Source organism: Oncorhynchus mykiss, chromosome 16 (genome assembly GCF_057628025.1).
Source record: "Oncorhynchus mykiss isolate SJ-2025 chromosome 16, ASM5762802v1, whole genome shotgun sequence".
Taxonomy (NCBI): domain Eukaryota; kingdom Metazoa; phylum Chordata; class Actinopteri; order Salmoniformes; family Salmonidae; genus Oncorhynchus; species Oncorhynchus mykiss.
Window position 1 is genome coordinate 62046318 of NC_143037.1, and position 70784 is coordinate 62117101.

General features: G+C 44.6%; 4 protein-coding genes, 1 long non-coding RNA gene and 1 pseudogene across 12 annotated transcripts in view; 4 read left to right on the forward strand and 2 right to left on the reverse strand.

The window, feature by feature from the left end:
- Nucleotides 1–470: 470 nt before the first annotated feature.
- On the forward strand, nt 471–19508 carry LOC110491127 (interleukin-17 receptor E-like). 2 transcript variants are annotated; one of them, XM_036947417.2, is made up of 17 exons: nt 471–985; nt 1197–1212; nt 1380–1496; nt 1725–1822; nt 1918–2001; nt 2111–2225; nt 2328–2512; nt 4634–4702; nt 4858–4924; nt 12436–12632; nt 12712–12759; nt 14324–14369; nt 14603–14754; nt 15029–15097; nt 15204–15255; nt 15395–15502; nt 16594–19508. In XM_036947417.2, the coding sequence occupies exons 1-17, from the start codon at nt 869–871 to the stop codon at nt 17568–17570; spliced, it is 2517 nt and encodes an 838-aa protein (XP_036803312.1). In that variant the 5' UTR covers nt 471–868; the 3' UTR covers nt 17571–19508. The 2 variants fall into 2 exon arrangements, with proteins under 2 accessions (XP_036803312.1, XP_036803313.1); XM_036947418.2 differs by having other exon boundaries at nt 528–985; nt 2337–2512.
- Nucleotides 18349–21191, reverse strand: LOC149976947 (uncharacterized). Its single transcript, XR_016487432.1, has 2 exons — nt 20891–21191; nt 18349–19310 (listed from the first exon to the last, which is right to left on the reverse strand). It is a non-coding gene; the product is annotated as an uncharacterized LOC149976947 (long non-coding RNA).
- On the forward strand, nt 21138–43248 carry wu:fl23c11 (interleukin-17 receptor C). Its single transcript, XM_021566743.3, is given in 17 exon segments — nt 21138–21270; nt 26213–26237; nt 26368–26496; nt 27741–27851; nt 28028–28134; nt 28282–28390; nt 30227–30268; nt 35100–35239; nt 35346–35402; nt 35542–35599; nt 35701–35939; nt 36039–36089; nt 36217–36268; nt 41818–41913; nt 42071–42109; nt 42319–43086; nt 43089–43248. Coding segments are annotated over 17 exon segments (2172 nt in total). The 5' UTR covers nt 21138–21153; the 3' UTR covers nt 43121–43248.
- Nucleotides 43249–47383: 4135 nt separating this feature from the next.
- On the forward strand, nt 47384–55107 carry LOC110492429 (protein disulfide isomerase CRELD1). Its single transcript, XM_021566746.3, has 11 exons — nt 47384–47597; nt 50418–50560; nt 50754–50836; nt 51328–51438; nt 51582–51673; nt 51761–51940; nt 52062–52157; nt 52637–52720; nt 52831–52926; nt 53101–53241; nt 53325–55107. The coding sequence occupies exons 2-11, from the start codon at nt 50444–50446 to the stop codon at nt 53543–53545; spliced, it is 1221 nt and encodes a 406-aa protein (XP_021422421.1). The 5' UTR covers nt 47384–47597; nt 50418–50443; the 3' UTR covers nt 53546–55107.
- An 8759-nt stretch (nt 55108–63866) lies between these two features.
- On the reverse strand, nt 63867–65392 carry LOC149976948 (uncharacterized; annotated as a pseudogene).
- Nucleotides 65393–66136: 744 nt separating this feature from the next.
- ift122 (intraflagellar transport 122 homolog (Chlamydomonas)) overlaps nt 66137–70784 on the forward strand; it is a 31918-nt gene continuing 27270 nt past the window's right edge. For 3 of the 7 annotated variants that reach the window (XR_016487026.1, XM_090201584.1, XM_090201585.1), the window contains exons 1-11: nt 66206–66425; nt 66784–66850; nt 66942–67026; nt 67120–67198; nt 67358–67434; nt 67552–67618; nt 67703–67849; nt 68114–68383; nt 68640–68715; nt 70061–70252; nt 70761–70784. The exon at nt 70761–70784 is cut by the window's right edge and continues 115 nt beyond it. Coding sequence is in view for 4 of the 7 variants with exons in the window: in XM_090201584.1 (XP_090057710.1) it covers nt 66367–66425; nt 66784–66850; nt 66942–67026; nt 67120–67198; nt 67358–67434; nt 67552–67618; nt 67703–67849; nt 68114–68383; nt 68640–68715; nt 70061–70252; nt 70761–70784 (1143 nt within the window). In the remaining 3 variants the exon portion in view is untranslated. Of the gene's footprint in view, nt 66426–66783; nt 66851–66941; nt 67027–67119; nt 67199–67357; nt 67435–67551; nt 67619–67702; nt 67850–68113; nt 68384–68639; nt 68716–70060; nt 70253–70760 lie in introns of all 7 variants that reach the window. The other 4 variants (XR_016487027.1, XR_016487028.1, NM_001374819.2 and 1 more) reach the window with 2 other exon arrangements.

Consider the following 70784-nt stretch of genomic DNA (forward strand, 5'->3'; position numbering starts at 1 on the left):
AGTAAAATGGTCAGAGTGAGGTGGTCTCTCATTTGTTTCTGGAAGTAGCTAGCAAGCTAGCCAACTTTGGTCAGTTAGCTTGGGTGCTTGATTGCCAGTTGTGAGGTCAGAACACTCGGATCAACCGTAATCCTCGGCCAGAGCGTCCAGTGTGCGCTCTGAACTCTCCAAGAGCCGAAACACTCTGAATTTACTAACGCCTAGAGCGCTCTCCAAGCACGCCCTGACACTCCTGCGTGATTTACGAACACACCCTTACTTCCAAATGTCTTAGAAAGTTACTGAATTACCCTAAATATAATTTGAACCAAGGTCCGTTTCAGAAAAGATGCGGTATTTATGATTAACAGAGCGGTCAGTGGCTGTGCAAGGGGGACTGCAATGTTTGCCAATACACGTTTCCTTCTGGATGTAACATAAAAAAAATAAGTATTTCTTAGCATAGCCTGACTGTTATTTCCTCATTGTTCGTCAAAATAAATGTCAAACGAGTACACACTGTCTGAGGCAGCTGGAAAGGTGGAGCTGTACTAAACTACCCACTCACCTACTCACTCAATGCACAACTTGATACGCATGGAACAATTATTAATGAGTCATTTATTTTTTACCGTTCTTATTGGGAACAGACAAAACAACATAGCACTGGAACTTATCATGTAGGCTACGTTTCCGTTTTCTTGGATTTCATTTCGTTGATTTTAATATGCAAGTAAGGCTAAACGTATTGAGTGTGGTCTGTCGTTCTGCTGTTTTTTTGCGCATTTGCGTTTTTTTGTCCCTAGGGCCAAAGTTGTTCAAGCATCATTGGATACGCCGTGACTTTTTACATGTGCCTCTGTTGTGAGTAAGCTAGTGGTCACCCATCATGATGATGAGTCGTGGGAATGGACCTGCACTTGCTGTGCTCCTGCTCCTGTTGTGCCTGCTGCAGCTCCCGTGCGCGTCCGAGGAGATAACACGCACCAGACTAACTGTCACCGAGGTAAGGGACTAATTCATACCATCTTTGGGGCCCACCACCATGGACATAATGTAACTAATATGCAAAAGAGACATTATACTCAGACAGTATATAATGGAAATACTGTATTGGAAATTGATTAGCCTATGTGTCCCTGTCCTGCATCAAGATTCACTTCACTAACCCAGTCTTTTTTTCTTCCTCCTTTTCTTCCTCTGTTTCTCCACAATAGATTCAATACCAAAATGGTAAGTGTTACTTCAGTCCATGGTCTCTATGGGATAACTCATTTTGTACACAATATGAAGAGGAACCATTTATTTGGCATTTTCAGACTTCACTCGTATACTTATTTTACTGCATATATTGTTTTGAGTGTCCGTATGTTCTGTGTTTCTGTCTTTTTTTTCTGTAGGTTCCAACTGGAACCCTGAGAGTCTTCCTCAGCTGAGTCTGTCCACTCTCGGGTTCTCTTCATCACAAGGCTCCTGTTTTGCCTGTGTCCATGTACGTGTCAGAATGAAAGCGGCAGGTAAGGCTGTTTCCCATCCACAACCAATCTCTGTCTCTCCGCACCATCCTCATCCCCTTTAGAACTTTCCTCCATCCCATCCTCCTTTTATTTAAAGTCTCAGTCTCCCTTTCTCTGGCCTTGTGTTTGTTTCAGTCTATATCTTTCTTCCGTATCCTGACTTCCCCTCTTTCTCTCGTTCTACCTTTACTGCCACAATTCTTTAATCTGTCCTCTGTGTTCCTCTAGACTTCACTGGGACACTGACCATTAAATACCTGGAGCTGTCAACTACAACTCGCAGAACCATCTCGATAAAAAATGGAGTCAATAATGACACTTTACAGGTAACATTTCTTGAAATGGAACCCCTCTCCCTTTCAGTTAAAAATGATAAGATAGATGCATAAAATAAATTCACTTTATTCATTTTTATTTTAAGTGGAGTGACCCGTTTCGATCCATCATAGTAGGAAAGACCAACATTAAGCGCTTACATCCCCATGACATTGGCCACATGATTGTGGTAAGATCTGATATTTTCATACATGCATGCACAGACACACACACACACAGTAGAATGATGAAAGTGAGCTTCTGATCATGTTGCTGTGTGTGTCTCTGGTGCCTTCCAGTGGGAGTTGGTGTATGACTGTTTCCCTGCTGACGCAGGGCGAGAGGTGTATGTGTCTTTGTCCTCTAAACCACAGAGACAGCACAGGTACATCGTACAGAAGGACATCTGTCCAGGTACTAATCTCACCTTTCACCTCCATCACTTATCCCCATCCCTCACCTGTGATGTGATGAGAATGACATCATAATACTAATCATACTATGACTCTGTCTGAGGTGATGCAGATTCAGATCCAGTACCAGAGTTTGATCTGTCTGTGGATGAGCTGGCTCGATCCCTCAATGTAACAGTAGCAACTGGAGACCACATATACCAACCGGCTCGCTCATCTGATGTATACACCAGGTTGTGCTACAGACACACAGATGCAGAATGCTCCAACCTTTCTGCTCTTTCTACTGTAAGCTATTCTGCATGTGTGTATTGTGTGCGTGCGTGTGTGTGTGCATGTATAGAGGTGTTTTAAAAAGATGAATGTTGTTTATAACATACACTACCTGTCAAACATTTTAGAACACCTACTCATTCATGAGATTTTCTTTATTTTTACTATTTTTTTACGTTGTAGAATAGTAGTGAAGACATCAAAACTATTAAATAACACATGGAATCATGTAGTAACCAAAAAAAGTGTTAAACAAATCAAAATATATTTTATATTTGAGATTCTTCAAATAGCCACTCTTTGCATTCTCTCAACCAGCTTCATGAGGTAGTCACCTGGAATGCATGGGGCGGCAGGGTAGCCTAGTGGTTAGAGTGTTGGACTAGTAACCGGAAGGTTGCGAGTTCAAACCCCCGAGCTGACAAGGTACAAATCTGTCGTTCTGCCCCTGAACAGGCAGTTACCCACTGTTCCCAGGCCGTCATTGAAAATAAGAATTTGTTCTTAACTGACTTGCCTGGTTAAATAAAGGTAAAAAAAAAAAAAAAAAAAAAAAAAAAAAATTAAATTAACAAGTGTGCCTTGTTAAAAGTTCATTTGTGGAATTTCTTTCTTCTTGATGGGTTTGAGCCAATCAGTTGTGTTGTGACAAGGTAGGGGTGGTAAACGGAAGATATCCCTATTTGGTAAAATATATATTTTTAATTTAACCTTTATTTAACTAGGCAAGTCAGTTAAGAACAAATTCTTATTTACAATGACGGCCTACACTGGCCAAACCTGGACAGCACTGGGCCAATTGTGTGCCACCCTATGGGACTCCCAATCATGGCCAGTTGTGATACAACCTGGATTCGAACCAGGGTGTCTGTAGTGACGCCTCTAGTACTGAGTTTCAGTGCCTTAGATGGCAGCGCCACTCGATATTATGGCAAGAACAACTTAAATAAGCAAAGAGAAATGACAGTCCATCATTACTTTAAAGACATAAAGGTCAGTCAATATGGAACATTTTAAGAACTTTGAAAGTTTCCTCAAGTGCAGTCGCAAAAACCATCAAGCGCTATGATGAAACTGGCTCTCATGGGGACCGCCACAGGAATGGAAGACCCAGAGTTACCTCTGCTGCAGAGGATAAGTTCATTAGAGTTACCAGCCTCAGAAATTGCAGCCCGAATAAATGCTTCATAGAGTTTATTAAGTAACAGACACATCAACATCAACTGTTCAGACGAGACTGTGTGAATCATGCCTTCATTGTCAAATTGATGCAAAGAAACCACTACTAAAGGAAACCAATAAGAAGAAGAGACCTACTTGGGCCAAGAAACACGAGCAATGGACATTATACTGGTGGAAATTTGTCCTTTGGTCTGGAGTCCAAATTGGAGATTTTTGTTTCCAATCATCATGTCTTTCTGAGACGCGGTGTGGATAAACAGATGATCTCTGCATGTATATTTCCCACCTTAAAGCATTGAGGAGGTGTTATGGTGTGGGGGTGCTTTGCTGGTGACACTGTGATTTATTTAGTTTAAGGCACACTTAACCAGCATGGCTACCAGAGCATTCTGCAGCGATACGCCTTCCCATCTGGTTTGGGCTTAGTGGAACTATTATTTGTTTTTAAACAGGACAATGACCCAACACACCTCTAGGCTGTGTAAGGGCTATTTGACCAAGAGGAGAGTGATGGAATGCTGCGTCAGATGACCTGGCTTCCATAATTCCCCGACCTCATCCAAATTGAGATGGTTTTGGGATGAGTCGGACCGCAGAGTGAAGGAAAATCAGCCAACAAGTGCTCAGCATATGTGGGAACTCCTTCAAGATTGTTGGAAAAGCTTTCCAGGTGAAGCTGGTTGAAAGACTGCCAAGAGTGTGCAAAGCTGTCATCAAGGCAAAGGGTGGCTATTTGAATAATCTCAAATATGAAATATATTTTGATTTGTTTTAACACTTTTTTGGTTATAACGATTCTATGTGCTATTTCATAGTTTTGTTGTCTTTATTATTCAACAATATAGAAAATAGTAAAAAAGAAAGAAAAACCTTTGAATGAGTAGGTGTTCTAAAACTTTTGACCGGTAGTGTAGGTTGATAATCTGTTAATTAATATTCTGTTGTTCTCTCCAGATTGACACCAATCAGAATCGATCAGTGACTCTCAGTTTCCCCTACCTGCTACCCTGTGTCTGTGTACAGGTAAGAAGGTCTCACTCAGTGACATATCACAATGAGTTAACTATCAGATAATGTGCAATAGACAGTGACAGTACTGCGTGGCTAAAACTACAGTATGTCTCATGTTTGTGTCCTTGCATGTCTCTCTGCCTGTCTGTCTGTACATATGCCTGCAGGTATATTACACACACCTAGACGCAAGGCGAACCACAGTTTGCCCGTTTGTGAATGGCTCATTAGATGGTGAGTATTTAATCTAAAATGGTGCCGGAGAAGAAGGCAGACGTTTTACGTGCCCCCAACCGATAGTGTTTTTTGTTAGTTTATTTGCGTTGTTTGTAACTTCTTTTGTACATAATGTTGCCGCTACCGTCTCTTATGACCGAAATCATTTCTGGACATCAGGACTGCGATTACTCACCACGGACTGGCAGAATCCTTTTTTCCATTAACGAGCCTGTCGCGAACGATATACTGCTTTCTCAGGAACAGGCCCAGATCCCCGTGATTTGCATGAAGAGGAGGTGGAGAAAAAGGGTCCAGAGGGCGGGCTGCCTTCTGTGAATTCGTTGGTGATCTAATAAACCCCCACTTCCATTCTGCTAGCAAACGTGCAATCTTTGGACAATAAAATAGATGACCTACGTGGAAGATTGAACTGCCAACGGGACATTCAAAACTGTAATATCTTACGCTTCATGGAGTCGTGGCTGAACGACGACACTATCAACATAACATACAGCTGTCTGGTTATACGCTACACCGGCGTCTGGTAAGACAAGGGGCGGCGGACTATGTATTTTTGTAACAGCTGGTGCACAATATCTAAGGAAGTCTCGAGCTATTGCTCGCCTGAGGTAGGGTATCTCATGATAAGCTGTACACCACACTATCTACCTAGAAAGTTTATCTGCATTTTTCGTAGGTGTTTACATACCACCACAGTCAGAGGCTGGCACTAAAACAGCATTGAATGAGCTGTATTCCGCCATAAGCAAACAAGAAAACGCTCACCCAGAGGCGGTGCTCCTAGTAGCCGGTGACTTTAATGCAGGGAAACTTAAATCCGTTTTACCAAATTTATATCAGCATATTAAATGTGCAACCAGGGGGGAAAAAAAGAAAACTGGACCACCTTTACTCCACACACATACAATGCTCTCCCTCCATTTGGAAAATCTGCCCATAATTCTATCCTCCTGATTCCTGATTACAAGCAAATATTAAAGCAGGAAGCAACAGTGACTAGATCAATACAAAAAAGTGGTCAGATGAAGCAGATGCTAAGCTACAGGACTGTTTTGCTAGCACAGACTGGAATATGTACCGGGATTCCTCCAATGGTATTGAGTACACCACATCAGTCATTGGCTTCATCAATAAGTGCATCGATGACGTCGTCCCCACAGTGACCGTACGTACATACCCCAACCAGAAGCCATGGATTACAGGCAACATCCGCACTGAGCTAAAGCTGCAGCTTTCAAGGAGCCGGACTCTAACCCGGAAGCTTAAGAAATCCCGCTATGCCCTCCGACGAACCATCAAACAGGCAAAGCGTCAATACAGGACTAAGATCGAATCGTACTACATCTGCTCTGACACTCATCGGATGTGACAGGGCTTGCAAACTATTACAGACTAAAGGAAAGCACAGCAGAGAGCTGCCCAGTGATACGAGCCTACCAGACGAGCTAAACTACTTCTATGCTCACTTCGAGGCAAATAAACACTGAAGCATGCATGAGAGCCCCATCTGTTCCGGAAGACTGTGATCAAGCTCTCCACAGCCGATGTGAGTAAGACCGTTAAACAGGTCAACATTCACAAGGCCGCAGGGACAGGCGGATTACCAGGACGTGTACTGCGAGCATGCACTGACCAACTGGCAAATGGCTTCCTTTATGCACGCCTCTTGGAGGGAGCGCAACACCCTGCTACACTCAACTCCCCGTGGAGTGAAAGAGGTATGTGATTGTAGGTACGGGTAAGGATGACAGAGGCAGAGAATATTACCGTTTACTGGGAATTTATTTCCTTAACATGGTAATGTGGTGAAAAGGGACTGGACGGAACCAAAGCAAAGAAAGTAAAAGTTGAGTCCCCTCTAATACCTTACCTGCCTACCCACTACTTCCCTAACCTTAACACCACCTGGCGCGCTAACCAAAATACAGGGGGTGGTCCGCCCAGGTCTTACCTAGTGTGCATAGATAGAGTACACACTACGGGTATATGTATGCCCACAGGCCTCTTGCCTAAGCACTCTCAAGGTGCCTTCACCCCTCGGAACAAATGAAACAGAATAATACAATTTGAATAATCAAAACACAGTCCTTTTGACATAAACATACCTCAGCAGGACCAGCTACAAAATACTTTCCAAAAACGGTCTGCACAACAACCAACACAGGACATCAAAGAAGATCTCTCTCCTAACAAAGGAACACGGGCTTTTAAGGAGTTTGTAATTGGTGACAACTGTATCCCCTAACGAGAGGGCGGGATCAGAGTTCCAATCTGCCATGGGGCTGACCAATCAGCTGCTTGGGGGAATCCAGGAAGCCATTTCCTGAAATACACACATAAACACATACAAACCCACAACAACGCAGAAGCTGGGGCATGTAACTTCTTCACTGACATTTTCAACCTCTCCCTATCCGAGTCTGTAATACCAACATGTTTTAAGCAGACCACCATAGTGCCTGTGCCCAAGAACACTAAGGTAACCTGCCTAAATTACTACCGACCCGTAGCACTCATGTCTGTAGAAACCCTAGACCCACTCCAATTTGCATACCGCCCAACAGATCCACAGATGATAGATCTCTATTGCACTCAACACAGCCCTTTCCCACCTTGACAAAAGGAACACCTAGGTGAGAATGCTATTCATTGACTACAGCTCAGTGTTCAAAATCATAGTGCCCTCAAAGCTCACCACTAAGCTAAGGACCCTGGGACTAAACCACTCCCTCTGCAACTGGATCCTGGACTTCCGGACGCGCCGCCCCAAGGTGGTGAGGGTAGGTAACAACACATCCACAACGCTGATCCTCAACACAGTGGCCCCTCAGGGGTGTGTGCTCAGTCCCCTCCTGTACTCCCTCTTCACTCATGACTGCACGGCCAGGCACAACTCCAACACCATCATTAAGTTTAGCAATGACACAACAGTGATCACCGACAACGTCGAGACAGACTGTAGGGAGGACGTCAGAGACCTGGCCGTGTGGTGCCATAACAACAACTCAATGTGATCTTTACTTCCGGCGCCGACAGAGATGGCCGCCTCGCTTCGCGTTCCTAGGAAACTATGCAGTTTTTTGTTTTTTTACGTGTTATTTCTTACATTAGTACCCCAGGTCATCTTAGGTTTCATTACATACAGTCGAGAAGAACTACTGAATATAAGATCAGCGTCTACTCACCATCAGTACGACCAAGAATATGTTTTTCGCGACGCGGATCCTGTGTTCTGCCTTACAAACAGGACAACGGAGTGGATCCTATGCAGCGACCCAAAAAAACGACTCCGAAAGAGAGGGAAACGAGGCGGTCTTCTGGTCAGACTCCGGAGACGGGCGCACCGTGCACCACTCCCTAGCATTCTTCTTGCCAATGTCCAGTCTCTTGACAACAAGGTTGATGAAATCCGAGCAAGGGTAGCATTCCAGAGGGACATCAGAGACTGTAACGTCCTTTGCTTCACTGAAACATGGCTCACTGGAGAGACTCTATCCGAAGCGGTGCAGCCAACGGGTTTCTCCACGCATCGCGCAGACAGAAACAAACATCTTTCTGGTAAGAAGAGGGTCGGGGGCGTATGCCTCATGGCCAACGTGACATGGTGTGATGAAAGAAACATACAGGAACTCAAATCCTTCTGTTCACCTGATTTAGAATTCCTCACAATCAAATGTAGACCGCATTATCTACCAAGAGAATTCTCTTCGATTATAATCACAGCCGTATATATCCCCCCCCAAGCAGACACATCGATGGCTCTGAACGAACTTTATTTAACTCTCTGCAAACTGGAAACAATTTATCCGGAGGCTGCATTCATTGTAGCTGGGGATTTTAACAAGGCTAATCTGAAAACAAGACTCCCTAAATTTTATCAGCATATCGATTGCGCAACCAGGGGTGGAAAGACCTTGGATCATTGTTACTCTAACTTCCGCGACGCATATAAGGCCCTGCCCCGCCCCCCTTTCGGAAAAGCTGACCACGACTCCATTTTGTTGATCCCTGCCTACAGACAGAAACTAAAACAAGAGGCTCCCACGCTGAGGTCTGTCCAACGCTGGTCCGACCAAGCTGACTCCACACTCCAAGACTGCTTCCATCACGTGGACTGGGAGATGTTTCGTATTGCGTCAGATAACAACATTGACGAATACGCTGATTCGGTGTGCGAGTTCATTAGAACGTGCGTTGAAGATGTCGTTCCCATAGCAACGATTAAAACATTCCCTAACCAGAAACCGTGGATTGATGGCAGCATTCGTGTGAAACTGAAAGCGCGAACCACTGCTTTTAATCAGGGCAAGGTGTCTGGTAACATGACCGAATACAAACAGTGCAGCTATTCCCTCCGCAAGGCTATCAAACAAGCTAAGCGCCAGTACAGAGACAAAGTAGAATCTCAATTCAACGGCTCAGACACAAGAGGCATGTGGCAGGGTCTACAGTCAATCACGGACTACAGGAAGAAATCCAGCCCAGTCACGGACCAGGATGTCTTGCTCCCAGGCAGACTAAATAACTTTTTTGCCCGCTTTGAGGACAATACAGTGCCACTGACACGGCCTGCAACGAAAACATGCGGTCTCTCCTTCACTGCAGCCGAGGTGAGTAAGACATTTAAACGTGTTAACCCTCGCAAGGCTGCAGGCCCAGACGGCATCCCCAGCCGCGCCCTCAGAGCATGCGCAGACCAGCTGGCCGGTGTGTTTACGGACATATTCAATCAATCCCTATACCAGTCTGCTGTTCCCACATGCTTCAAGAGGGCCACCATTGTTCCTGTTCCCAAGAAAGCTAAGGTAACTGAGCTAAACGACTACCGCCCCGTAGCACTCACATCCGTCATCATGAAGTGCTTTGAGAGACTAGTCAAGGACCATATCACCTCCACCCTACCTGACACCCTAGACCCACTCCAATTTGCTTACCGCCCAAATAGGTCCACAGACGATGCAATCTCAACCACACTGCACACTGCCCTAACCCATCTGGACAAGAGGGATACCTATGTGAGAATGCTGTTCATCGACTACAGCTCGGCATTCAACACCATAGTACCCTCCAAGCTCGTCATCAAGCTCGAGACCCTGGGTCTCGACCCCGCCCTGTGCAACTGGGTACTGGACTTCCTGACGGGCCGCCCCCAGGTGGTGAGGGTAGGCAACAACATCTCCTCCCCGCTGATCCTCAACACTGGGGCCCCACAAGGGTGCGTTCTGAGCCCTCTCCTGTACTCCCTGTTCACCCACGACTGCGTGGCCACGCACGCCTCCAACTCAATCATCAAGTTTGCGGACGACACAACAGTGGTAGGCTTGATTACCAACAACGACGAGACGGCCTACAGGGAGGAGGTGAGGGCCCTCGGAGTGTGGTGTCAGGAAAATAACCTCACACTCAACGTCAACAAAACTAAGGAGATGATTGTGGACTTCAGGAAACAGCAGAGGGAACACCCCCCTATCCACATCGATGGAACAGTAGTGGAGAGGGTAGCAAGTTTTAAGTTCCTCGGCATACACATCACAGACAAACTAAATTGGTCCACTCACACAGACAGCATCGTGAAGAAGGCGCAGCAGCGCCTCTTCAACCTCAGGAGGCTGAAGAAATTCGGCTTGTCACCAAAAGCACTCACAAACTTCTACAGATGCACAATCGAGAGCATCCTGGCGGGCTGTATCACCGCCTGGTATGGCAACTGCACCGCCCTCAACCGTAAGGCTCTCCAGAGGGTAGTGAGGTCTGCACAACGCATCACCGGGGGCAAACTACCTGCCCTCCAGGACACCTACACCACCCGATGTCACAGGAAGGCCATAAAGATCATCAAGGACATCAACCACCCGAGCCACTGCCTGTTCACCCCGCTATCATCCAGAAGGCGAGGTCAGTACAGGTGCATCAAAGCTGGGACCGAGAGACTGAAAAACAGCTTCTATCTCAAGGCCATCAGACTGTTAAACAGCCACCACTAACACTGAGTGGCTGCTGCCAACACACTGACACTGACTCAACTCCAGCCACTTTAATAATGGGAATTGATGGGAAATGATGTAAATATATCACTAGCCACTTTAAACAATGCTACCTTATATAATGTTACTTACCCTACATTATTCATCTCATATGCATACGTATATACTGTACTCTATATCATCGACTGTATCCTTATGTAATACATGTATCACTAGCCACTTTAAACTATGCCACTTTGTTTACATACTCATCTCATTTGTACATACTGTACTCGATACCATCTACTGTATCTTGCTTATGCTGCTCTGTACCATCACTCATTCATATATCCTTATGTACATATTCTTTATCCCCTTACACTGTGTACAAGACAGTAGTTTTGGATTTGTTAGTTAGATTACTTGTTATTACTGCATTGTCGGAACTAGAAGCACAAGCATTTCGCTACACTCGCATTAACATCTGCTAACCATGTGTATGTGACAAATAAAATTTGATTTGATTTGATTTGATTAAGACAAAGGAGACGATTGTGGACTACAGGAAAAAGAGGACTGAGCATGCCCCCATTCTCATCGACTGGGCTGCAGGGGAGCAGGTTGAGAGCTTCAAGTTCCTTGGTGTCCACATCACCAACAAACTATCATGGTCCAAGCACACCAAGACAGTCGTTAAGAGGGCACAACAAAACCTATTCCCCCTCAGGAGGCTGAAAAGATTTGGCATGGGTCCTCAGATCCTCAAAAGGTTATACAGCTGCACCATCAAGAGCATCCTGACCGGTTGCATAACTGCCTGGTATAGCAACTGCTCGGCCTCCGACCGCAAGGCACTACAGAGGTTAGTGCGAATGGCCCAGTACATCACTGGGGCAAAGGTTCCTGCCATCCAGGACCTCTATACCAGGCGGTGTCAGAGGAAGGCCCTAAAAATTGTTAAAGACTCCAGCCACCCTAGTCGTAGTCTGTTCTCTCTGCTTGCATGGCAAGCGGTACCGGAGCACCACGTCTAGGTCCAAGAGGCTTCTAAACAGCTTCTACCCCCAAGCCATGAGACTATTTGCACCCCCCCCCCCCCCCCCTGCACATTGACTCTGTATTGGTGCCCCCCTGTATATAGTCTCGCTATTGTTATTTTACTGCTGCTCTTTAATGACTTATTTCTATTCGTATCCGTTTTTTTTTAAACTACATTGTTGGTTAGGGGCTCATAAGTAAGCATTTCACTGTAACCTGTTGTAATCGGTGCATGTGACTAATACAATTTCATTTTAGTTTATTTGAGTACACCTCTGATTTTTCATGTATTGTTTGTCTCTTAGACCTGTTTGAGATGCCGTAGCTGATGATTAGCTTCAGTTTCTATGTGTGTTGTTACCTGTATATTTTCCAGTGAATCAGACCTGGGGATAGCAGGGGCTTTCTGCTGGAGCAATTATTAATATGAGTCACAGACAAACCAGCAGAAGATGCAGTCCTCACACTATCAGTAACAGTGCACTGTCTGTGTTTGACCACCAGGGGGCAGAGACGTGTGGCGCTCCAGTAATGTGACTTTGTATGGTGAGTTGGGTTCAAGCATGGCCTGGAGTGCCCTGTGTCCTACTGCTTACCTGAAGCCCTCTGCCTCCCTCTGCTGGCGACACCAGAGAAACACACCACAATGCACTCCCATCCTAAACTCCACACTGGAGGACATGGAGGAGAAGGGAGATCTGGTGAGTGTTGATGATGACGGTGATGATGATGAAGATGATGATGATGCTGCTGCTGATATCTTCCCTCTATCCTTGACAGAAATATAATATTTATGCTGTGGATAAACACCCTCAGATGTGTGTGCAGGTAAGAGTGTATAAGCCGATAAAATCAAATCAATGTTATTTGTCACATGGGCCGAATGCAACATGTGTAGACCTTACCGTGAAATGCTTAACCAACAGTGCAGTTGAAGAAAGAGTTAAGAAAATATGTATCAAATTAACTAAAGTAAAAAAGAATTAACAGTAACACAATAAAATAACAACAATGAGGCTATATACAGGGGGTACCGGTTCAGAGTCAATGTGCAGGGGTACAGGTTAGTCGAGGTAATTTGTACATATGGGTAGCGGTGAAGTGACTATGCATAGATAATAAATAGCGAGTAGCAGCAGTGTAAAAAACAAAGGGGGGGTCAATGTAAATAATCCGGTGGCTATTTCATTAATTGTTCAGCAGTCTTATGGTTTGGGGGTAGAAGCTGTTGAGGTGCTTTTCGGTCCTAGACTTGGCGCTCTGGTACTGTTTGCCATACAGTGGTGTAAAAGAGGGGGTGTAATGTAAATAGTCTTATGGGTTGGGGGTAGAAGCTGTTTAGAAGCCTCTTGGTATAGTTCTGGATGGCAGGAAGCTTGGCCCCAGTGATGTACTGGGTCGTACACACTACCCTCTGCAGCGCCTTACGGTCAGATGCCGAGCAGTTGCCATACCAGGCGGTGATGCAACTGGTCAGAATGCCATCGATGGTGCAGCTGTAGAACTTTTGAGGATCTGGGGACCCAAGACAAATCTTTTCAGTCTCCTGAAGAGGAAAAATGTGTTTTAGTGCCCTCTTCACAACAGTCTTGGTGTGTTTGGACCATGATAGTTTGTTGGTGATGTGGACACCATGGAACTTGAAGCTCTCAACCCGCTCCACTACAGCCCCGTCGATGTTAATGAGGGTCTTGTCGGCCCGCCTTTTCCTGTAGTCCACGATCAGCTCCTTTGTCTTGCTCACATTGAGCAATATACACTATGTCATACTCTTTCCATGACATAAACTGACCAGTTGAATCCAGGTGAAAGACATGATCCCTTATTGATGTCACCTTTTAAATCCACTTCAATCAGAGTAGATGAAGGGGAGGATACAGGTTAAAGAATGATTTTTAAGCTTTGAGACAATTGAGACATGGATTGTGTATGTGTGCTGTTCAGAGGGGGACTGAGCAAGACAAAAGATTCAAGTGTCTTTGAACACAACTGTGGGAAGTACTGGAGTCCACATGGGCCAGCATTTCTGTGGAATGCTTTTGACACCTTCTCAAGTCCATGCCTCAACGAATTGAGGATGTTCTGAGGGTAAAATGGGTGCAACTCAGCATTAGGAAGGTGTTCCTAATGTTTTGTACACTCAGTGTATGTCTAGTATCAACAGTTAACAGTATGATACATGACACCTGTGGATTTCAGTCACTGATGTCTCTCTCTCTCCCTCACTCACTCTCCCTCCCTCCCTCCCTCCCTCTCTCTCTCTCTCTCTCTCTCTCTCTCTCTCTCTCTCCCTCTCTCTCTGTCTCTCTCTCTCCCCCCCCCCCTCTCTCTCTCTCTCTCTCTCTCTCTCTCTCTCTCTCTCTCCCTCTCTCTCCCTCACTCTTCTCTGTAGTTTTCCTTCAGAGGCAGCCATGATGTCCACTGTCCATTCCAACCAGGTGAGAGACCACAAGACCACAGTGATAGAAGTACTGCACTTGATATTGTTAATATCATAAACATAATCTCTCCCTCTTTCTTCTCTCTCTCTCTCTCTCGCCTTCTCTCGTTCTCCCTTCCTCTCTCTCTCTCTCTCTCTCTCTCTCTCTCTCCGTCTCTCTCTCTCTCTCTCTCTCTCTCTCTCTCTCTCTCTCTCTCTCTCTCTCTCTCTATCCCTCCCTCCTTTCCTCAGGTATGTCTAAGTGGGAGGCATATGTTGGTCCTGGTTCACAAAGTCTCTGTGTCTATCTCACCTCCACTATCCCAGCATCCTTTGCTGCACAACTCTGTGTCTGGCAGGAGAAAGGATGTGTGTCCAGAGGAGCTATCTACTTAGTAAACATGGTAAAATAAGAAACTATCACCACAATATAGAGACATAATAGCCTCTATAATATGTTGTCTTGCGTGCTTTACTTTACTGCGTATCTTTACTTTTTCGTGTTCTCTTTATTATATATTTTGTATTTGTATTAGTTATACTAGTTTTGATTACTGCGCTGTTGGGTAGAGCATGCAAGTTAAGCATTTCACTGTACTTGAACATGTCACAGTAAAACCTGAATTTAATAGACACTGCTGGTCCATGTTGTTAAGAGTGCAGTTTTCTGTTCAACAGGGTGGGGGCACCAGAGAGACACAGCTGAACCTGCCCTTATCATCCCTGACTGAGGGTATATGTGTGCAGGTACGAACAAACTAACTATGAATTGCTTTTGTATTACGTGAACGCATCTCTAATCTTACTTTTACTTTTTCTTTATTTCAATTTCACTCTCTCTATATCTCTGAAGGTCTGGCGGTCAGATCCTGCACAGTATGGGAGGAGACTACTGTGTCCTGACTGTGAGTTCAGCCTCAGCCACACACACACACACACACACACACACACACACACACACACACACACACACACACACACACACACACACACACACACACACACACACACACTTATGCATAGTATCCTCATATGCCTCCTCAGATTCCCACAGGAGATGGGGTCTCTATGCTGTTGCAGTCTTGACACTTCTGGTTACAGTGGCAATGCTGGGAAGCCTCATCCGCTATGTGACCAAGAAGGGAGTCCCAGGTCAGTAACTGTTCTTGTACTGTACGTACACCTTTGTAGCCCCTTCTTGTGTCCTCAGTCATATTACATTGCATTAATATTGAGTGCCATCCTTAACCTATCTGCTCTATCTGTGTGTCTATCTGCTCTGTCTGTGTGTCTGTCTGTCTCACCTTATCCTTCAAACCTAGCACACTTAATTTAATCCATTGATTTAATATCCATTGATTTAATATCCATTGATTTAATATCCATTGATTTAAATAATTGAGAAATCAGTGAATAAATACAAATAATTTCCAATATCTTTTTTGTCTGTCTGTCTGTCTGTCTGTCTGTCTGTCTGTCTGTCTGTCTGTCTGTCTGTCTGTCTGTCCCTCTGTCTGTCCCTCTGTCTGTCTGTCTGTCTGTCTGTCTGTCTGTCTGTCTGTCTGTCTGTCTGTCTGTCTGTTTGTCTGTATTTGTTTCTCTCTCCACCATACTCATATCTCCCTCTCTCTCTCTCTCTCTCTCTGTCTCTCTCTCTCGCTCTCTCTCTCCTCTCTCTCCTCTCTCTCTCTCTTCCTCTCTCTCTCTCTCTGTCTCTCTGTCTCTCTCTCTCTCTGTCTCTCTCGCTCTCCCTCCCTCCCTCCCTCCCTCCCTCCCTCCCTCCCTCCCTCCCTCCCTCCCTCCGTCTGTCCGTCTGTCCGTCTGTCCGTCTGTCTCTCTCTCTCTCTCTCTCTCTCTGTCTGTCTGTCTGTCTGTCTGTCTGTATTTGTTTCTCTCTCCACCATACTCATATCTCCCTCTCTCTCTCTCTCTCTCTCTCTCTGTCTCTCTCTCTCGCTCTCTCTCTCCTTCTCTCTCTCTCTCCTCTCTCTCTCTCTCTCTCTCTCTCTGTCTCTCTGTCTCTCTCTCTCTCTCTGTCTCTCTCGCTCTCCCTCCCTCCCTCCCTCCCTCCCTCCCTCCCTCCCTCCGTCCGTCTGTCCGTCTGTCCGTCTGTCTCTCTCTCTCTCTCTCTCTCTCTCTCTCTCTCTCGCACTCTCTCTCTCTCTCGCTCTCTTCCCTTGACCATCTCCTTCTTTGTATGTCTTTGTGTGTGTGTCTCTGCCTCCCCCTCTCTCTCCCTGCAGGTTGGCTATTCATCCAGAGGCCTGTGTTGTTGGTGTGTTCATCAGAGCAGTCAGCCCATGTGTCTGCCGTGTGCGCTTTGGCTTCCTTCCTACAGGGGGAGTTGTGTGCTGAAGTGCGCATGGCTTTGTGGACCCAGAGCTCCATTGGGGCTTGTCCTGGGGCTGTGGAGAGGTCTTGGGCTGGGGTGGCTGAGCTGGGCCCTGTGCCCTGGCTGTATGGACAGTGGGAGGCAGTCAGAGAGGCAGGAGGCCAGGTGCTGATCGTATGGAGCGCAGTGGCTAAGGAATCCTACAAGAGCTGGAGAGAAGAGAGGGAGGGAGGGGATAGGAGGGAGGGGGAACAGACAGGAGGGAGGAAAGGAGAGGAGATGCAACAAGGGGAAAGGGGAGGAGAAAAAATTGAAGAACTTGAGAAAACAAGAGTGGAACAGGAGCAAGCAGGATTGAAGAAAGGAAAGGAATGGAAAGAGGAGAGTAGGAGCAGAGAGGAGAGAGAGCCCTCCTCAGTGACAGGGCCAGTGTTCAGGGCTGCCCTGTCCTGTCTGCAGGGGGCACGACAGGGGGCAAGCAGGGTCAACGGCTTCACCATTGTCTACTTCCAGGGCCTCTGTCACAGTCGAGACATCCCCAAGGACCTCAGAGAAGTCCCACGCTACTGCCTGCCTCGGGACTTCGGAGGCCTGATACGTGAGCTGGATGGGACCGCTAGAGGGAGGAACAGTGTGATTGGCAGCTGGGCCTGTTGGCCCAGACTCCTTTCCAAAACACTGTCACGTTGGTTGGCACGACGACTAACTCACAGGCTCAGAGTGTGGTTGTCACAGGAAGAGGAGGGGCTAAAACCGAAATCATCACAGGAAGTGATATCAGAGAGGACACTGAACAGGCATGTGTTGTCGCTGTCAATTAATGAGGAGAGGACAGAGCCAAGCACTTTGCAGCAGAAGGAGTTGCTTAGCGGGTCACCATGGCAATGAAGCAGGGCATCTCAGGTTTCACCTTTATACAGGAGCCAGACTTTTGTCTTGACTGTAACATGAGGCAGAGCACATGGGTGGTGTAGTGACCCAAACAGTGGAGCAGAGACACTGAGCATTTCATAGGGCTTATTACCACAGTCAAAGGGGGTATTGATAAAACTACTAATAGGACTTACCACTTGATTTGCCTGTGGTGAAGAGTAGGTAAACATTCTCCTCTGGGCTACATCCCACATATGTCCACAGTTTATGCTTTTTATGCTGAGTGTACAGTTTGAACCTGAACGTAAAGCCACACATCAGCCTTATCTAAGTGGGTATGCCTGAAAGTCAGGTTGTAACTTCAACTTAGTGTATACAACTGGATACCCTCACCACAGGTGCTCCAGTGAAGAGAAAGGATATACTTCATCATTCTCAATGTCAACAGTATATAATCAAATAATGTGATATCTTTGCTCTGAGGGCACATACTGTATATCCAAACTGTTGTTTTACCTAAGCCTCCACTTTCCACATGATGACCCGCTGAAGTACACAGCATCAACGTGCCCCATCTTGAACCAGCACCTGTCCATCTCTCAAACTGGTTGGCTGTAGAACTGCTTGGTCATGCACAGTGCCATAGAGGATTATGGATGCTATATTATCTATGTATGGGTATAGAGACCATTCCTACACAGCTCAATAGCAACCGGTCTACTCCAATGAGCTGCTATGGACTGTGTACTGTAACCTACTGTATATAAGAAATAGACACCTTAGTGACTCATTCTTTAGTCCAAGGATATTATGGTTTTAATTTGAATAATTTAATACTTTGTTCTCAGAATATTTCACTTTGCAGTATATAGTTATTATCAACATAGCATTCAACAAAGATAAAATTACTTCTGTATTAATAATGTATTTTCTCATTTCACCTCTTATTAATTCAGATAGCTTTTTGTTCAATTAAAATGAATATTTAAGTGTTGATTTACTTAATGGACACACATAGTGCAGACTTAGAGCCTGTTATAGTATCAAAGCCTGACATTTATCATTTGAATATAAGAAATTAGCAGATGCTTTTATCCAAAGCAGCTTACAGTCATGCGTGCATACATTTTATGTACAGGTGGTCCCAGGAATCGAACCCCCTATCCTGGCATTGCAAGCACCATGCTTTACCAACTGAGCTACAGTTCTTTAATAATATACTACTGTTAGTAAGCCCCTTCAGATTGGCAGTGAACAAATATTATTCAAATATCACCAACGACTCACATTCCATTCTCCCAATAAGTCAGTGAAGCCACGGGCTCCAACGGTAGACTGTATGCAAAGCATCTGGAGCCTTATACCATAACACAGATGTTCTCCAGCCATGCTTTTCAGTAGTAGGTTGTGTTTGGAAATAAGCAGTTAACAGAGACAGAGCAGTTTTCCTTCAAATTTAAAGGGGCAATATGTCATTACTATATATTAATTATATATACCCATTTATTCTTGAAGAATATAACCTAATAAGGCCTCATGAGCTTAGTTCAACTGGCATACCCCATCAGAAACCAAAATGATATTTTGCTTGTTTTACTCAACTTTTTCGAAACAAGGTTATTGTTAACATCCACTGCATAAGCTAGCCTCAAAACATGCTTAAAAGGATCATTGTGATGTCATGGATGGTCAGCTCTTGCATCCATAGCTCTGAGAGTGGTTATGTTTCTTCAGCCCCATCCCTCAGGTTGTTTACTGAAACAGTGGCGGAGAAACACTTTGTTATTGTTTGAACTGCAGATTGCCCCTTTAAAATGAACAGTATTCAGAACAAATCTTTATGCGTTTACCCTATCTATCATTCTACCATTGTCTGTGGGCTTATAAGTGCCTGTTGCATACATTTTGTAATGCTCTTTTGTAAAATAAAATAAATGTGCATTCTTTTGTAAATATCCTTCACTTTGATATTAGCTGTTGGCCTCATACAAATAACTTCTGCATTTATGCTTTCTATAGACAATCTTCTTCTATGTATTATCTATGGTAAGTATGTCTTAAAGTCCATCATGCTTATCTTTCTGACAGCAGCTAAGCAAACATACATCAACATTATTCCCTCAGGCATCTGTGTGGAAAAGGTGCCTATTTAAAGCTTGTCAACATTGCAGGTGCGTGATAGGTTCTCTCCATTAAACTGAACTCAGAACAACCTGTAATTTCTGCCCCACTCAACCGGTTGATGTTATCAGTAAAACAAATGAGCTGACAGCTGGTTGATGTTGCGAAACAACAAGCCAGACTTACAGGACTGATCAGATGAAAAAAATTGAGAAACTACTGTATGTATGGCATAGAGTACATACTGTACCTGGCATAGCCCATCTCTAACCGACATCTAACCATCTCATTCATACCCCGGCTTAGTCAACAAGCTAACTAACAAACAAAGTCTGTTTCAACATTTTCCAGATATGTGAAACAAACTAATGCAAAAGAATAATGAAATGTGTGTGTGTGCCTGTGCCTGTGCCAATGAATTCCTGGGATCAGACCATAAAGAATGAAACAGCTGAAACCTGACAGCCTGCCCTGAGAGTGGCTATGGAACAATGACTGCCTACTTTAGGTATTTATTTACCTCTGTTCCCCTCTCATGCCAATCTCAGGTCACTAGTTAATGGTTAAGCTCTTATGGAGAAAGAAAAGCTAACAATGTTTCATTTCAGGCTTATAAGACTCGACCTTAGGGGTTTAGCCTACTGCAACTGAACTTCTGTAAATTATGTGCCTGCCTGTTAGTGGACTATGGAAAGCAGCAGAGTCTGTATAAGCATCATTTTCAGAACTACTGGACTCATGGTTTACTTAAAAAGCTAAATTAGCAAGAAATCTAACTGCCAACCCCATGCAGTGCAATTGAGCCACCTTTTCAGGTAAACACACCTCCCCTCTGTCCTCCTCCTGGCTGTCACACACTCACTCTACATTCATAGAATGCCATTTGAGATATTTTCAGGAGATTGGGTGTAGTGTCAGAGCACCCGCATCACTAGCTAGAGAACTGTCCATCAACCTGATACAGGAGGTGCATGTCCAGACAAAACTGTAAGTCAAATTGAAGTTAACCTTTGAAATTGAAATATTAATTAGTTGCTCTGCATTGATATATGAATTACATAGAGTTATTAGTTAGTTCTGTGCTTGAGAAATGTATCTTATTCAATACAGAAATGTAGCCTGCTTAAAGTTTTAGTAGCCTACTTCAGCTAGCAATTTATTAACTCCCCCCCCCCCCTCTCTCTCTCAGCCAGGTTGGATCCTGTTAAGCCTACCTGTCTCCAGTAGCCCAGGATCTTCGGCAGGTCCTGTTTCAGTGCCCAGGAAAGAACTCACTGAGAAACACTGTGACTTTGGAGGACTGCCATTACATGTTGGGTTGTGACGAGTATAATTATCTTGCCTCTAGGTAATGGTGTTAGAATCAGCCTGATCTGCGCAACTACCTCCACTTTTCCAGACAGACTTTCCGGACAGGGCACTGGCACAAGAAGGCCTGGACCTTGGACGCAGAAGCGCTGTACGGGTTGTAGTGCCAATGGCTCGCCTGTTCCCTTGCACTCACTTTGTCCTACTGTTACTGCTGCAGCTAACGTCCGCATCTGCAGGTGCACTAGAGAGGATAGATGGCGCACATCGACTCACCTGCGACCAGGTAAAAGAAGGAGCAAATTAACATGAGGCCTGTCAGGTTTTCTTAAATTGTTTATTGATTTTTTTATTATTTAAATTATGAAGCTAATAGTGCATGTACTGTATTTAGACTACATACTGATAAGGTATAGCTATGGCATAAAAGTATGATTGGTAAGTATCCTTGGGACGTCCTTACTCCATTGAAGTTGACATTTAAAATGGTTAAGGTAAGGGTTAAGGGTTAGCTAAGGGTTAGCTAAGGGTTAGCTAAGGGTTAAGGTCAAGGTAAGGGTAGGGGTTAAGTTTAGGGTTAGGTTTTAGAGTAAGGACGTCCCAAGGATCCCGGATAGTGTAATTACACTATAACAATAAGGACCCCTTAAAATGAAGTGTTACCATATGGTTGTATAGTTTTAGCATTATGACAGTCTACTCAGATTGTTCTCTAATGATGTTGGATGGGGTCATGGAATGTTTTGGCCTGTAGTTTCCATTAAGTCGGATGTTGTGCATGTTGGTGTGATCTGTACTACAACAATGTTTGAGTATAACTTCTTATGAGAATCCCACCTGTACCACCCTATTTATTTTGTGTACTCAGGACAGCCTCAGGTCAGCCATATATGTGTGTGCTTGTGTGCTTGGATGTGCATGTGCACACTTGTGTTGCTTTCTTTACCACATGTAAATGAATGTGGACTTTGTATGTGTTTATATGAGTGTGTGGGGGGTGAGCTGTCATATGTGGAGGACACATGCAAAACCAACCACACAGACAAGCTTTAGTTCACGTGCACGCACCATGCACAGCCATATGTCGTATCTAGCAGGAGGCTGTCGGAAAGAAATCACAACTAGAGTACCTGCAACTGGGGCGGCAGGGTAGCCTAGTGGTTAGAGCATTGGATTTGCAAGTTCAAATCCCCGAGCTGACAAGGTACAACATCTGTCGTTCTGCCCTTGAACAGGCAGTTAACCCACTGTTCCTAGGCCGTCATTGAAAATAAGAATTTGTTCTTAACTGACTTGCCTAGTAAAATAAAGGTACAAAAAAAAACTAAATTCCTGATCTAGTCTGGGATACAGTGCATTCGGAAAGTATTCAGACCCCTTGACTTTTTCAACACTTTGCTACATTACAGCCTTATTCTAAAATATTTTTTTCCCTCTTTAATCTACACAAAATACCCCATAATGACAAGCAAAAACAGGTTTTTATACATGTTTTCAAAAAATAATAATACATTTACATAAGTATTCAGACCCTGTCTTGGCTATGTGCTTAGGGTTGTTGTCCTGTTGGAAGGTGAACCTTCGCCCCAGTCTGAGGTCCTGAGCACTCTGGAGCAGGTTTTCCTCAAGGATCTCTCTGTACTTTGCTCCGTTCATCTTTCCTTCTATGCTGACTAGTCTCCCAGTTCCTGCTGCTGAAAAACACCCCCACAGTATGATGCTGCCACCACCATGCTTCACCGTAGGGATGTTACCAGGTTTCCTCCTGACGTGACGCTTGGCATTCAGGCCAAAGACTTCAATCTTCTTCATCAGACCAGATAATCTTGTTTCTCATGGTCAGAGATTCCTTTAGGTGCCTTTAGGCAAACTCCAAGTGGGCTGTCCAAGTGGGCTGTCATGTGGCTTCTGTCTGGCCACTCTATCATAAAGGCCTAATTGGTGGAATGCTGTAGAGATGGTTGTCCTTCTGGATGATTCTCTCATCTCCACAGAGGAACTCTGGAGCTCTGTCAGAGGGACCATCAAGTTTTTGGTCACCTCCCTGACCAAGGCATTTCTCCCCGATTGTTCAGTTTGGCTTGGTGGCCAGCTCTAGGAAGAATCTTGGTGGTTCCTGTCAAGTGTCAGTTGTTCAGAGGTGAGGACGGAGTCAGGCGCAGGACACAGAACTGAGTAAAACAACGTACTTTACTCAATAAATCCACGCAGGGATAACAAACCCTAACACAAAACCAGGAACAATCACGCACAAAACATAATGAGAACCAGAGGGTTAAATAGGGAAATAATAATAATGTAATGGGAACCAGGTGTGTACATTCAAGACATTACAAATGGAAAAAGAAACGTGGATCGGTGGCAGCTAGAAAGCCGGTGACGACGACTGCCGAACGCCGCGGCGGAAGTCGTGACAGTTCCAAACTTCTTCCATTTAAGAATGATGGAGGCCACTGTGTTCTTGGGGACCTTCAATGCTGGAGACATTTTTTGGTACCCTTCCCCAGATCTGTACCTCGACACAATCCTGTCTTTTGCTCTGACATGCACTGTCAATTGCGGAATCTTATAGAGACAGGTCTGTGCCTTTCCAAATCATGTCCAATTTTTGAATTTACCACTGGTGGTCTCAAATCAAGTTGTAGAAACATCTCCAGGATGATCAATGGAAACAGGATGAGCTCAATTTCGAGTCTCATAGTGGAAGTTGGAAGTTTACATTAAGTTTACATTAAAACTCATTTTTCAACCATTCCACAAATTTTTTGTTAACAAACTATAGTTTTGGCAAGTCGATCAGGACATCTACTTTGTGCATGACGCAAGTAATTTTTCCAACAATTATTTACAGACAGATTATTTCACTTATAATTCACTATATCACAATTCCAGTGGGTCAGAAGCTCCTTTTTTTTTTATTTGACCCCTTTTTCTCCCCAATTTCGTGGTATCCAATTGTGTTTTTTTTTTTTAGTAGCTACTATCTTGTCTCATTGCTACAACTCCCGTACGGGCTCGGGAGAGACGAAGGTTGAAAGTCATGCGTCCTCCGATACACAACCCCGCACTGCTTCTTTGCACAGCACGCATCCAACCTGGAAGCCAGCCGCACCAATGTGTCGTAGGAAACACCGTGCACCTGGCAACCTTGGTTAGCGCACACTGCGCCTGGCCCGCCACAGGAGTCGCTGGTGCGCGATGAGACAAGGACATCTGCCAAACCCTCCCTAACCCGGACGACGCTAGGCCAATTGTGCGTCACCCCACGGACCTCCCGGTCGCGGCCGGTTACGACAGAGCCTGGGCGCGAACCCAGAGTCTCTGATGGCACAGCTGGCGCCACTGCGCCACCCGGGAGGCCCAACATACACTAAGTTGACTTGGCCTTTAAACAGCTTGGAAATTCCAGAAAATGATGTCATGGCTTTAGAAGCTTCTGATAGGCTAATTGACATCATTTGAGTCAATTGGAGGTGAACCTGTGGATGTATTTCAAGGCATACCTTCAAACTCAGTGCCTCTTTGCTTGACATCATGGGAAAATCCAAATTAATCAGCCAAAACAAATGGTAGACCTCCACAAGTCTGGTTCATCCTTGGGAGCAATTTGCAAATGCCATGTTCATCTGTACAAACAATAGTATTCAAGTATAAACACCATGCGACCACGCAGCCATCATACCGCTCAGGAAGGAGACGCGTTCTGTCTCCCAGAGATGAACATACTTTGGTGCGAAAAGTGCAAATCAATTCCAGAACAACAGCAAGATGCAGGAAACAGGTACAAAAGTATCTATTTCAACAGTAAAACAAGTCCTATGTCGACATAACCTGAAAGGCCGCTCAGCAAGGAAGAAGCCACTGCTCCAAAACCGCCATAAAAAAGCCAGACTACGATTGCAACTGCACATGGGGACAAAGATCGTACTTTTTGGAGAAATGTCCTCTGGTCTGATGAAACAAAAATAGAATTGTTTGGCCATAATGACCATTGTTCTGATGGGAGCAAAAAGGGGGAGGCTTGCAAGCCGAAGAACACCATCCCAACCGTGAAACATGGTTGGCAGCATCATGTTGTGGAGGTGCTTTGCTGCAGGAGGGACTGGTGCACCTCACAAAATAGTTGACATCATGAGGGAAAAAGTATGTGGATACAGTATATTGAAGCAACATCAGTCAGGAAGTTAAAGCTTGGTCGCAAATGGGTCTTCCAAATGGACAATGACCCCAAGCATACTTCCAAAGTTGTGGCAAAATGGCTTAAGGACAACAAAGTCAAGGTATTGGAGTGGCCATCACAAAGCCCTGACCTCAATCCTATAGAAAACCTGTGGGCAGAACTGAAAAAGTGTTCGCGCAAGGAGGCCTACAAATTACACCAGCTCTGTCATGAGGAATGGGCCAAAATTCACCCAACTTATTGTGGGAAGCTTGTGGAAGGCTACCCGAAACGTTTGACCCAAGTTAAACAATTTAAAGGCAATGCTACCAAATACTAATTGAGTGTATGTAAACTTCTGACCCACTGGGAATGTGATGAAAGAAATAAAAGCTGAAATAAATCATTCTCTCTACTATTATTCTGACATTTCACCTTCTTAAAATAAAGTGGTGATCCTAGCTGACCTAAGACATGGAATTTTTACTAGGATTAAATGTCAGGAATTGTGAAAAACTGAGTTTAAATGTATTTGGCTAAGGTGTATGTAAACTTCAGACTTCAACTGTAAATAAGGTATCTTATAAGGTTTCTGTTTTCACTTTGTCATTGTGGGGTATTGTGTGTAGATTGATGAGGATTTAAAAAAAAATCTAATCCATTTTAGAACAAGGGTTAACATAGCAAAATGTGGAAAACGGGAATGAGTCAGTGCTGGTTAAACACTTGATCAGTTTGAGTGAGCAGATTTATGTTTTGATTGACAGATGCGATGTACCTCAGTCTGTACTGTAGCACACACAGACACATCAAAGTTTTAATGCTCATTATGTATTCATGACCAGGCTAGAGCGTGACACCCAATCCTAGGGCTTGAGTGTTCCATCTCCACTGCTGTTGACCATTTCCAAGGATACGGTTCTGGGAGCAAGGTCATGAGAATTGACCTCTAGTGTAGTTGTGTGCAGTTAAACGGAAGAACATGTATCACGTATATCAAGTGGAAGTATTACTATGTATTTAAATAATAATTACACAATCATATGTCTGGTCTGGAATGTTTCCTTAGGGCCTGACTGACTGCAGTGTTAAAGGTGAGACCATACAAAGCATCATATATAGTCCATCATAAGCCAAAATATATTAGAACACTTATCATGACATTGACATCTCTCTCTCTCTCTCTCTCTCTCAATCGATTTCTCTGTCCCTTCTGCATCTTAGATGTTGCCTTTCCTGGCATGAAGGGTCCTGTGAAAGTTAGCCGGCTGGAGCTCAGCGTGTTTCTGTGTTGCACCAACGGCCAATACTGCAAACCCTGCCTGCGAGTCACGGTCTACTTCACAATCAAAGGTAGCCCAACTGCTTCAACCATTCAGTTGCAGCAGACACTATCATCATAGGCAACTGTGATGTCTGGATGCTATTCCACAGTCTTTAGTGCATACTCTACCATACCACTATCCCTAACTACACAACTAACCTTAACTCCAACAGGAAGTCACTGTGCCTGGGACAGGAGCATGCCATACCTACAGCAGGATTGTATTGATAGATTATGTTGATAGGTTGTATTGATGTATTGATAGGTTGTATTGATAGGTTGTATTGATGTATTGATAGGTTGTATTGATGTATTGATAGGTTGTATTGATCGGGTGTATTGATGTATTGGTTGTATTCATAGGTTGTATTGATGTATTGATAGGTTGTATTGATCGGGTGTATTGATGTATTGATAGGTTCTATTGATAGGTTGTATTGACAGGTTGTATTGATGTATTGATAGGTTGTATTGATAGGGTGTATTGATGTATTGATAGATTATATTGATAGGTTGTATTGATGTATTGATAGGTTGTATTGATGTATTGATAGGTTCTATTGATAGGTTGTATTGACAGGTTGTATGGATGTATTGATAGGGTGTATTGATGTATTGATAGGTTGTATTGACAGGTTGTATTGATGTATTGATAGGTTGTATTGATAGGGTGTATTGATGTATTGATAGATTATATTGATAGGTTGTATTGATGTATTGATAGGTTGTATTGATAGGGTGTATTGATGTATTGATAGGTTGTATTGATAGGGTGTATTGATGTATTGATAGGTTGTATTGATGTATTGATAGGTTGTATTGATAGGGTGTATTGATGTATTGATAGGTTGTATTGATAGGGTGTATTGATGTATTGATAGGTTGTATTGATAGGGTGTATTGATGTATTGATAGATTATATTGATAGGTTGTATTGATGTATTGATAGATTATATTGATAGGTTGTATTGATGTATTGATAGGTTGTATTGATGTATTGATAGGTTCTATTGATAGGTTGTATTGACAGGTTGTATTGATGTATTGATAGGTTGTATTGATAGGGTGTATTGATGTATTGATAGATTATATTGATAGGTTGTATTGATGTATTGATAGGTTGTATTGATGTATTGATAGGTTCTATTGATAGGTTGTATTGATAGGTTGTGGGCATTTGCAGGTTATTCTTAACTCTTCCTGTTCTCATTTGTTGATGCTGTTTCTGCTGTTCTCAGCACATTACATGTTGTTGCTGTTTCTGCTGTCCCAGATAAACATGAGGACCAGGAAGTGTCTGGTGACTACAGTGACGAAGATGACAGCTCTAACCAGAAGGAATTAAGAGAAGAGAGTCTCCTAGGGATGCCACGCGGCACAACAGGTAATCAAAAAGAGTGTGTCAAAAGAGAGAAAACACACCCACACGCACTCCTTGCGCGTACAAGTTGGTCAAGTAAAATAAATGAAAGTCACTCAAACTAGACTGTTCATGTGTCTTTTGCACTTTCTCATGGTAAATAATACATTGTTTGTTGTCTCTCCTACTGTGTGTTCCAGCAGCTTCTGTAACCGTGTGTTACAGCTACCCAAACATTTTGAATCGCTGCAAAGAAGTGACATTTACATTGATCCATTCAGCTCTGGGGGACCAGCACCCTCCTGAGGTACACATTCCCTTTATCGCCTGTCATTAAACTGTTGTCTATTAAAAATGTTAGGGTTATTTTGGGTAACTTTGGGCACTGCTAGGGTTGTTTAGTGGAAAGAACCAATAGCCTAGTATATAATAGGTTCATGTTTGACTTCTGTAGCTGTGGCTGTCCATATTGTTGGAGCCAGAGCCAGTACAATATGGAAGTCCAGTCATCGTCCACGCATTATATACCTCCGTTACCACCACTATCCCCTCCTTAGAAGATGGTAAGTGGCATTCTTTATACCACAATACCATAGCTGTACTATAAAGATGTTATTGATATGCATACACTGCCGGTCAAAAGTTTTAGAACACTTACTCATTCAAGGGTTTTTCATTATTTAAAAAAAAAAGATTTTCTATATTATAGAATAATAGTGAAGACATCAAAACTATGAAATAACACATATGGAATCATGTAGTAACCAAAGAAGTGTTAAACAAATCAAAATATATTTAATATTTGAGATTCTTCCAATAGCAACCCTTTGCCTTGATGACAGTTTGCACACTCTCGGCATTCTCTCAACCAGCTTCACCTGGAATGCTTTTCCAACAGTCTTGAAGGAGTTCCCACATATGCTGAGCACTTGTTGGCTGCTTTTCCTTCGCTCTGCGGTCCCACTCATCCCAAACCATCTCAATTGGGTCAAAGTCAGGGGATTGTGGAGGCCAGGTCATCTGATGCAGCACTTCATCACTCTTCTTCTTGGTAAAATAGTCCTTACACAGCCTGGAGGTGTGTTTTGGGTCATTGTCCTGTTGAAAAACAAATTATAGTCCCACTAAGCTCAAACCAGATGGGATGGCGCATCGCTGCAGAATGCTGTGGTAGCCATGCTGGTTAAGTGTGCGTTAAATTCTAAATAAATCACTGACAGTGTCACCAGCAAAGCAATCCCCACCATCACACCTCCTCCTCCATGCTTCACTGTGGGAACCACACATGTGGAGATCATCAGTTTACATACACCGCGTCTCACAAAGACACAAAGGTTGGAACCAAACATCTCCAATTTGGACTCATCAGACCAAAGGACATATTTCCACTGGTCTAATGTCCATTGCTTGTGTTTCTTGGCCCAAGCATGTATCTTCTTATTATTGGGGTCCTTTAGTAGTGGTTTCTTTGCAGCAATTCGACCATGAAGGCCTGATTCACGCAATCTCCTTTGAACAGTTGATGTTGAGATGTGTCTGATACTTGAACTCTGTGAAGCATTTATTTGGACTGCAATCTGAGGTGCAGTTAATTCCCCCTTTTCTGAGGCTGGAAACTCTAATGAACTTATCCTCTGCAGCAGAGGTAACTCTGGGTCTTCCTTTCCTGTGGCAGTCCTCATGAGAGCCAGTTTCATCATAGCGCTTGATGGTTTTCGACAGCCCTTGAACAAACTTTAAAAGTTCTTGAAATGTTCCATATTGACTGACCTTCATGTCTTAAAGTAACGATGGACTGTCATTTCTCTTTGCTTATTTGAGCTGTTCTTGCCATAATATGGACTTGTTCTTTTGCCAAATAGGGCTATCTTCTGTTTACCACCCCTACCTTGTCACAGCACAACTGATTAGCTCAAATGCATTAAGAAGGAAAGAAATTCCTCAAGTTAACTTTTAAGAAGGCACACCTGTAAATTAAAGTGCATTCTAGGTGACTACCTCATGAAGCTGTTTGAGAGAATGCAAAGAGTGTACAAAGCTGTCATCAAGGCAAAGGATGGCTACTTGAAGAATCTCCAATTTAAAATATATTTTGATTTGCTTAACACTCTTTTGGTTACTACATGATTCCATATGTGTTATTTAATAGTTTTGAAGTCTTCACTATTATTCTACAATGTAGAAAATAGTAAAAAATAAAGAAAAACCCTTGAATGGTTAGGTGTTCTAAAACTTTTGACTGGTAGTGTACATTCCTCAGATCATGAATTTTGACTACCTCTCTCTCTCTCTCTCTCTCTCTCTCGCTCTCTCTCTCTCTCTCTCTGTCTCTCTCTCTCTCTCTCTCTCTCTCTCTCTCTCTGTCTCTGTCTCTCTCTCTCCCCCACTCTATCTCTTAGTTTGTTCCCCTGACCTAGATGGTGTTGTGAAAGAATGTGATGGTGAGTCACTGTAATTTATAATGCAACCCTGCATCCCCATAGTATTATACTGTACCTGCTTTAGTTTAAACCTTTACATCTCTTATTGATTGACATTTGATATACAGCACCAGTCAAACGTTTGCACACACCTACTCATTCAAGGGTTTGTCTTTATATTTACTATTTTCTACATTGTAGAATAATAGTGTAGACATCAAAACTATGAAATAACACATGGAATCATCTAGCAACCAAAAAAGTTTTAAACAAATCCAAATACATTTTAGATTTGAGATTCTTCAAAGTAGCCACCCTTTGCATTGATGACAGCTTTGCACACTCTTGGCAGTCTCTCAACCAGCTTCACCTGGAATGCTTTTCCAACAGTCTTGCAGGAGTTCCCGCATATGCTGAGCACTTGTTGGCTGCTTTTCCTTCACTCTGCGGTCCAACTCATCTCAAACTATCTCAATTTAGTTGGGGTTGGGTGATTGTGTAGTCTAGGTCATCTGACGCAGCACTCCATCACTCTCCTTCTTGGTCAAATAGCCATTACACAGCCTGGAGGTGTGTTTGGTCATTGTCCTGTTGAAAACAAATTATAGTCCCATTTACCCCAAATCTGATGGGAAGGCGTATTGCTGCAGAATGCTGTGGTAGCCATGCTGGTTAAGTGTACCTTGAATTCTAAATAAATCACAGACAGTGTCACCAGCAAAGCACCCCCACCATCACACCTCCCACATGCTTCACGGTGGGAACCACACATGCGGAGATCATCCGTTCACCTACTCTGCATCTCACAAAGACACGGCGGTTGGAACCAAACATCTCCAATTTGGACTCATCAGACCAGAGGACAGATTTCCATCGGTTTAATGTCCATTGCTTGTGTTTCTTGGCCCAAGTAAGTCTCTTCTTCTTATTGGTGTCCTTAGTAGTGGTTTCTTTGCAGCAATTAGACCATGAAGGCCTGATTTCATGGAGTCTCCTCTGAAAAGTTGATGCTGAGATGTGTCTGTTATTTGAACTCTGTGAAGCATTTATTTGGGCTGCAATCTGAGGTGCAGTTAACTCTAATGAACCTATCCTCTGCAGCAGAGATAACTCTGTGTCTTCCTTTAATGTTTCAGTCTGGTGATGGACTGTCATTTCTCTTTGCATATTTGAGCTGTTCTTGCCATAATATAGACTTGGTCTTTTACCAAATAGGGCTGTTTTATTTTATTTCACCTTTATTTAACCAGGTAGGCTATTTGAGAACAAGTTCTAATTTGCAACTGCGAACTGGCCAAGATAAAGCATAGCAATTCGACACATACAACAACACAGAGTTACACACGGAATAAACAAAACATAGTCAGTAATACAGTAGAACAAAAGGAAACAAAAAGTCTATATACAGTGAGTCTATATACAGTGAGTGCAAGATAAGGGAGTTAAGGCAATAAATAGGCCATGGTGGTGAAGTAATTACAATATAGCAATTAAACACTGGAATGGTAGATGTGCAGAAGATGAATGTGCAAGTAGAGATACTGGAGTGCAAAGGAGCAAGATAAATTAATAAATACTGTATGGGGATGAGGTAGATAGATAGATGGGCTGTTTACAGATGGGCTATGTACAGGTGCAGTGATCTGTGAGCTGCTCTGACAGCTGGTGATTAAAGCTAGTGAGGGAGATATGAGTCTCCATCTTCAGAGATTTTTGCAGTTCGTTCCAGTCATTGGCAGCAGAGAACTGGAAGGAAAGATGAACAAATTAGGATTTGGCTTTGGGGGTGACCAGTGAGATATACCTGCTGGAACGCATGCTACGAGTGAGTACTGCTATGGTGACCAGTGAGCTGAGATAAGGCTTTACCTAGCAGAGACTTGTAGATAATCTGTAGCCAGTGTTTGTTTTTTTTTCACCTTTATTTAACCAGGTAGGCTAGTTGAGATCAAGTTCTCATTTGCAACTGCGACCTGGCCAAGATAAAGCATAGCATAGGTTTGGCAACGAGTATGAAGCGAGGGACAACCAACGAGAGCGTACAGGTCACAATGGTGGGTAGTGTATGGGGCTTTGGTGACAAAACGGATGGCACTGTGATAGACTGCATCCAGTTTGTTGAGTAGAGTGTTGGAGGCTATTTTATAGATGACATCACCAAAGTCGAGGATCGGTAGGATAGTCAGTTTTACGGGGGTATGTTTGGCAGCATGAGTGAAGGATGCTTTGTTGTGATATAGGAAGCCAATTCTAGATTTAATTTTGGATTGGAGATGCTTAATGTGAGTCTGGGAGGAGAGTTTACAGTCTAACCAGACACCTAGGTATTTGTAGTTGTCCACGTATTCTAAGTCAGAGCCGTCCAGAGTAATGATGCTGGACGGGCAGGCAGGTGCGGGCAGTGATCGGTTGAAGAGCATGCATTTAGTTTTACTTGTATTTAAGAGCAGTTGGAGGCCACGAAGGAGAGTTGTATGGCATTGAAGCTCGTCTGGAGGTTAGCTAACACAGTGTCCAAAGAGGGGCCAGATGTATACAGAATGGTGTCGTCTGCGTAGAGGTGTACCAGAGAATCACCAGCAGAAAGAGAAACTTCATTGATGTATACAGAGAAGAGAGTCGGCCCGAGGTTGAAACCTGTGGCACCCCATAGAGACTGCCGGAGGTCCGGACAACAGGCCCTCCGATTTGACACAGTGAACTCTATCAGAGAAGTAGTTGGTAAACCAGGCGAGGCAATCATTTGAGAAACCAAGGCTGTCGAGTCAATAAGAATGTGTTGATTGACTGAGTCGAAAGCCTTGGCCAGGTCAATGAATACGGCTGCACAGTAATGTCTCTTATCGATGGCAGTTATGATGTCGTTTAGGACCTTGAGCGTGGCTGAGGTGCACCCATGACCAGCTCTGAAACCAGATTGCATAGCGGAGAAGGTACAGTGGGATTCGAAATGGTTGGTAATCTGTTTGTTAACTTAGCTTTCGAAGACCTTAGAAAGACAGGGTAGGATAGATATAGGTCTGTAACAGTTTGGGTCTAGAGTGTCTCCCCCTTTGAAGAGGGGGATGACCGCGTCAGCTTACCAATTTTTCGGAATCTCAGACGATACGAAAGAGGTTGAACAGGCTAGTAATAGGGGTTGCAACAATTTTGGCAGATCATTTTAGAAATAGAGGGTCCAGATTGTCTAGCCCGGCTGATTTGTAGGGGTCCAGATTTTGCAGCTCTTTCAGAACATCAGCTATCTGGATTTGGGTAAATGAGAAATGGTAGGGGCTTTGGCAGGTTGCTGTGGAGGGTGCCGGGCAGTTGACCGGGGTAATAGCAGCCAGGTGGAAAGCATGGCCAGCCGTAGAGAAATGCTTATTGAAATTCTAAATTATAGTGGATTTATCGGTGGTGACAGTATTTCCTAGCCTCAGAGCAGTGGGCAACTGGGAGGAGGTGCTCTTATTCTCTATGGACTTTACAGTGTCCCAGAACTGTTTTGAGTTAGTACTACAGGATGCAAATTTCTGTTTGAAAAAGCTAGCCTTAGCTTTCCTACCTGCCTGTGTGTATTTGTTCCTAACTTCCCTGAAAAGTTGCATATCACAGGGGCTATTCAATGCTAATGCAGAATGCCACAGGATGTTTTTGTGCTGGTCAAGGGCAGAAAGGTCTGGAGTGAACCAAGGACTATATCTATTCCTAGTTCTAAATTTTTGGAATGGGGCATGCTTATTTAAGATGATGAGGAAGGCACTTTTAAAGAATATTCAGGCATCATCCACTGACGGGATGAAGTTAATGTCATTCCAGGATACCCCGGCCAGGTCAATTAGAAAGGCCTGCTCGCAGAAGTGTTTTAGGGAGCGTTTGACAGTAATGAGGGGTGGTCGTTTGGTCGCAGACCCATTACAGATGCAGGCAATGAGGCAGTGATCGCTGAGATCTTGATTGAAAACAGCAGAGGTGTATTTGGAGGGCAAGTTAGTTAGGATGACATCTATGAGGTTGCCCGTGTTTACGGATTTGGAGTTGTACCTGGTAGGTTCATTGATAATTTGTGTGAGATTGAGGGCATCAAGCTTGGATTGTAGGATGGCCGGGGTGTTAAGCATGTCCCAGTTTAGGTCACCTAGTAGCACGAGCTCAGAAGATAGATGGGGGGCAATCAATTCACATATGGTGTCAAGGGCACAGCTGGGGGCAGAGGGAGGTCTATAGCAAGTGGCACCAGTGAGAGACTTGTTTCTGGAAAGGTGAATTTTTAGAAGTAGAAGCTCAAATTGTTTGTGTACAGACTTGGATAGTAATACAGAACTCTGCAGGCTATCTTTGCAGTAGATGCAACACCGCCCCCTTTGGCAGTTCTATCTTGGCGGAAAATGTTATAATTAGCGATGGAGATTTCAAGGTTTTTGGTGGTTTTCCTAAGCCAGGATTCAGACACGACTAAGACATCCGGGTTGGAAGAGTGTGATAACTTCTGTATACCACCCCTACCTTGTCACAACACAACTGATTGGCTCAAACCCATCAAGAAGGAAAGAAATTCCACAAATTAACTTTTAACAAATCACACTTGTCAATTTAAATGCATTCCAGTTGACTACCACATGAAGCTGGTTGAGAGAATACAAAGCTTGTGCAAGGCTGTCACCAAGGGAAAGGGTGGCTACTTTGAAGAATCTCAGATATAAAATATATTTTGATTTATTTAAACGTTTTGGTTACTACATGATTCCATATTATTTCATAGTTTTGATGTTTTCACTATTATTCTACAATATCTAAAAATGGTAAAAACAAAAAAAAACTTTGAATGAATAGGTGTGTCCAACATTTTGACCGGTACTATATGTCTCAGCGCCCAAGCTCAGAGCTGTGATTGATAAGAAGAGAGGTGTGGCTGTGCTCCAACTGGACAGTTCTAACAAGACACCAACCAGTGAGATGGGCATGTGCCAGATGTTCGGGACTGGAGAACCTTGCAGATACCAGAAGTGGGTCAGTATGTATAAAGAAAAGTCACAAATTTTTTTTACAAGGTCCAGCTGTGACCTCCTTACTCACTGTCACCTTCTCTTTCTCACGCCCTTTCTTCTTCTTTCAGAGCCAGAGAGAGATGAGCATTCCTTTGAGGTCTATAGCGCCCTGCCTGTGCTTTCAGGTAAACATTGCTTGATTTTTCTGCAGCTCGGCATACCGAATCTGAGGAACAACTTGTTTCCAAAGCTGAATTGAATATTCATTATCATTGTCATGCAGGAGTCACTTTTGCACATTCCTTGTATGTTGCTTTACAACAGGTTTGGTGGAAGGGACATAATCTACGCAGAGAGATCTGCCCCTTCATGAACAACAAAGGTAAGGAGTTCAATCAGATTCCCTCCCTACCACAGAACTCTTGCCTCTGGACTGGAAACATTTGTTATTGTAACACCCAAATGTCTCCATTCCTCTCTCAGAGCTTTTCAGAAGAATGTGGGACAACAACGTGTCCTTGTCAGTGGAGGAGGCTCAGACAAAGGTGGGGAACGGCACAGTGCTGAGTTGGAACGTGACTGCCCCCTGTCGCCTGGAGGGGGAACTGTGGCTGTGTAGAAGGGGCTCAGCGGGGGGGCATTGCGAGGAGTTGAAGGGCTCCAGGCAGAGGATGCACAAGCACACACATGCCGGGTGGACGCCCACTCTCCACGGACACTGGGTAAGGCCTACCGTGTGGGGTCGACTTACCCTTCACCTTTGACCTTACTGAGGACCTTACTGACTGTTGAGTTTCTGTTTCTGTTGGGGTTTTTTTCAGAAAAGAGGAGAGTTCATCAATGTGAACCCTCATCCTGCTCTGTGTGTCCAGGTAAACACTTCTCCACTGACCTGTGGACAAAGTGCACTGTTTGAATGAAATTGTGAGCCTGTACTTACTCTGTAATGCAGTACTGTAAGTGTTTATGCCTGACACCGCACTGTTTCTTGTTGTCTAGATGAAAGTACAGGGGATGGATACAAAGCTGGATCCCGTGTGTCCATTTGCAAGTATGCATTTCACCCCTGAGGGTCAATATGTTACATTTTATAAGGTTTACCTATAGTTCTAAACTGGTTGTATGCTGTATTTGGCTGTACTAAGGATTGGTTAAATGGTCATCAATTCATTAATGCAACTGACCCACACTCTTAGAAAAAAGGTGCTATCTAGAAACCAAAATGGTTCATTTGCTGTCCCAATATGAGAACCCTTTGCAGAACCCATTTTGGTTCCAGGTAGAACCCTTTTCACAGAGGGTTCTACCTGGAACCAAAAATGGTTCTCCTATGGGTCAAAGGCGAAGAACCTTTTTGGAACCCATTTTACTAAGAGTGGAATATACTGGATTATTAACAGGTTAGGTCTTTGGTTAATCTGTGTCTCTATAACGAGCAGCATAGAGATTAGTGCTAAATTAGCTAAAGAGGATATTTGGTGTCATGTACTGTCATGTTGTGTCTTGTCTCTGTCCTTTCCCTTCACCCTGTCTCCCTCTGCTGGTCGTTGTTAGGTTACCTTTTCTCCCCCGCTTTCCCCCAGCTGTTCCTTGTCTCCTCTGACTACCCATTCACCCCGTTTCCCACCTGTTCCCTTTTTCCCTCTGATTAGGTCCCTATATCTCTCTCTGTTTCTGTTCCTGTCCTTGTCGGATTCTTGTTTGTTGTGTTTCATGCCTGAGCCAGACTATCGTCATGTTTGCTGTAACCTTGTCCTGTCCTGTCGGAATCTGCCGGTCTATCTGAGCCTACCTATGTTTGGTTATTAAAGAAGCTCTGTTTAAGTTAGTTCGCTTTTGGGTCCTCATTCACTCACCATAACAGAAGAATCCGACCAAGAATGGACCCAGCGACTTCGGATCCTCTCCACTCAGCCGTCGGGATCCAGGGAGCGATGCTAGGCAGACACGAGCAGGAAGTGTCTGCTGCTCGACATGCCGTTGAGACCCTGGCCACCCAAGTCTCCAACCTCACAGAACAGGTTCACCATCTCCGCCTCGATCCACCGGCCACTTCCAGGGCTTTCGAATCTCCGGAGCCCAGAATCAATAACCCGCCGTGTTACTCTGGGGAGCCCACTGAATGCCGCTCGTTCCTCACCCAGTGTGATATTGTGTTTTCTCTCCAGCCCAACACTTACTCCAGGAGCACTGCTCGTGTCGCCTACGTCATATCTCTCCTTATTGGACGGGCTCGTGAGTGGGGCACGGCAATCTGGGAGGCAAGGGCTGAGTGTACTAACCAGTATCAGGACTTTAAGGAGGAGATGATACGGGTTTTTGATCGATCTGTTTTTGGGGAGGAGGCTTCCAGGGCCCTGTCTTCCCTATGTCAAGGCAATCGATCCATAACAGACTACTCTATTGAGTTTCGCACTCTTGCTGTCTCCAGTGGCTGGAACGAGCCGGCCTTGCTCGCTCGTCTTCTGGAGGGTTTCCGCGCAGAGGTAAAGGATGAGATTCTCTCCCGGGAGGTTCCTTCCAGCGTGGATTCCTTGATTGAACTCGCTATTCGCATTGAGCGACGGGTTGATCTTCGTCACCGAGCTCGTGGAAAGGAGCTCGCGCTCTCCGTCGCCTCCCTCTCCGCATCACTACCATCTTCCTCTGCCGGCTCGGGTGCTGAGCCCATGCAGCTGGGAGGTATCCGCATCTCGACTAAGGAGAGGGAACGGAGAATCACCAACCGCCTCTGTCTCTATTGCGGTTCCGCTGGTCATTTTGTCACTTCATGTCCAGTAAAAGGCCAGAGCTCGTCAGTAAGCGGAGGGCTACTGGTGAGCGCTACTACTCCTGTCTCTCCTTCAAGATCCTGCACTACCTTGTCGGTCCATCTACGCTGGACCGGTTCGTCAGCTTCCTGCAGTGCCTTAATAGACTCTGGGGCGGAGGGCTGTTTTATGGACGAGACCTGGGCTCGGGAACATGACATTCCTCTCAGACAGTTAAAGGAGCCCACGGCCTTGTTCGCCCTGGATGGTAGTCCTCTCCCCAGGATTCAGCGTGAGACGCTACCTTTAACCCTCACTGTTTCTGGTAATCATAGTGAAACCATTTCTTTTTTAATTTTTCGTTCACCTTTTACACCTGTTGTTTTGGGCCATCCCTGGCTAGTTTGTCATAATCCTTCCATTAATTGGTCTAGTAATTCTATCCTCTCCTGGAACGTCTCTTGTCATGTGAAATGTTTAATGTCTGCTATCCCTCCTGTTTCCTCTGTCTCTTCTTCACAGGAGGAGCCTGGTGATTTGACAGGGGTGCCGGAGGAATATCACGGTCTGCGCACGGTGTTCAGTCGGTCCAGGGCCACCTCTCTTCCTCCACACCGGTCGTATGATTGTAGTATTGATCTCCTTCCGGGAACCACCCCCCCCCGGGGTAGACTATACTCTCTGTCGGCTCCCGAACGTAAGGCTCTCGAAGATTATTTGTCTGTAGCTCTTGACGCCGGTACCATAGTCCCCTCCTCCTCTCCCGCTGGAGCGGGGTTTTTTTTTGTCAAGAAGAAGGACGGGTCTCTGCGCCCCTGCATAGATTATCGAGGGCTGAATGACATAACAGTGAAGAATCGTTATCCGCTTCCTCTTATGTCTTCAGCCTTCGAGATCCTGCAGGGAGCCAGGTTTTTCACTAAGTTGGACCTTCGTAACGCTTACCATCTCGTGCGCATCAGGGAGGGGGACGAGTGGAAGACGGCGTTTAACACTCCGTTAGGGCACTTTGAATACCGGGTTCTTCCTTTCGGCCTCGCTAACGCTCCAGCTGTCTTTCAGGCATTAGTCAATGATGTCCTGAGAGACATGCTGAACATCTTTGTTTTCGTTTACCTTGACGATATCCTGATTTTTTCACCGTCACTCCAGATTCATGTTCAGCACGTTCGACGTGTCCTCCAGCGCCTTTTAGAGAATTGTCTTTTTGTGAAGGCTGAGAAGTGCACTTTTCATGCCTCCTCCGTCACATTTCTCGGTTCTGTTATTTCCGCTGAAGGCATTAAGATGGATCCCGCTAAGGTCCAAGCTGTCATTGATTGGCCCGTCCCTAAGTCACGCGTCGAGCTGCAGCGCTTTCTCGGCTTCGCGAACTTCTATCGTCGTTTCATCCGTAATTTCGGTCAGGTGGCAGCTCCTCTCACAGCCCTTACTTCTGTCAAGACGTGCTTTAAGTGGTCCGTTTCCGCCCAGGGAGCTTTTGATCTCCTCAAGAATCGTTTTACATCCGCTCCTATCCTTGTTACACCTGACGTCTCTAGACAGTTCGTTGTCGAGGTTGACGCGTCAAAGGTGGGCGTTTGTAGCCATCCTTTCTCAGCGCTCCCTCTCTGACGACAAGGTCCACCCATGCGCGTATTTTTCTCATCGCCTGTCGCCGTCGGAACGTAACTATGATGTGGGTAACCGCGAACTGCTCGCCATCCGGTTAGCCCTAGGCGAATGGCGACAGTGGTTGGAGGGGGCGACCGTTCCTTTTGTCGTTTGGACTGACCATAGGAACCTTGAGTACATCCGTTCTGCCAAACGACTTAATGCGCGTCAGGCGCGTTGGGCGCTGTTTTTCGCTCGTTTCGAGTTCGTGATTTCTTATCGTCCGGGCTCTAAGAACACCAAGCCTGATGCTTTGTCTCGTCTCTTCAGTTCTTCAGTAGCCTCCACTGACCCCGAGGGGATTCTCCCTGAGGGGCGTGTTGTCGGGTTGACTGTCTGGGGAATTGAGAGGCAGGTAAAACAAGCGCTCACTCACACTCCGTCGCCGCGCGCTTGTCCTAGGAACCTTCTTTTCGTTCCCGTTCCTACTCGTCTGGCCGTTCTTCAGTGGGCTCACTCTGCCAAGTTAGCCGGCCACCCTGGCGTTCGGGGTACGCTTGCTTCCATTCGCCAGCGTTTTTGGTGGCCCACCCGGGAGCATGACACGCGTCGTTTCGTGGCTGCTTGTTCGGTCTGCGCGCAGACTAAGTCCGGTAACTCTCCTCCTGCCGGCCGTCTCAGGCCGCTTCCTATTCCCTCTCGACCGTGGTCTCACATCGCCTTAGATTTTGTCACCGGACTGCCTTCGTCAGCGGGGAGGACTGTTATTCTTACGGTTGTCGATAGGTTCTCTAAGGCGGCTCATTTCATTCCCCTTGCTAAGCTTCCTTCTGCTAAAGAGACGGCACAAATCATCATCGAGAATGTTTTCAGAATTCATGGCCTTCCGTCAGACGTCGTTTCGGACAGAGGTCCGCAATTCACGTCTCAATTTTGGAGGGAGTTTTGCCGTTTGATTGGGGCTTCCGTCAGTCTCTCTTCCGGCTTTCACCCCCAGTCTAACGGTCAAGCAGAACGGGCCAATCAGACTATTGGTCGCATCTTACGCAGTCTTTCTTTTCGTAACCCTGCGTCTTGGTCAGAACAGCTCCCCTGGGCAGAATACGCCCACAACTCGCTTCCTTCGTCTGCGACCGGGCTATCTCCTTTTCAGAGTAGCCTCGGGTACCAGCCTCCGCTGTTCTCATCTCAGTTCGCCGAGTCCAGCGTCCCCTCCGCTCAGGCTTTTGTCCAACGTTGCGAGCGCACCTGGAAGAGGGTCAGGTCTGCACTTTGCCGTTATAGGACGCAGACTGTGAGGGCTGCTAATAAGCGTAGAACTAAGAGTCCTAGATATTGTCGCGGTCAGAGAGTTTGGCTCTCCACTCAGAACCTTCCCCTTAAGACGGCTTCTCGCAAGTTGACCCCGCGGTTCATTGGTCCGTTCCGTATTTCTCGGGTCATTAATCCTGTCGCAGTTCGACTTCTTCTTCCGCGATACCTTCGTCGCGTCCACCCGGTCTTCCATGTCTCCTGCATCAAGCCCGTCCTTCGCGCCCCCGCTCGTCTTTCCCCCCCCCCCCCATCCTTGTCGAGGGCGCACCCATCTACAGGGTCCGTAGAATTTTGGACATGCGTCCTCGGGGCCGTGGTCACCAGTACCTCGTAGATTGGGAGGGGTACGGTCCTGAGGAGAGGAGTTGGGTTCCCTCTCGGGACGTGCTGGACCGTGCGCTGATCGAGGATTTCCTCCGTTGCCGCCAGGTTTCCTCCTCGAGTGCGCCAGGAGGCGCTCGGTGAGTGGGGGGGTACTGTCATGTACTGTCATGTTGTGTCTTGTCTCTGTCCTTTCCCTTCACCCTGTCTCCCTCTGCTGGTCGTTGTTAGGTTACATTTTCTCCCCCGCTTTCCCCCAGCTGTTCCTTGTCTCCTCTGACTACCCATTCACCCCGTTTCCCACCTGTTCCCTTTTTCCCTCTGATTAGGTCCCTATATCTCTCTCTGTTTCTGTTCCTGTCCTTGTCGGATTCTTGTTTGTTGTGTTTCATGCCTGAGCCAGACTATCGTCATGTTTGCTGTAACCTTGTCCTGTCCTGTCGGAATCTGCCGGTCTATCTGAGCCTACCTATGTTTGGTTATTAAAGAAGCTCTGTTTAAGTTAGTTCGCTTTTGGGTCCTCATTCACTCACCATAACATTTGGCAGAAATAATGGATACAATGATGGATTATGAGGCATTGGTCCACAGCTGTATGTAATCAGACTGACTTCCCCTATAGCACCACGGAACCGATGGCTCCTGACTCTCCTGATAGGGCTGCTACTAATCTGTTTGGCAATACTTGGGGCCTACGTCATACATGGTGCTCTCAAAGGTTAGTGATGCAGCTATATATTATCAATATTATTACCTATCTAATCACTAAATGTATTAACTATATATGAATCTAATATTACTAGCCTGGGTGCCATCCTGACATTTTCGGCACACACATCTCATCATTATTCTTGCACTTTTTATCTCCCCCACAGGATACGTGTGGAGATGGTTGAAAGATGAGGACATAAAAGGTGAGATAAGCCTTTAAAACATTCCCTCACAATTCACTGTCTCCAATTATATCTGAATCCAATTATATTCTTTCTTCATGCTTCAGAAGAATAACCACCCTCTCTCTATCCCTTTTTTCTCTCTCTTCTTGGATCTCATTTCCTCGGCCGCTTTTCTCTTTCTGTCCTCCCCCCCCCCCTCTCCCTCTCCCTCTCCCTCTCTCTCCCAGGTGCAGTAGGAGGTGGCCACATTGTGTTGCTGTACCCTCCTGACAATGATCAGGCTGTGCTGGGTCTGGTGTGTCGTCTGGGCTTGTCCCTCTCCTCTCTGGGCTTCAGTGTATCTCTAGACCTGTGGAGCCAGGCCGAGCTCAGTGTCCTGGGACCAGTTCCATGGCTCCACTCCCGGCTTGATCGCCTGCAGAGACAGGGGGGGAAAGTGGTGCTGGTGCTGACCCAGGCAGCCTGGGAGAGGGCTGAGGAGTGGGGCAGTCGGGGCAGCCGGGGCTGGGAGAGGGGTACTCTCTGGGGGAGGGAGTGTGACGAGGATGGGGAGTCAGGGGTGGGGTGTCGTTCTCCGTATTCGGATGTCTTCAGTGCCTCGCTCAGCTGCATTCTAGCGGACTACTTGCAGGGCCGCGCCGGCGAACGCTTCACCCTTGTGCAGTTTGAGTGTCTGCCTCCCGGCGGCTGCCGCCCCCTACCTGAGCTCTTCAGGGGGCTGCCGCTCTTCAGCCTCCCCTCCCAGAGCCTGGGCTTCCTGACTGAACTGGCTTTGGGGCGAGGTAGGGGGGCAGCATCAGGGCGACGAAGGCGGGCAGGGGGGCTCAGGGCAGCCTCACGGGCACTGGCTGGGGGGCTGAGAGGGTTTGTGGGGGGTTCGGCAATGTTACGGCTGGCCGGGCTGCCCCAGGACTGTGTTGGTGCAGGGGTTGAGGACCCCTGGGAGTCTGTGCCGCTGCAGCCATGTCTCACCACCTTACCGTCCAGCCCTGACACCTGCCCAAGACCAGCGGGATGGACTGGGTCTAAGAGGGCAGGAGAGGCTGAGGAGGAACCAGGAGCCTGTTCCGCAGGATACTAACTGTGGCACTGACACACTATAATCCGATACTGGACATTAGAGCTTCAGGAGATGGTAGTGTCTCATGTACCTTTGGAGCTACTGTCCAAAGTAGAGCATGACTTGTTAATATTGTAAATGATTAACTTTTGTGGTCCTGAAAAACTACTGTCAACTCCAGTTTAAAGATTGCTCAGTTTGGCTGGGCGGCCAGCTCTAGAGAGGTTCTGGATGGCTCCAAACTTCTTCCATTTATGGATCCAAAGTTCTGTCCCATGTACAGTGCCTTCAGAAAGTATTCAGACCCCTTGAATGTATCCACCTTTTGTAAGGTTCCAATTTAAATGTAAAATGATTTAAATTAAAACAATTCCTCAACAATCTACAAACAATACCACATAATGACGAAGCTAAAAACAGGCTTTTAGAAATGTGTGCAAATAAAATAAATACAAATAAAAAACATACAAAAGTATTCAGACCCTTTGCTATGAGACTCGAAATTGAGCTCAGGTGCATCCTGTTTCCATTGAACATCCTTGAGATGTTTTTACAACTTGATTGGAGTCCACCTGTGGTAAATTTAATTGATTGGAAATTATTTGGAAATGACACACCTGTCTATATAAGGTTCCACAGTTGGCAATGCATGTCAAAGCAAAAACCAAGCCATGAGGTCGAAGGAATTGTCCGTAGAGACCCAAGAGAGCATTCTGTCGTGGCACAGATCTGGGGAAGAGTACCAAAAAAATTCTGCAGCGTTGAAGGTCCCCAAGAACACAGTGGCCTCATTCTTAAATGGAAGAACTTTGGAATCACCAAGAATCTCTAGAGCTGGCCGCCCAGCCAAACTTAGCAATCGGGGGAGAAGGGCCTTGGTTCACAAGATTCACTGGTCTGATAGAACCAAGATTAAACTATTTGGCCTGAATTCCAGGCATCACATCTAGAGGAAAGCTGGCACCATTGCTATGGTGGTGGCAGCATCATGCTGTGGGGATGTTTTTCAGCGGCAGGGACTGGGAGACTGGTCAGGATCGAGGGAAAGATGAACGGAGCGGCTTCGGGACAAGTCTCTGAATGTCCTTGAGTGGCCCAGCCAGAGACCAGACTTGAACCCGTTCGAACATCTCTGGAGTGACCTGAAAATAGCTGTGCAGCGACGCTCCCCTTCCAACCAGAGCTTGAGAGGATCTGCAGAGAAGAATGGGAGAACCTCCCCAAATACAGTTGTGCCAAGCTTGTAGCTTCATACCCAATAATGTCTAAAAAACGGTTTTTGCTTTGTCATTATGGGTTATTGTGTGTAGAATAATGTGTGTAGATTGATTAGGGAAAAAACTATTTCATCAATTTTAGAGTAAGGCTGTAACCTAATCAAATGTAGAAAAAGTCAAGGGGTCTGAATACTTTCTGAAAGCACTGTACAAAGTCATTGAACACTGGTCACTTTTATAATGTTTAATTCCTGTTTTACCCATTTCATATGTATATACTGTATTCTAATCAAGGCTCACCCTATAAAACTACTGCTGTACACACCTTTCCTTTCCTATTCATATACTGTCAATACTGTCCATACCCTCCATTATATATACAGTGGGCAAAAAAGTATTTAGTCAGCCACTAATTGTGCAAGTTCTCCCACTTAAAAAGATGAGAGAGGCCTGTGATTTTCATCATAGGTACACTTCAACTATGACAGACAAAATACTTAATTTCCACCATAATTTGCAAATAAATTCATAAAAAATCCTACAAATACTTTTTTGCCCCACTGTGTGTGTGTGTGTGTGTATATATATATATATATACAGTACCAGTCAAAAGTTTGGACACATCTACTCAAGGGTTTTTCTTAATTTTTTACTATTTCTATATTGTAGAATAATATTGAAGACATCAAAACTATGAAATAAAACATATTGAATCATGTAGTAACTAAAAAAGTACAGTGGGTTAAACTGCCTGTTCAGGGGTAGAACATCCACTTGGTGTTTTGAACTTGCAACCTTTTGGTTACTAGTCCAACACTCTAACCATTAGGCTACTCTGCTGCCACCCTTTTCCTTGATTACAGTTTTGCAAACTCTTGGCATTCTCTCAAACAGCTTCATGAGGTAGTCAACAGGTGTGTCTTGTTAAAAGTTCATTTGTTAATTTGTGGAATTTATTTCCCCCGTAATGTGTTTGAGCCAATCAGTTGTGTTGTGACAAGGTAGCGGTGGTATACAGAAGATAGCCCTATTTGGTGAAAGACCAAGTCCATATTATGGCAAGAACAGCTCAAATAAGGAAAGAGAAACGGCAGTTCATCATTACTATAACACATGAAGGTTAGTCAATCCGGAACATTTCAAGAACTTTGTTTCTTCAAGGGCAGTCACAAAAATCATCAAGCACTATGATGGGGTGGCAGGGTAGCCTAGTGGTTAGGTGTTTGCAAGTTCAAATCCCTGAGTTGACATGGTCCAAATCTGTCGTTCTGCACCTGAACAGGCAGTTAACCCACTGTTCTTAGGCTGTCATTGAAAATACGAATTTGTTCTTAACTGACTTGCCTAGTTAAATAAGGTAAAATAGAATAAATAAAAAACTGTCTCTCCACAGTAAAGGAAGACCCAGAGTTACCTGTGTTGCAGAGGATAATTTCATTAGAGTTTCCAGCCTCAGAAATGGGGAATTAACTGCACTTCAGATTGCAGTCCAAATAAATGCTTCACAGAGTTCAAGTAATAGACAGAGACTGCGTGAATCGGGCCTTCATGGTCAAATTGCTACAAAGAAACCTCTACTAAAGGACCCCACTAATAAGAAGTGACATGCTTGGGCCAAGAAACACAAGCAATGGACATAAGACCAGTGGAAATCTGTCCTTTTGTCTGATGAGTCCAAATTTGAGACTTTTGGTTCCAACCGCCGTGTCTTTGTGAGATGCAGAGTAGGTGAACGGATGATCTCCGCATGTGTGGTTCCCACCGTGAAGCATGGAGGAGGAGGTGTGATGGTGTGGGATTGCATTGCTAGTGACACTGTCTGTGATTTATTTAGAATTCAAGGTACACTTAACTAGCATGGCTACCACAGCATTCTGCAGCAATACTCCATCCCATCTGGTTTGGGCTTAATGGGACTATAATTTTTTTTTCAACAGGACAATGACCCAAAACACACCTCCAGAATGTGTAATGGCTATTTGACCAAAAAGGAGAGTGATGGAGTGCTGCATTGTGGCCTCCACAATCACCTGACCTCAACCCAACTGAGATGGTTTGGGATGAGTTGGACCGCAGAGTGAAGGAAAAGCAGCCAACAAGTGCTCAGCATATGTGGGAACTCCTTCAAGACTGTTGGAAAAGCATTCCTCATGAAACTGGTTGAGAGACTGCCAAGAGTGTGCAAAGCTCTCATCAAGGCAAAGAGTGGCTACTTTGAAGAATCTAAAATCTAAAATGTATTTGGATTTGTTAAAAACTTTTTTGGTTGCTACATGATTCCATATGTGTTATTTCATAGTTTTGATGTCTTCACTATTATTCTACAATGTAGAAAATAGTAAATATAAATAAAAACCCTTGAATGAGTAGGTGTGTCCAAACTTTTGACCGGTACTATATATATATATATATATATATATATATATATATATATTAAAATAATTTCTTAATTCCTTTATTTCTTTGGGGGGGTGTATTGTTTTGTATTGTTAGGTATACTGCACTATTGAAGGTTGAAACATAAGCATTTTGCTGCACTTGTGATAACATCTGCAGAATTTGTGCACTGTATGCGACCAATTAAAATGTGATTCGTTTTTGTATTCATCCCTGAACTGTAAATGGGTGACATTGTTGTATTCAACAATTATCTTCGTTTCAAAGTGTTATATGGTTAATTTGTAAAGTCATTTTTTTTACTAAGTGGTTTGTTGGTTAATTGTATAACATTTTATGCATTTGTGCGTTCTGTTATGGTGCAGTTCTATGTCGTGACTGGGTTATCCATCATCAGTAATAGGTATAAAGTGGTTTGCTTTTATTTTCTGTGTAATTTTTGTACTGTGCGTTTGTTGGCTATTTAGATATTATTATGTTTTAAGTGTTGAATTTTGAAGTTTTTCTAATCTTGAATGATTTACCTGTCTGACAGTCTATCAGGGCAAGGACCCATTCAACTTCTTTAAAACAAGACACGCCCTTATTTGTATTCGCGGGTAATGATTGGTTGAAGACTGAAGTCCCAGTGGGATTGGGCAGTTTCCTGCCAGCTGCGCCTCAGCTAAACAGAGTCAGGGAAGAAGAATCAACAAGAAGCACTGCATCAGCACCGGTCAATGAATGGCACGGATGAAGAACTAAACCGGTGAAAGACCGTGAAATTGTATTAAGGTGCTGAGGACGCTCCAATCGGTTGTCTACAAGCTCTTGAGAGTTTATCAAGCTGAAGGTAGGATGCAGCGCAGCATAATTTATTGGGAGCTAGCTAGCGTTAGCAGGGTAACGCTAATTTAGCTAACATTAGCTATCCATCTAGATAGATTGCTAGTTTGCCATAGCAGTGCGTTAGCTGGGTAGCTAACTAGTTATCACAGTCAATTTACTGCCATGCAATGTAGCAATAGACAAGAAGAAATAGCCAGCAGAGGTGGTTTTGATGACGTTTAAGATGGATAATCATGTCATTACCTGATGGAGGGTTACCTGATTTGCCAACGGGACTTTACAGTAACTAGCTAACGTTAGCTGACCACACTAGCCAGTCTAACTGATTATGAAGATGCTATTCAGAATGATGATGATCCTCATTAGACCACAGCCTAAATAGTTCAGTCAAGGCAACAATGTAGTGAGCTCCATACCTAGCTTTCTAAGAATTGAACTAGCTATATTTTTTTGCGTGGCTCTGCGTTGTTTACTGAAACATTGATATAACTCATCCTCTTATCTTTTCACACACATTTAATCCTGCTGCCCATCATGATAATCAAATCAAATGTATTGGTCACATACACATGTTTAGCAGATGTTATTGTGGGTGTAGTGAAATGCTTGTGCTTTTAGCTCCGACAGTGCAGTAATATCTAACAAGTACATCTAAGTAAGGAATGGATTTAGAATATATATACATATATGTCATAGCAGCATTGGACTAAGATACAGTGACATAGTATAGAGTACAGTATATACATATTAGATGGGTGATGCAATATTTACAAACAATTAAAGTGACTAAGATACCGTAGAATAGTATAGAGTACAGTTTACACGTGAGATGAGTAATGCAAGATACGGGGACATTATTAGTGACTAGTATTTCATCTCCTTAAAGTGGACAGTGATTCCTAATCTATGTCTATAGGCAGCAGTCTCTGATGTGCTGTAAATGGCTGTTTAACAGTCAGTGGTATAGTCTAAAATAAAATACAGTATATACAGTGGGGCAAAAAAGTATTTAGTCAGCCACCAATTGTGCAAGTTCTCCCACTTAAAAAGATGAGAGGCCTGTAATTTCCATCATAGGTACACTTCAACAGACAAAATGAGAAAAAAAATCCAGAAAATCACATTGTAGGATTTTTAATGAGGCTTAGCACGCACACTAGTGGGACCCCAGTGTTGAGGATCAGCGAAGAGGAGATGTTGTTTCCTACCTTCACTACCTGGGGACGACCCGTCAGGAAGTCCAGGACCCAATTACACAGGACGGGGTTCAGATCCAGGGCCTCGAGCTTGATGATGAGCCTGGAGGGTATTATGGTGTTGAATGCTGAGCTGTAGTCAATGAACAGTATTCTTACATAGGTATGCCTCTTGTCCAGGTGGGACAGGGCAGTGTGCAGTGTGGTGGCGATTGCATTTTTTGTGGCTCTATTGAGGCGGTAAGCAAATTGAAGAGGGTCTAGGGTGGCAGGTAAGGTGGAGGTGATATGATCCTTGACTAGTCTCTCAAAGCACTTCGTGATGACAGAGGTGAGTGCTACGGGGCAATAGTAATTTAGTTCATTTACCTTAGTCCTTGTCCCTAAGAATGCAATGGTGGCCATTTTGAAGCATGTGGGGACAACCGACAGGGATAGGGAGTGATTGAATATATCTGTGAACACACCAGCCAGCTGGTCTGTGCATGCTGTGAGGACGCGGCTAGGGATGCCTTCTGGGCCGGAAGCCTTGCGAGGGTTAACCTGCTTAAAAGTCCTACACACGTCGGCCAGGGAGAAGGAGAGAAGGCACTGTATTATCCTCAAAGCAAACGAAGAAGGTGTTCAGCCTGTCCCGAAGCAGGATGTTGGTGTCTGTGAAGTGGCTGGTTTTCCTTTTATAATCCGTGATTGTCTGTAGACCCAGCCACATATGTCTCGTGTCTGAGCCGTTGAACTGGGACTCAACTTTGTCCCTATACTGACGTTTAGCCTGCTTGATTGCTTTGCGGAGGGAATAACTACACTGTTTGTATTCTTCTATATTCCCAGTCTTCTTGCCCTGGTTAAATGTGGGGGTTGGCTTTCAGTTTTGCGTGAATGCTCCCATACAGTATGATGGTGCCGACGGAGATGGCAATATCGCGACAAACTCTTATTCAACTCTGCAGTATTTTTTTTGTTCATATACTATTTATTTTACGTTATTAGCTCAGGAATTGTCATTACATACAGCCAGGAAGAACTATTGGATATTAGAGTGGCGGTAACTCACTAGAACTTCCAGCGTTATGACCAGGGTTACGACTTCCCTGTAGCAGGTCTTTTGTTTGCTCTCCCCAGCGCAGGCTGACCCAAAACAACGCCGGTGGAGAAGAGGTACTTAAGGCTGTCTTGTGGTCCAACTTAGGAAGCGTGCACGCCACCCATTGCTCACAAGTATTTTACTCGCTAATGTCCAATCTCTGAATAATAAAATGTATGAACTCAAGACGAGTTGCTTTTCAGAGAGACACCAGGGATTGTAACATACTCTGCTTCACAGAAACATGGCTCTCTCGAGATACACTGTCTGACTCTGTAAAGCCAGTTGTGTTCTCAGTACATTGCGCCGACAGGAACAAACATCTCTCCTGGAAGCAGAAGGGTGGCGGTATATGTTTTATGATTAACAACTTATGGTGTAACTGTGATAACATACAGGAACTCAAGTCCTTCTGTTCACCTGACCTAGAATATCTCGCATTCAAATGCAGACTGTACTATCTCCCGAGAGAATTGTCATCATCAATAATAGCCACAGCGGTCTATGATCCTCCTCTGTCTGAATCCCCTGTCTCTGTTCTCAGTGGCTGAGTGGTAGGTAGTCCAAGCCATGTGGTGGTCGTGGCCCCTGCTCCCTGGCCTGGTACTCTTCTCTGTGCTGTCTGTGGTACAAGTACAGACTGCACCATGTCAGACCTGCCGCAAACTAACTGACAGCTTCATCAAGGTAGGAGTCTGTATCTCTGTCTCTCTCATTCCCTCAGTCTGTTGATTAGTTTGTCGGTCATATTGTCATTTTTGTACCTATTGCTCTCTTTTGCTTATTGCTTATGTTTCGGTCAGTAGCTGCCATTTTACTCTCCTTGCTGTTCTGTTTCTGTCTTCACCTGGTGGTCTTTCATTAAAACACGTCTTTTCAGGGCCTGGAGAAAACATCCAATAAAAACTTTGGGGGGGGGAACACTGCTTGGGAGGAGGAGAAGATGGCTAAATATGCTCGCAGGTACTTATGGCTCCACTAGGCCTGTCACTAGAATCTCCACAAATATACAGTCATTGGATCTGCAGTCTTTAATAAGACCTGCAGTCTAACATCTGTGTTTATGTAGAGGAAAGCCCACGAGGCCTGCTAATCCCTGACAAGCCTTAGCATGTTGTTGAATGGCCAATGCACCTTTATTGTGTTGCTATGAAGGCTTGTTACCTGATGCCTCTGACCTGAATTGGACTCCTCATGACTGAGCCAAGGCGATGCTGAACCAGTACAGTACAGTACTGACAAGACTAGGGCTCTACACCACATATGTCCTTACACAATATGACAGCCTCTCAAAACTAGGCCACACTGTGTGTCTGTGAGAGTGAGCGAGCGTGTGTCGAAGATCCTCCTAGAGTGCATAATGGAGAATAGGAGGGTGTATTTGTTTTCTCTGTGCTCTGTTCTCTAGTGAAGTGTTCCACATTACTCACGTCTCCTCTCCTCCTGGTTCTCAGTGAGACCAGGCTGCTGGAGATAGTGGAGGCAGCATGTGAGAAATCTGACTTTGACTGTAACAAACTGCTGGAGCAGTTAGAGGACCAAGTGGAGACATGGTGGTTCCACCGGTATGTGTGTGATCATGTAAATGTGGTATATGTATAATCACTTTTGTTTTACTGTTGTATTTACACACCTGTGTATTATATTGTTATGTGTGTGTGTCCTTCCCCTCTCATCGCTGACCTTGTGATTGTCTCTGTGTGTGTAGGCAGCAGGAGGCTCCAGATCTATTTGAATGGCTGTGTATAGAGGAGCTCCGACTCTGCTGTCCCCCAGGACGCTTTGGCCCAGACTGCAAAGGTATTGACCACACACACACACGATAGTTCTCTCTATGGTTCTCTCTCTGTTGTCACATGATTAACCCTGTGTGTTGTTGTGCTGCAGAGTGTCTGTCCGGTCCTGGAGGTGTGTGTGGTGGTCTGGGTCGCTGTGAGGGAGAGGGTACCCGTCTGGGAGATGGAGAGTGTGTGTGTGATCCGGGGTACTTTGGTCAGCTGTGTCAGAGCTGTGCAGATGGCTACTACAGAGAGAAGAGCTCCAATCACAGCACACCAGCCTGTGCAGGTACCCAATCAGAAACAGTTTTGCCTGTCTGATCATGAACCAGACAGCCTGGCTTATTCTCAACCAATCTCATGTAGAAGTCTCACAGACTAATCACTTCTTCTCTGTGTATGATGTCTAGCATGCTACCACTCCTGTAAAAAATGCTCAGGGCCAGAGGACTACAAATGTGTGGACTGCAAACCTGGGTGGATCCTCCATGACAACAAGTGTGTTGGTGAGTATTTGGCTTTTGTGTGTGTATTTGAGAGAGCGTGTGTCTTCTGTTAGTTTGCTTACTTTGCATCTGTGTTTGTAATGGAGAAATTCAGTTTCAGTTATGAGTAATTATTAACACAATGCTTTGTGACACCCATTTGTGTACAGGTTGATGGTCATTAGACTTGATACTAAATGTTATGGATTGTTCTCATATCTGGAGGTAAAAGGACCGAGGACACTGATTGTTGTTGGATTCTGTGACACTGTGATTCAAGCCTGTTAGGTGTTTTCAGAATATTGGTTCTGTGAGAATAGATTAGAATATAAGGGTCTGCGTAGAGAACACAGGTTAGACATGGTCTCTTTCTGTGCTGGAGGTGTCTCCCTGTTGCAACTTGTATTAAACCAGATTGATTTTGATTGACTTCATCTGTGACTGCCCTTCTTTTTTTTCACCTTGAAAATCAGTGTTTAACTTGTGAATGTTGTTTCCAGACACTGATGAGTGTGGCACAGAGCTGGCTCGATGTCTCTCCAACACATATTGCCACAACACAGATGGATCGTACGAGTGCAGAGGTACTGTAGGCTCTCCCTCTACTATCTGTTAGTAACAGAGTAATGATGGTTTGTGTTGTTGGTAAACCTGTGTTCTGACCCAGACCTCTGTTCTCTTTCCTCTGTGCCAGGCTGTGACCAGGCATGTGTGGGCTGTATGGGCAGTGGTCCTGCCCGCTGTAAGAAATGTGCTAGGGGATACAAGCTCAGAGGAGCCAAATGTCTTGGTGAGGGAACGCGGCTGTGTTTTAATTTGTCTGTGTGGTTTTCTTTTACTCGTCTATAGATGGTTTGGCCAATCAGATGAACCTTCTGTTACAGCAGCCTGACTACTTACTTGTAGTGTACATCTGTCTTGGTATGGGTGTCACTCTGTCCCATGTTTTCTCTCTCCCTCCTAGATGTGGATGAGTGTAGTGAGAGGGTGATAGCGTGTCCAGGGCTGAATGAGGCTTGTTTCAATGAAGAGGGCTCCTTCCGCTGTGAATGTGCTGACGGCTTCATCCGAAGGGACAGCATCTGTGTGGAGAACCAGCCTTACAGTAGGACACGCGAGCACCCTTGATAGTTCTCTCTACTTGGCACACTCCTATATACACAGCATCTCTCTCTCTCTCCTCATCAGGTGGTCCAGAGAAGGGCCTGTTTGATGACATGACTGATGATGAGGTACTGGTCCTGCAGCAGATGTTCTTTGGCGTGGTCATCTGTGCCCTAGCAACACTTGCCGCCAAGGGTGACATGGTCTTCACCGCCATTTTCATCGGGGGCGTGGCCGCCATGGCCGGATACTGGCTATCAGAGAAGGGTGATCGCATGCTGGACGGCTTCCTGAAGGGACGCTAGCCTATCAGGAGCCAGGGATACGGGAAAGATGAAGGAACTCATTGAATGCAAGCCGATGCGGGTGACAAAGACTGGGGGGGGGGGGCGGCTACAGGAATGCTAGCCATTCAGGAATGTACTATACTACTTTGGGGTGGTAGTGGTTAGGGTGGGAGAAGAGGGGTCCTAAAGGATGCCTTGAAAATGTTTGGGATTATTGTGGGTCTTCTGGAATATGAACTTTCCAAATGTTAGAGGGAGGTGAATAAGAGAACATGGAGCTCAGAGGAAGGTCAAATCAGAGAGCTCAATGGAGGGAGTGAATATAGAAGAAGACCAGGTACTACTTGATCCAAAAACCCTGAGAAGACACTAAGGAGACTGGAGTGTCTGTCTGCACTGATATGGGAGACAAAACCCAACCCTCTTGCCTCGACTCTGGGTTAGGGAAGGGACAGAGTAGGGGTTGGATAAGAACACTACTGATTGTTACCAAGTTATTATGCATTTGTATCTTCCACTGGACAGAATTTTGCTCTAAAATTATATATGGTTCAAACCAGGTCGTGAGTTAGAATTCTCAAGCCGACTAGGTGAAAAATATGTCAATGTGCCCCTGAGCAAGGCTCTTAACCCTAATTGCACCTGTAAATTGCTCTGGATAGGAGTGTTTGCTAAATGACTCAAATGTTCATGTCTGTCCATTTCCACTCATCACAAATCAAACTTCTTAGGCACCCCTTACCTCATCAGCATCTCCTGTTCATCATTTCACCTTTTACTGAGGAACAGAGGGTGTTCCCGTGTTGATGGGAGATGGAGGGTGAGATGGGATTGTCATTGGGGCTTTGCACTGAAGGCTGCTGCTATGGTGGACTTGTTAAGGAAATAACTGATGTATCCTGTTGCGCCAGTTGAATTCCATCCCATGTTAAAACACTGTTTATTTATAATCCTGTTCATATTATGACTATGTTTATCTGTGTTTCTGCACAGACAGATTCTTGCTGTATGAATGCACGAGAAAAGGATCTGAGAAAGGCTATACTGTATGTATTATCCTATGATTGGCATGGAATACTTTATAGAGCTGCTTGTTTCCCTCTAAACTGTACAACCAGGATACAAGGATAATCACTACTGCTTCATCACCCCCTAAACCTACTGCCTGAGCAATCTGCGTCTGTCTGTCTGTCTGTCTGTCTGTGATACATTGAGTTTGATCAGCACCAGGTAATATGGGGTACTGTACAATGAAATGCACAAGTGTATTTTATCAGAGGTGTCAACATTTTACAGTTGAAGCAACTAAATTATATCTGATCAATCATATCCCTCCACATTATTCCCCCCTCATCCTCAGTAGCTACTAGATCTAGCACAATTGTTATTCAAATTATCCATCTTTTTTCATTTTTAACCTTCCAGATGTTGTTTTCAATAATATCCATTTTAACTGTTAATAATCATGTCCTTTGGTTATATAATGTGTGTGTGTGTGTGTGTGTGTGTGTGTGTGTTAGGCCTACATTTCAACTGCAGTTCTTTGCATTATGATCATTATTAAAAAGGAAGAATTCTGAGTTTAGTGTTCTGTTTTTAGCTTTCCAATAACCTCTCTTACCATTTTATTTTGACATGCTGTTGAAAGAAATGTAATGTGAACTCATGCTGCTCATTGCTGAAGACCTTAATAAAATACTGCCGTTGCATGGAGACGATAGATTAAAGCCATTCAAGGAAACAGATACTGGAGAAACCCCCTAGAATGCTAGCTATGTAAGACACTGTGAGCAGAGGTGTGTGTGTGTGCTTCTATTTCAGTGTGCCGCACAGCAGTTCTCTCTCCATCAGGATCTCCAGAGAGCAATGTCCTGCCCCTCTATCTATGCTCCATCAGCTGCGCATACACACAAACACGAAAGAGGAGTATATATATATACTGTATATATAAGTACAAAATCTCACATTAGGAATAAGTGCCTGTGTGTGTATTACCCTCCTGTTCTCATTTCTATACTAACTCCTCTCTTCTGTGTTGTATCCTTTGCTCTCTCTGACTGGACAGAGCCAAGAGATCCACATCCCATAAAAACTCTGCCTTACTGGCCAGCTGCAGCATCAGCCCCCCACCCTCTTCTCCATTCAGCTGCTCACATACCTCCTTCCTGGAAAATAGAGAGACGGAGAGATACATAAACATGACAGAAGCTCAGCTAGGTATAGGAGGGAAAGGACTCATTCAGACGAGGATGCCTTTACCTGTACTATCTCAGTGCAGGTTCTGTAGAATGGCTTCTGCCACATCTGGTGACACCTAACGAAGCCCCAGAGAAACATTTATTATAAAAAATCTAATTTGATTTGTCACATGCGCCGAATACAACAGGTGTAGCCCTTACAGTGGAATGCTTACTTACAAGAGTTTAACCTACAATGCTTTAAGAAGTTTTTAAGAAAAAAAGTTAATAAAAAAATAGAAAATAAAAGTAACAAATAATTCAACATCAGCAGTAAAATAACAATAGCGAGGCTATATACAGGGGGTACCAGTACAGAGTCAATGTGCGGGGGCACCAGTTAGTCGAGGTAATTGAGGTAATATATACATGTAGGTAGAGTTAAAGTGACTATGCATAGATAATAAACAGAGAGTAGCAGCAGTATAAAAGAAGGATCTGGGTAGCCCTTTAATTAGCTGTTCAGGAGTCTTATGGCTTGGGGGTAGAAGCTGTTAGGAAGCAGTTTGGACCTAGACTTGGAGCTCCGGTACTGCTTGCCGTGCGGTAGCAGAGAGAACAGTCTATGACTAGGGTGGCTGGAGTCTTTGACAATTTTTAGGGCCTTCCTCTGACACTGCCTGGTATAGAGGTCCTGGATGGCAGGAAGCTTGGCCCCAGTGATGTACTGGGCCGTATGCACTACCCTCTGTAGTGCCTTGCGGTTGAAGGCCGAGCAGTTGCCATACCAGGCAGTGATGCAACCGGTCAGGATGCTCTCGAAGGTGCAGCTGTAGAACCTTTTTAGGATCTGAGGACCCATGCCAAATCTTTTTTGAGCGGGAAAAGGCTTTGTCATGCCCTCTTCACGACTGCCTTAGTGTGTTTGGACCATGATAGTTTGTTGGTGATGTGGACACCAAGGAACTTAAAGCTCTCAACCTGCTCCACTGCAGCCTCGTCGATGAGAATGGGGGCGTGCTCGGTCCTCCTTTTCCTGTAGTCCACAATAATCTCCTTTGTCTTGATCACGTTGAGGGAGAGGTTGTTGTCCTGGCACCACATGGCCAGGTCTCTGATCTCATCCCTATAGTCTGTCGCGTTGTTGGTGATCAGGCCTACCACTGTTGTGTCATCGGCAAGCTTGATGATGGTGTTGGAGTTGTGCCTGGTCATGCAGTCATGAGTGAACAGGGCATACAGGAAGGGACTGAGCATGCACCCCTGAGGGGCCCCCGTGTTGAGGATCAGCGTGGTGGATGTGTTGTTACCTACCCTTACCACCTGGGGGCGGACCATCCGGAAGTCCAGGATCCAGTTGCAGAGGGAGGTGTTTAGTCCCAGGGTCCTTAGCTTAGTGATGAGCTTTGAGGGCACTATGGTGTTGAACACTGAGCTGTAGTCAATGCATAGCATTCTCACATAGGTGTTCCTTTTGCCCAGGTTATAAAGGGCTGTGTTGAGTGCAATAGAGATTGCATCATCTGTGGATCTGTTGGGGCGGTATGGAAATTAAAGTGGGTCTAGGGTTTCTGCGATAATGGTGTTGATGTGAGCCATGACCAGCCTTTCAAAGCACTTCATGGCTACAGACGTGAGTGCTACGGGTCAGTAGTCATTTAGGCAGGTTACCTTAAGTGTTCTTGGGCACAGGGACTATGGTGGTCTGCTTGAAACATGTTGGTATTACACACTCAGTCAGGGACAGGTTGAAAATGTCAGTGAAGACACTTGCCAGTTGGTCAGCGCATGCTCGGAGTACACGTCCTCGTAATCTGTTTGGCCCTGCGGCCTTGTGAATGTTGACCTGTGTAAAGGTCTTACTCACATCGGCTACGGAGAGCGTGATTACATAGTCTTCCCGGAACAGCTGATGCTCTCATGCATGCTTCAGTGTTACTTGCCTCGAAGCTCATGTCATAGGGCAGCTCGCGGCTGTGCTTCCCTTTGTAGTCTGTAAAGTTTTACAAGCCCTTCCACATCCGACAGGTATTGGAGCCGGTGTAGTACAGCAGAAATGTGCCATTTTCAGCCTCCCGGGTGGTGCAGTGGTTAATGGTGCTGTGCTGCAGCGCTAGCTGTGCCACCAGAGATTCTGGGTTCGCGCCCAGGCTCTGTTGTAACCGGCCGCGACCGGGAGGTCCGCGGGGCGACGCACAATTGGCCTAGCGTCGTCCGGGTTAGGGAGGGTTTGGCCGGTAGGGATATCCTTGTCTCATCGCGCATCAGCGACTTCTGTGGCGGGCCGGGCACAGTGCGCGCTAACCAAGGTTGCCAGGTGCACGGTGTTTCCTCCGACACATTGGTGCGGCTGGCTTCCGGGTTGGATGCACGCTGTGTTAAGAAGCAGTGCGGCTTGGTTGGGTTGTGTATCGGAGGACCCATGACTTTCAACCTTCGTCTCTCCCGAGCCCGTACGGGAGTTGTAGCGATGAGACAAGATAGTAGCTAGTAACAATTGGATACCACGAAATTGGGGAGAAAAAAGGCTAAAAAAATTTAAAAGACGAACAAAAAAGAAATGTGCCATTTTCATATCAGTATTGGGCTTATGTTTTACTACTGGGCAAACTCTCCTGTAGTGCTCCTTTCTGTGCATGACTAGTGCCCTCAGGTGGTTGTGGTGATGCACATCAGGGGTCTCCAGGCTGACCGTCTGCCTACGGACCAGAGGGGTTACAGTCTGGGGACAAACTGCCAGCCAGATTGGAAGTTTTCACACAAAAGCAGGCAAAAATTATGTAAACACTTGAATTTGCTGTATCTTGGAGTCAATTCACACCTGGCTGACTGTCAGTGCTGCAGAGGCAGGTCAGATGATGGGCAATGTCAGGGGAATGACCATATGGTAGCGACTTTGTAGGACAGGTGTGCATCGAGGAATAGACACAGGTGTGCATCGAGGAATAGACACAGGTGTGCATTGAGGAATAGACACAGGTGTGGAATTCTGGCGAACAGCAGCTGTGGTGATGTTGAGAAACATAAATCAAACATGCACAGTACAAACACAACGTTCAAATAGTCAAACATGCACAGTTCAAACTGATAGTAAACCATTCCTTCGAAACATCAAAGTTTCATTCCATAGACAGAGTTGTGCTTTGGGTTTCCCCAGCAGTGGTCCAGTCTTTGTGCGTTAAACACTTCTAAAGGGTCAGTCAACTTTCACACATAACAGAAGTACATTTTCATAATAGTAAATTGTTGAATTAAACATGCAAACTACTTCCTTTTCAAATATTTACTTTCAAGACTATGATAACTTGGATTTAAATAGGAATAGTACAAACAAATGCATTCACCTGGGTCTGGCAAGGTTGCCTTGGGAATCAGGTTACTCGTGTACAGACCTGAGAAAAAGCTGGAGCCGAGCGTAGTTCAATGCACTGGTGTCCTATTGAAGAATGTTTATTAGCATGTGAACTAGGGCTGGGTGAGCTATAGCCAGAGGATGGCTGTACAGAGCTAGATTGATAGAGAGTATTCAGTACCCCCAATAAAGGAACACATTCATCTCCACTAGAAAAAAGGGACATGTTTTATCAAAAGGGGCCAGGCTTTTTTCACTATACTCGACTTGAGTGGGTTGAGTCAGTGACGTTATCTTCCGGTACGGACCCCTTGTGGGGTAAGTTTGTGTATCAGCGCTGTGTGTAAGTTGACTATGCAAACAATTTGGAATTTCCAACACATTGTTTCTTATAAAAACAAGAAGTCTTTCCTCAACTCTTAGTCAAGAGAGACTGGCATGCATAGTTTTAATATTAGCAGTCTGATTACAATGAAGGACAAGACATGCTGCTCTGTTCTGGACCAGCTGCAACTTAACTTGGTCTTTCTTTGCAGCACTTTTACCATATGACTGGACAATAATCAAGATAAGATAAAACGAGAGCCTGCAGGACTTGCTTTGTGGAGTGTGGTGTCTCTTTATTACGAACAGACCTCTCCCCATCTTTACAACCATTGAATCTATATGTTTTGACCATGGCTGAATCATCAGCATACTACAGTACCAGTCAAATGTTTGGACACCCCTACTAATTCAAATGTTCTTTATCTTTACTATTTTCTACATTGTAGAATAATAGTGAAGACATCAAAACTATGAAATAACACACATGGAATCATGTAGTAACCAAGAAAGTGTTAAGCAAATCAAAATATATTTTATATTTGAGATTCTTCAAATAGCCACCCTTTGCATTGATGACAGCTTTGCACACTCTTGGCATTCTCTCAAACAGCTTCATGATGTCGTAACCTAGAATGCACTTAAATTAACAGGTGTGCTTAAATTTCTTTCCTTCTTAATGCGTTTGAGCTAATCAGTTGTGTTGTGACAAGGTAGGGGTGGTGACAGCTTTGCACACTCTTGGCATTCTCTCAACCAGCTTCATGAGGAATGCTTTTCCAACAGTCTTGAAGGAGTTCCCACATATTCTGAGCACTTGTTGGCTGCTTTTCCTTCGCTCTGCGGTCCAACTCATCCCAAACCATCTAAATTGGGTTGAGGTCAGGTGATTGTGGAGGACAGGCACTCCATCACTCTCCTTCTTGGTTTATTGTCCTGTTGAAAAACAAATGATAGTCCCACTAAGATCAAACCAGATTGGATGGTGTATCGCTGCAGAATGCTGTGGTAGCCAGGCTGGTTAAGAGTGCATTGGATTCTAAATAAATCACAGACAGTGTCACCAGCAAAGCACCCCCACACCATCACACCTCCTCCTCCATCCTTCATGGTGGGAACCACACATGCATAGATCATCTGTTCACCTACTCTGCGTCTCACAAAGACACAGTGGTTGGAACCAAAAATCTCAAATTTGGACTCATCAAACCAAAGGACAGATTTCCACTGGTCTAATGTACATTGCTCGTGTTTCTTGGAACCAAGCAAGTGTCTTCTTCTTATTGGTGTCTTTTAGTAGTGGTTTCAGCAATTTGACCATGGCCTCTGTGAAGCATTAATTTGGGCTGCAATTTCGAGGCTGGTAACTCTAATGAACTTATCCTCTGCAGCAGAGGTAACTCTGGGTCTTCCTTCTAGTGGTTGGAGCATTGGGTCAGTAACCAAAATGTTGCTGGATCCCCGAGCTGACAAGGCAAAAATCTGTAATTCTGCCCCTGAGTGAGGCAGTTAACCGAGTGTTCCCCGAGCGCCAAAGACGTGGATGTCGATTAAGGCAGCCTCCCACACCTCTCTGATTCAGAGGGGTTGGGTTAAATGCGGAAGACACATTTCAGTTCAAGGCATTCAGTTGTACAACTGACTAGGTATCCCCTTTCCCTTTCCTGTGGCGGTTTCATCATAGCGCTTGATGGTTTTTGCGACTGCACTTTTTTTGCGGCTGTAAATTTCAGTATTATCTAATCTTTATGTCTTAAAGTGATGATGGAATGTAATTCCTCTTTGCTAATTTGAGCTGTTCTTGCCATAATATGGACTTGGTGTTTTACCACCCCTACATTTTCACAACACAACTGATTGACTAAAATGCATTAAGAAGGAAAAAAAATTCCACAAATGAACTTTTAACAAGGCACACCTGTTAATTGAAAAGCATTCCAGGTGACTACCTCATGAAGCTGGTTGAGATAATACCAAGAGTGTGCAAAGCTGTCATCAAGGCAAAGGGTGGCTACTTTGAATAATCTAAGTTTAAAACTTGTTTGGTTACTACATGATTCCATATGTGTTATTTCATAGTTTTGATGTCTTCTCTATTATTATACAATGGAAACAATAGTACAAATAAATAAAACCCTTGAATGAGCAGGTGTGTCAACTTTTGACTGGTATTGTATATGGACACACATTATTTGTTTAATGCCAGTGGCAGGTTATTGGCAAAAATACAAAAGCGTAGAGGGCCTAGAGAGCTGCCCTGCTGAACACCACACTGTACATGTTTGACATTAGAGCTTCCATTAAAGAAAACACTCTGAGTTATATTAGATAGACAGGTCTGAATTCCCCTATGGCAGAGGTTGGAAAGCCATAACACACATTTTCTCAACAACAGGTTATAGTCAATAATATCAAAGGCTGCACTGAAATCTAACAGTACAGTTTCCACAATATTTTCTTTCAACCAATCATCAGTCATTTGTGTCAGTGCTGTACATGTTGAGTGCCTTTCTCTAAAAGCATGCTTTTTTTTGTGTTAATTTGTTTACAGAGAAGTAGCATTGTATTTGGTCAAACACAATTGTTTCCAAGAGTTTGCTAAGAGCTGGCCGCAAGCTGCTAGGTCTGCTGTTAGAACAAGTAAAGACCGCTTTACCACTCTTGGGTAGTGGAATGATTTTGGCTTCCCTCCAGGCCTGAGGACAAAGACTTTCCTCTAGGCTCATATTAAGGATATAACAGATAGGAGTGGCTATAGAGTCAACTACCATCCTCAGTAGCTTTCCATCTAAGTTGTAAATGCCAGGGGATTTGTCATTATTTATTGATAACAATATTTTTTCCACCTCTCCCACACTAACTTCAAAAAAATGTAAAATGCTTTTCTTTCATTATTTGTTGTTTTATACATGAGTACGATGGCTTACTGTTCGTTGTTGGCTTTTCTTGCCTAAGTTTGCCCACTTTGCCAATGTCGTAACTCTCCTGTGACGATTTGAAGGACCAGGTTACAGTAGGTCCGCTCTACAGCGTGCTCTCTCTCTCGTAGAGGGGGTAGAGCGGGAAGTCGGCTGTTTTATTGTGGGTAATAAAATGCGCAGCCTCTATGCTCTGTAGTGTTCAAGATTGGAATGTAAACTGTGGAACACAGGGAGACACATGGACATTCAAAAGTTTGAATAATGAAACAATATTTATATTTTTGAGAATGTGGGAATGGTATGTGGTTATTTATTAAAGAACAATCCTGTCAAAGTTGTTTAATTTGGTGACCTCGTGAAAGACAGGTGACCCACATTTTTTAAAATTTTATTTAACCTTAATTTAATTCACCCCTACACTGCTACTCCAGCTGCTCTTTCTTCATCTGACTATGTTTTATCTCATAGTCTGAGATCATCTGGTCATTGCGGTGGTGGCACACGGCTACTCAAAATCTCCACTGATTTCTCTAATTCTCACATCTCTTTCTCTCACTCTCTCTCTCTCTCCTCCCGGAGGACTTGAGACCTAGGACCATGCCTCAGGACTACCTGGCATTGACGACTCCTGGCTGTCCCCGTCCGCAGTCCACCTGGTTGTGTTGCTGATCCAGTTTCTGCTGTTCTGCCTGTGGCTATGGAGCCCTGACCCGTTTACCAGATGTGCTAACTTGCCGTGCTGCTCATCCAATTTCTGCTGTTTTGCCTGCGGCCTTTGAACCCTGACCTGTTCACCAGACCTGCTGCCTTATCCCAGACCTGTTACCTTATCCCAGACCTGCTGTTTCCTCCATCCCTCTCCCTCTCTCTGCCGCACCTGCTCTCTCGACCTCTGAATGCTCAGCTATGAAAAGCCAACTGACATTCTATAACCACTGTAATAATTATTTGACCCCGTTGGTCATCTATGAACATCTTGAAGAACAATTTAGCCTTAATGGCTATGTATACTTACAGTATAATCTCCACCGGTGCAGCCAGAAGAGGACTGGCCACACCTCTGAGCCTGGTTCCTCTCTAGGTTTCTTCATAAATTCCTGCCTTTCTAGAGAGTTTTTCCTAACCACTGTGCTTCTACATCTGCATTGCTTGCTCTTTGGAGTTTTAGGCTGGGTTTCTGTATAAGCACTTGGTGACATCTGCTGATGTAAAAAGGGCTTTATAAATACATTTGATTGATTTATCAGTTGCATTTCCAGAGGCTCAACATCAAAGTCCAATTCAATAGAAATTTGTCAATAGGCTTTTAATAAAACATGATTAAACAGTTTATGTAATACAATCGTGTTGAGTGACAGTTGCTTTGTTACTGATAAGACAATGGAATGTTACTACTGAGTCTTGAGAGTAGATGGGATCAGTAGTAGGCTCATCTCTGGATTATTTCCAAGAGATACCGGTATGTCCGCCAGGTTAAAAGCATAATGAATAAAAATAATAATATTAATAATAATCCATTAATAAAACAGGTTGTGATAAAATGTGACATTGCAGTTCCTCATAGTTCAGATTCCCAACCTCCCATGGTTCTCCCACAACCAGGCATGGTACTTGTTCAGTTTATGGTCCTGAGGTTTCACCTATGTAAACACACACACACACAAATATACACACAAAGTTAACCTTATCTAAATCCGTCACTTAAATCCAATATATTTTTTTTTAGCATAAAATATTTGCATTTCATCCTGAAAGGAAAAATGGAAAACCTGGTATTGTTGAGGAAGATGGTGGCCACCAGGAGCTTCCAGGGGTCATGGAACAGGGTCTCCTGCACCAGCTGGAAGGGGGAGCGAAGAGTGGTCCACTTCCTCCTGGGGGTCTCAGACCTGTGCCGGGACAGACTGCAGATCTAAGAAAAAGGGGTTTTTGATAACAAATAAACACTGTTTTTTATTAAACTGACATTTCTCTCCAAGAATGGCAAGTTCTGTTAAGCTCAACCATTTATTAAATTATGACCATCTCTCAGTTACTTCCCACTGAAAGAAGGACTGGTCTTCTGTTTCTCTCCTAATAGTTCATTGAACATGTTATTGGTCAATACACTGAAACCTGGTCCAAGAAGATGTAAAACATTTTCTATATCTAGGCATCATAGTAAATACACATTACGCATCATAACTCATAGCACAATGCACATACACACTGCTCTGGGGATCTTTTAGTGGTGTACAGCGTCCTCTAGTGGTCTGGGGAGATGATAGCAGCACTTCATCATTCACCTCTGCCTCTATATCCCCCACACACTTTCCCTCCCCCATTCTCTCACCCTCAGCCTCCCCCTCTCAGAAGCAGACTGCACCCTAAGGACTGGGACATTTAAAGGTGACACAGGAAACCACTCTCCTTGACCAATGAGAGCGTCCTGTAGCTCAGTGGGCGGGGCCAGCCTGACCAGCTTTTCTCTCAGCAGCCATGGCCTCCTCTGGGGGCTCTTCTAAAGTACGACATCATCAACTGGCTCCGCCGACACAGCCTGCAGACGCCTCTCAGTCTCATTGTCATCACCATCATCATCACCCCTTCTCACAGAGGTTTGTATGTTTCTTTTGTTAATGTCCTCATTGGTGTCTGATGTGCGGCCAGTTTCTGTGTCTCTCCCAGCTGCCTGTCTGTGATTCACCTGGCCAAGGGAGGTCTGTCAGGGGTATACTGAATTGACAAAGTGCCCTTTCCTCTAACTCTGAGTTCTCTGCTTGTAGGATTTTGCGAAAGAGGCTCTTTTTGTGTTATTTGGAGAAAGGCGTAATATTCGACCCCCCTCTTCCATATTCTCCTCTGTGTCCTGCCTGTCTGTGTCCTGCCTGTATGTGTTTTACCTGTTATCAGTGACCTTAGGTGTGACGTGTGTGTTCCTGATGACCATTCCTCTGTCTCTCCTGGCTGGGCTGTGGGGTCACAGCTGCACTGCCACTCCTGGCTGTTGTGACATCAAAGTTGTCTATCTGTAGATCCCCTCCGAAAGGAAGGAAGGCTTGATGAGACATTCTGGACGGAACCTCTGTCCCAGGGGACTGCAGAGGTAGACAGATCAGTTACCTCATGAGGAATTATTGATCCGACTTTATGATCTCACTCTGAAATGCACTTAACCCCTAGCCCTGACAGTAAGATACAGACATACTTCAGTGATGTTTACATGCAACAAGACTTGAGAATGAGAGCATATGATGGATTGGACCCAGCTTGTTTTCTAACCGTCATATCTGAACCAGGAACAGCCATAGCGTCTGCCTCTCCATCAGGATTAGTGTGTGTCAGTGATGGTGTTCTCTGTGTTGAGGTCATTGTTTTTTAGCCTGGTTGTGACCGTGTTGTTGGTGTCAGTAGGTTGAAACACAACTTTTATCAAAAGTGGACTGTCCCTCTCACAGCCTGTGATGGAGCTGACTGTCCCCTGTTGAGTTTCATGTGGCTGAGATCCTCATGCTCCAGTCCTCCCTCTCATCTTCAGTCATGATGTTGCTCTCTCAATCTATCTGGGGTTGAAGCTCTATACCTAGCTGCCACTAACAAAAATATGAATTAGAACAGTCAATCCACTGTCCATCATGTTATAGGGATTGGGAAAATAGGTGACTATTAACTAACTAGCTAACTTAACTAACTAGCTAAGTAATGCATTTGCAGAGGCTTGATCTGACAGCTGTGTTTTGTTTACATGCCTCATCATCACATGCTGTTCTAGAAAAATGTTGCATATTACTTAATGATCAAGTTTAATAAAGTTGTCGGGTGCTAGGCATTTCGGAGACATGACATCAACATCTTTGGATAAATTGTATCTGCCGTTGTGCTGTATGAAGTTCTGTGAACTACTTTGTGAGCGACTCTGCTTGACTCATGCGCAGAACACAGGAAGGAGGACAGGAAAGAGGGAAGGGAGTCTGCGCACAAGTAAGCAAGCAGGTCCTGCCATGTAAACGATCCTCGGCCCCACGAAAAGACAGCAACCTGTTGAACAACCTAACGTGTATCTGTTTAATTTGTTAAAAAGGCAAAATGAGGGCAGTTCCTACATGGATTGACAAAGTACATGATCGCGACAAAGTTGAGCAATGGTAATCTAGCCTTTGCATTTACAGTTTTATCAACAGGCCTGATGTTGCAGTTGGCAGTGTTGATAGCAACGGCGGTTACTATGTAAACTCCCGCAGTGGCTGGCTAGCTAGCTAGTTAGCCAACTGTAGCAAACTAGCTTTGTTTACTAAGATTTTCACTATCCATTTCATGCAATCTTAAAATAAATGATCTGTCTACTAACGAGTGATAACGTTGCTAGTTAGCTAGGTAATCTGTTTGCGTGGCTAAGCACAGCTAGAACATTAATGCTAACTAGCAGAGCAGCTACCTATGGCTTAATAGCATAATTGAAACAGGTTTTCAGCATATTGTGATTGCAGTACATTTTCTCCCTAGTATCTACGACCTTGCCTTCAAACCAGATGGCAGCCAGCTTATTGTGGCAGCTGGGAATCGTGTTTTGGTGAGTTTGGGGATGATGATGATGATGCCATTGGTTTTCGAATCATAGCTAAGTTGCATATATTGCTAAGTATTGCATATTGTCTTTCCAGGTGTATGACACATCAGATGGAACTCTCATTCAGCCTCTGAAAGGACACAAGGACACAGTGTACTGTGTTGCCTACGCCAAAGATGGTACTTAGTACAGTATACTCTTAACACACCAATCTGGATGTTCCCAATTAACAAACACAAGTCTGTTGGGTCTCACATTGTGCTTCTCTGTAGGGAAACGGTTTGCCTCAGGTTCTGCTGACAAAAGCATCATCATCTGGACATCTAAACTGGAGGGTATTTTGAAATATACGTGAGTGATCATTATTACCACAGAATTAGGAATTAGAATAATTTAATAGGATCTCTATGATTATTACACACATTACAACATTATCAGTAGCATTATGTTCTGTTGAGGTCACTCCTGGCTCACTCACTATGCAGATTTTGTTTGTATGTTGCTCCTCAGACATAATGACTCCATCCAGTGTGTTGCCTACAACCCAGTCAGCCACCAGCTGGCCTCCTGCTCCTCTGGGGACTTTGGTGAGTGGTACACTGGGATTGTCCTGTCCTCTACACCTCTACAGGGAAGGGGTTAAAGGGGTGTTGAAGACATGCAGTCATAAGAGCAGCATCTGTATAATTTGTTTCTCTCTCTAGGTCTGTGGTCCCCAGAACAGAAATCTGTATCCAAGCACAAAGTCAACAGCAAGATAACATGTTGTGGGTGGGTATTGAGAAATTGCTGCTCTCCTTTTTGTTTGGATAGCCTCTCTTATGGTCAGTATTGTCATAATTATTTTGACCGCAGGTGGACCAACGACGGTCAGTACCTGGCCCTGGGCATGATGAACGGGGTGGTGAGCATCAGGAATAAGAACGGAGAGGAGAAGGTGAAAATAGAGCGACCAGGAGGATCCTCCTCTCCTATCTGGTCCATCGCATGGAACCCCTCCAAGTGAGTCACTCACCTCTCATGTGGGCTTTTTGCTGTGTAAAACATTTTAAACCTGTGTGTGCAATGTCTTGGAGAGTAAAGGTTTATTGCTTTTGAAATCAACAATAATACATTTTTTTCTGAGTGATATTTCTCTGGATTTAGTCTTTTTAAGCTGCCAGTTCACAATGTGAAACAAGCATGGTAGTGAAAATCAGAGAATGACAGTGTATGGCCTGTAGACAGCCAGCAAGTGTCAGTGTTTGACCAGGCAGGCTCTGACAGGGACTGGTGGAAGTGGATGCCCTTCTGTGAGGGAGAGGACGACGAGGCGGTGGATGTGGACAGCAGCATGCCAGAGCCCCTGTGCCTGCTCATTGACACCGCCTACAGCCAGAGCTGCAGTAGCAGGGTAGAGGTCCTGGGGCTAGGCAGGCAGCTGGAGAGAGAGAGGCAGGTAGGAAGAGGAGCAGAGACGGACAGGCCTGAAGGAGAGGAGGAGGAGCCCATGCTGCAGGGAGGGTTCTCTGATCCAGACCACTTCAGCCAGCTCAGGTAGGGAAGGCAGAGAGGGAGGACAGAGAAATTGAGAAAGGTAACATAAAAGCTCAGGGAAATACTTCGGTTAGGTCTAGATTTATATGTTTGGAGGCAACACAATGATATAGGACACTTACTTTTACCATACCAGTGAGATGTAGGGTTTAATGTACCTTTTGGGTGAATAAGATTTGAAATCTTTCTAAATCCAGTTTAATTGTCAGAATGTTAAAGTGGAAAATATAAACTCATGTTGGAGTGTCTCTCTTAGGGATGAGCACAATGACATCCTGGCTGTGGCAGACTGGGGGCAGAAGCTATCCTTCTACCAGCTCAGTGGAAAACAGGTGTGTGTCTGCAAAACGCATGTCCGTGAACCATCTCCCCAACATTTACTTCAGGCGTCTGGAATTTAATAAATGTTTTTGCCTTCTTCCGGCCCATCTGGATAGTGGGAACATGTTAGATAAACATTTTGGGTTTGTTTCCACAGCAAATGAATAAATAGTCTACATGTCTAACATAAAATAAAACATAAAATATACTAAAAATGCAATGGTGAAAGATATTGAAAAGAGCAACTTTGCTTAATAGAAACTACTGTGTAGCACATCGGTGTGTAGGACACAAAGTTGTTACATACAGATCAAGTAAGTAGCGCTTCATGAGTCTTGACTTGTATGAGCCGAAACAGCTCATGGGAGCAGGAGCATGAGCCAAGTACACAGGACGTTAGTATATCGCAACCCCCAATCTATCTCATGCTGAGTGCCAAGCAAGGATGGATTAGGTCCCATTTTTACAGTCTTTGATATGACTCGGCCCGAGGATCCAACTCTCAATCTTCCAATCGCAGGACGGACACTCTAACCACTGAATTGGTGACAGATCAAGAGGCCTAGGTTATGACCACGGGTTTAGGTTGCGCTCCCAGATGGGCACCGGTGATTGGTCAACGAAACCCCAATGGCCTCGGTGCTATCACTCATCCACGATAACACATAAACCACTTAAGGAGGCCACTGTCTGAGACCTTTAAGCCCTGTATTTTCTGTTGCAATTAGCCTGTCAGGGACTATTGAAACCGTAACACTGCACTGGAAATGATCCTGTTTGGCCATTTAATAATGATTCCGTCACTACTCCTCCCCCATATCCCCCTGGGTAATATTGTAATTACAGACAAATATGCACTGTTTCATTACCCTGCCATGGAACCTTAGTCTCATGTGTTGTCACTGGGCTGTTTATCAGTGTAAGTGAACATGCTGTTTTGATTACCGTGCTATGAGTAGTCTGTAATGAAAAAAGAGAGGTTGTCCAAAAGGGTTTTATTTCAGGGTAAAAGAATGGACTGTCAGGCGGTTATTTTTCAGCGTGAGGAGAAACAGATGCACAGAGTCAGGGAACTGATATGACGTTGCGCAAAAGGACTTCAAGTGCCAGCACAATAGAGCCTATTTAGAAGCAAGAAAGTGTGTATGTGTTTTTCCATCTCTTTGGTCAGGCGCTTAAGGGGATGGGCTAAGGACTGTAGGCTTTCCCGATATAGTGCACAACCCTGTGGCTCTGGTAAAAAATAGGCCATTCCCCAAGTCAGGGGAAATCCTTTGCCTAGACAAGCATAGCCCAGTTAAAGGTCAATAAATGTGAAGTAGACTTTATTTCAATATCTGTTCCTCTCTCTCTCAGATTGGGAAGGACAGAACTCTGACCTATGACCCCTGCTGTGTCAGCTACTTCTCCAAGGGGGAGTACATTGTGATGGGTGGCTCGGACAAGCAGGCCTCCCTCTACACCAAAGATGGGGTGCGGCTCGGCACCATCGGGGAGCAGAGCTCCTGGGTGTGGACCTGTAGAGTCAAACCTGACTCCAACTATGTGGTGTGTCTCTTTTCGTCACGTGTGTGTACATTTGAGTAAATGTCTGAGAGTGTTACGTGTGTGTGTCTAAAGTGAACTGTATTGGAACGCTATCATTTTAAATAGTGCTGATATGATGCTGAGACGTGTTGTGAAGAACGAAGAGCTGAAATGATAAAATGCTACTGACAGCGCTACAGATGTCATCTGTCAGATCAAGTGTTGATGCAACCTCATATCACTTTGGGACACATTTAGAGATGAGTTATTTTTAACTAATTTTGTGGAGAAAGCATCTGTGATCACCCATAGAGAACATGGAAGTAATATCACTATATCTTTCTTTTGGATTGTATTAATACTAACAACTCATATGGGAGGGCATAAGGTGCTACCTTGCTGACATCTCCACATTGTCTCAGACAGGGCTCTAACAAAAAGAAGGAACACCCTGTCTCTCTGTCTTTTCATGAAAGTGTTAATGGGAACCACTGCTACATTGAACTCTCATTTCCTCTCCTCTGTTTAGGTGTTGGGCTGCCAGGATGGGACC

What these genes read in the sequence shown, in the direction of transcription:
- LOC110491127 (XM_036947417.2), top strand. Translation starts at nt 869, where the DNA reads ATGATGATGAGTCGTGGGAATGGACCTGCACTTGCTGTGCTCCTGCTC. An exon ending in TGTCAGAATGAAAGCGGCAG is followed by an intron (nt 1,497 to 1,724) that starts GTAAGGCTGTTT and finishes GTGTTCCTCTAG; the next exon opens with ACTTCACTGGGACACTGACC. An exon ending in ACCCTCAGATGTGTGTGCAG is followed by an intron (nt 12,760 to 14,323) that starts GTAAGAGTGTAT and finishes TCTTCTCTGTAG; the next exon opens with TTTTCCTTCAGAGGCAGCCA.
- LOC110492429 (XM_021566746.3), top strand. Translation starts at nt 50,444, where the DNA reads ATGTGGTGGTCGTGGCCCCTGCTCCCTGGCCTGGTACTCTTCTCTGTG. An exon ending in GAGACATGGTGGTTCCACCG is followed by an intron (nt 51,439 to 51,581) that starts GTATGTGTGTGA and finishes CTGTGTGTGTAG; the next exon opens with GCAGCAGGAGGCTCCAGATC. An exon ending in CCATGACAACAAGTGTGTTG is followed by an intron (nt 52,158 to 52,636) that starts GTGAGTATTTGG and finishes TGTTGTTTCCAG; the next exon opens with ACACTGATGAGTGTGGCACA.